The 72,089-nt window shown below is 37.7% G+C and overlaps 3 protein-coding genes across 8 annotated transcripts; 1 reads left to right on the top strand and 2 right to left on the bottom strand.

Annotated features, from left to right (window-relative positions):
* Positions 1-16,419: 16,419 nt before the first annotated feature.
* On the top strand, positions 16,420-22,099 carry LOC108979894 (pentatricopeptide repeat-containing protein At5g66520-like). Of its 6 annotated transcripts, none has more exons than XM_035683587.1 (4): positions 16,439-16,640; positions 16,780-19,215; positions 20,259-20,529; positions 21,585-22,099. In XM_035683587.1, exon 2 carries the CDS (start codon positions 16,892-16,894, stop codon positions 18,767-18,769), a length of 1,878 nt encoding a protein of 625 aa, XP_035539480.1. In that variant the 5' UTR covers positions 16,439-16,640; positions 16,780-16,891; the 3' UTR covers positions 18,770-19,215; positions 20,259-20,529; positions 21,585-22,099. The 6 variants fall into 6 exon arrangements, with proteins under 6 accessions (XP_018806211.1, XP_035539480.1, XP_035539477.1 ...); XM_035683584.1 differs by having other exon boundaries at positions 20,259-20,802; XM_035683586.1 differs by lacking the exon at positions 21,585-22,099 and adding an exon at positions 20,594-21,573.
* Positions 22,100-25,378: 3,279 nt separating this feature from the next.
* LOC108979885 lies at positions 25,379-34,053 on the bottom strand. The gene is made up of 4 exons (XM_018950652.2): positions 33,886-34,053; positions 29,135-30,045; positions 26,961-29,044; positions 25,379-26,870 (listed from the first exon to the last, which is right to left on the bottom strand). Exons 3-4 carry the CDS (start codon positions 27,147-27,149, stop codon positions 26,412-26,414), a joined length of 648 nt encoding a protein of 215 aa, XP_018806197.2. The 5' UTR covers positions 27,150-29,044; positions 29,135-30,045; positions 33,886-34,053; the 3' UTR covers positions 25,379-26,411.
* Positions 34,054-51,830: 17,777 nt separating this feature from the next.
* Positions 51,831-58,685, bottom strand: LOC108979895 (50S ribosomal protein L3-2, mitochondrial-like). Its single transcript, XM_018950667.2, has 5 exons — positions 58,242-58,685; positions 57,713-57,922; positions 57,141-57,245; positions 52,603-52,716; positions 51,831-52,270 (listed from the first exon to the last, which is right to left on the bottom strand). Exons 1-5 carry the CDS (start codon positions 58,572-58,574, stop codon positions 52,097-52,099), a joined length of 936 nt encoding a protein of 311 aa, XP_018806212.1. The 5' UTR covers positions 58,575-58,685; the 3' UTR covers positions 51,831-52,096.
* Positions 58,686-72,089: the final 13,404 nt, after the last annotated feature.

Genomic DNA, 72,089 nt, shown 5'->3' with positions numbered 1-72,089 from the left:
ATAGGATCAGGTCGTTACATAGGTATACACACTTTTCAAACAAAATAGATTAGCTATAGCATGCATGAAGGTTATGATCATGCCACTTACCTTATCACCCTAGCTTTGAGATCAACTAAGCACGCAAATCAATCACCTATTAAGTTAAATGCATATCCCATATTAATATCAACTCAAAATCTTAATATTTGACAGAGGTATGAACCTATATCCTATGGTGTTGCTTGTTGTCTACAAAGTGACATTGAGCAAAACTAACTTTTGGTCATGCATGTCTACTCTTAAATTTCACTACATGCCATATATATATACGTGTAAATGCTTTGATAATTTTTTATAAGTTAGAATGCATGTAAGTAAGTCTCAAAATAGTGGATGTTTGGTCCACTTGAGGTTGCTAACAACAATATGTTTTTTTTTTTTTTTTTTTTTTTTTTTTTATGTATTATAAGAGATTCATGAGCTTTTGATAAAAATCGATGTTAACATGGTCGAATGTGGCTTGTAGAGCCATCTTGGGTTGTCAGTAGCTACCTCTTTTTAAAGGTTTAGGGAGAATATGATAAACCATCAAAAGACGTGCATGTCATATATTGATATGCGATGTGGTTTTCAAAAACCTCCATTCTCTAATTTCTTTATACTACGTGCATCATAGAACAATTACTAAATTAAATGTAATATATCTGTTACACTTCTAACCATAGGAGGCTGGGAAGGTAGTGCAGTGCGGCGGCATGAAGAAGCAAAGGGGAACGTGCAAAGTGAAGGACCGAAAGGATAGGGTTAGAAGGATAAAGATGTGGGAGTACTTTCGACCGTTGATCTCTTGAAAGGCTGAGATGGAGCCAGCGTGATAAAGTAAGATGAAGAAAAGGTTCTAGAAGAGGAATCCGGAAATAAAGACGTTATTACTATTTGTTGTAGCCTGAGGGCTTAATTGTCTTTTCATTAAAATGTTGTTAGAGTGTCTGATACTTAGTCACATGGACGGTATCAATTTCTGTTATGCAATTTATTAAATGAAATATCATCTTCTTTCTCTCGTTCTCTGGAGGTCCTCACCCTCTAAGTGAGTTTTTCATTCATTCTGAGTTCCTGATTGTTACAAGTGGTATCAAGAGACTTCAATTCTCCATTACAATTCTACTTTCTCAAACGTTTACTCTAATGGCTGAGGGTACGCGTCTTACACTATTACAAGAGGGATTAAACTCCCTTAAGAACTCAACCGAAACCCAATTCCAAAATACCGAAATACAATACAAATCCCTAGAAGCTGATGTGAAAGCCGTCCACCAGCAGCTGTCTATTTTGGCAATGGAGCTGCAGAAACAAAACAAGCAAAGAAATCGTGAGGATTCATCATCAGGTAACCAAGATAATTCTAGACTTCCTTTAGTCCCTGCTGGTGATATAATGACTCGCTCAATCAGATTGGATTTCCCAGCTTCAATGGGGAAGATCCGAATGGCTGGCTGTATAAGGTATCACAATTCTTTTCCTTCCATAATACCTTACCACACCAGCGACTCAGATTAGCTTCTTTTCATATGCATGGGAAGGCACTTACATGGTTTCAGGATCTTGATGAATCAGGAGTGTTGGGTGATTGGGATTCATTTGTGAAGGCATTGTTGATTCGTTTTGGTCCTAGTTGTTATGATGACCCGATGGAGACCTTAACTAGACTAAAACAAACAGGTTCAGTGGAGGAGTATAAGTCTCAGTTTGAAGCTCTTTCAAACAGGCTACGTGGCCTTTCCGAGACTTATAAATTGAGTTTTTTCCTTAGCGGACTTCGTGATGAGATCCGCCTTCCGGCTCGCATGTTCAACCCCCACAATCTCCTGACTGCCTATAGTTTAGCCAAAATCCAAGAAGAAACAGTTAATCTCACCAAAAGACCTTCCAAGTTTTTTTCCCCTAATCCAGATCCTGGTCTACTCAAGCCACCCTTCCACACCCCTGAAATTCCCAAACCACCACAAAGAACCCTCCCAATCCAGAAAATAAACCAACACCCAATGCGTGAGAGGCGGGAAAAAGGACTTTGTTATTATTGTGAATCTAAGTGGAGTCCAGGCCACAAATGTCAAAAGCCAAAATTATATTTGATTGAAGAAATCTATGAGGAACCCATGCTTGAGACAAAAGAAGAATCGGCTGAAACCAAGGAGTTAGAAAGTGTTTTGGTGGATTTTGGTGATCCCAATGGCAACCCTGCCATATCTTTGCATGCCATCACTGGCTCTTTAAATCCAAGAACCATGCGCATTAAGGCTATGATTGGTAATTGTTGGATTTTGGTTCTTATTGACACAGGCAGTACCCACAATTTCTTAGAACCGGAAGTACTAAGAAAGACTCAACTACCTTTAAAAGAATCTGTGAAGGTGCAAGTGAAAGTGGCAAATGGTGACGTGGTGAGTAGTGAAGGTTGGGTCCCGAAAGTGCCTCTGTTTATACAGGGCCTACAAATTGAACCTGAAGCTTATATATTAAGCTTAGCTGGTTGTGACATGGTATTGGGAGTGGCTTGGTTACAAACTATAGGCCCTATTTTGTGGAATTTTCAAGAATTAACAATGCAGTTTGATGTGGCAGGAAAAACAGCAACACTCAAGGGTTTAATTAATTCCAAAGTGATAGAACAAGGGAGAGTACCTGCCAGCAATAGTCTGGAGCACAAAGGGGTGGTGTTGCACCTTTTGGAAGGCGCCACAACATCCGCTGACCTGCTGCCATCTGCACCCATTCAGCAACTCTTACAACAGTTTCAGGAGGTTTTTTCTGAACCCAAAACCCTCCCTCCCCATAGATCCCACGACCACTCCATTGTATTACAGCCTGGAGCTAAACCCGTTTCAGTTAGACCCTATCATTATCCTTTTTTTTCAGAAAGATGAAATTGAAAAAATTGTGAAAGAGTTATTGACTACAGGGGTTATACAACCTAGCCAAAGTCCTTATTCCTCCCCGGTGTTGTTGATAAGGAAGGCAGATAGGTCTTGGAGACTTTGTGTGGATTACCGGGCCCTGAACAATGTGACAATTAAGGACAAATACCCCATACCAGTGGTGGAGGAACTTCTAGATGAACTATGCGGTGCCACAATTTTTTCAAAGCTGGATTTGAGATCTGGTTACCACCAGATCAGAGTGCGACAAGAAGACATCCCCAAAACAGCCTTTCGTACTCACGAAGGCCACTATGAGTTTTTAGTCATGCCATTTGGCTTGACTAACGCTCCCTCTACATTCCAAAGTTTAATGAACGCTGTTTTTAAACTGTATTTACGGAAATTTATCCTTGTATTTTTTGATGACATTTTAGTTTACAGCAAAACGGAGGAGGAACACCTACACCATTTGGCCGTGACTTTGGAGATCTTGAAGGAGCACCAGCTCTTTGCCAAGAGATCAAAGTGCAGTTTTGGCAGCCCTGAAGTAGCATACTTAGGGCACTTCATTTCAGCCCAAGGTGTCAAGGCTGATCCCGAGAAGTTAAGGGCCATGGTTGAATGGCCAAGACCATCGACTCTTAAGTCATTAAGGGGTTTTTTGGGCCTTACCGGGTACTACCGACGTTTTATAAAAGGGTATGGAGGTATTGCAGCCCCCTTGACAGACTTATTAAAAAAGAATGATTTTCATTGGAATTCAGGGGCTGAGTTAGCATTTGTGCAGTTGAAAGATGCAGTCATGAAACCCCCTGTGTTGGCATTACCTAACTTCTCCCTTCCCTTCTACATCGAGTGTGATGCCTCGGGAAGAGCAGTGGGTGCAGTTTTGTTGCAGCAAGGCCATCCCATTGCCTTTTACAGCCAAGCTCTAAAAGGTAGGGCCTTATTATTGTCAACATATGAAAAGGAACTGTTTGCATTGGTTTCTGCAGTGCAACAGTGGAGGCCTTACTTGTTAGGAGCCCAGTTTGTGGTGAAAACGGACCAGCAAAGTTTAAAGTTTTTGCTGGATCAGCGTGTGGGTACGCCTATGCAGCAACGATGGGTTTCCAAGCTAATGGGGTATGATTTTTTAATTGAATATAAACGAGGCAAGGATAATCGAGCAGCAGATGCTCTTTCACGAATGTTTGAGGAAGAAAATCCAGCAGCTATGGCCTTGACTATGGTCTCAGTCCCTACTCTAGAACTAGTTGATGAGTTGCAGGGACTTTATTCTGTTGACACAGATATTCAAAAGCTGCTGCAGCAGCTATCTCAAGGGGCCTTGAACCCCCACTACACTTTGAGAAATGGACTATTGTACTATAAGGGCAGGCTTTACATTCCCAATTCGAAACCCTTCAAGCTGAAACTCTTGGAGGCCCTTCACAACAGCCCCACAGGAGGTCATTCAGGATTTGACAAAACTTTACACAGGGTGCGTAGGGAATTCTTTTGGCACGGACTCAAGGCCGAGGTGAAGACGTTTATTCAACAGTGTGATGTTTGTCAGTGTGTAAAACCAGATAATACCTTACCCAGTGGCCTGTTGCAACCCTTGGACATTCCATCTACACCATGGACTAAAATCACCATGGATTTTATAGAAGGGTTACCCATGTCCCAGAGATATGATTGTGTTTGGGTTGTGGTGGACCGTTTAACTAAATACAGTCATTTCATTCCCTTATCCCACCCGTATACAGCATCTACCTTGGCCCAACTCTTTATCAAACATATCTTCCGTCTCCATGGTTTACCTAACTCTATTGTGTCGGACAGGGACAAAAGTTTCACCAGCAAATTTTGGGGGGAGTTGTTTAAACAACAGGAGGTTAAACTGGCTTATAGCACAGTTTATCACCCCCAGACTGATGGGCAGACTGAAGCTGTTAACAAAGCCTTGGAGAACTACCTACTCTGCTTTGTGGGGGATCGTCCCAAAGATTGGGTCCTTTGGATTCCCTTGGCCGAATGGTGGTACAACACCACCAAACATGCCTCCACTCAGCTCACTCCATTCCACGCTCTATACGGTTACCCCCATCCCAAGTTAGTAAACTACCTGCCAGGCTCTTCCATCGTCGAAGCCGTGGATTTATCCTTGCAGTCCCGAGACCAAATCATACAGCTGCTGCGCCATAACCTGCAAAAGTCACAGGATAGAATGAAGAAATATGCGGATTTGAAACGAAAGGAGAAAACTTTGAAGATTGGAGACTGGGTTTTTGTGAAACTCCAACCTTATCGTCAGCAGTCCTTAGCCCAAAGAAGAAATGCCAAACTGTCTCCTCGTTTCTATGGCCCATTTCGGGTGATTGACCGCGTTGGTGAGGTCGCCTACAGAGTGGATTTGCCAGCCTCATCCCAAATCCACCCTGTTTTTCACATTTCCCTACTGAAGCAACGAGTAAGCCCAAATCAGACACCCATAGCTAACCTTCCACCCGTTGATGTACAAGGTGTTTTAAGCCCAGAACCCGAAGCTATACTTGAGCGAAGAATGAAAAAGAAAGGGACTTTACCTGTTACGGAAGTTCTAGTCCGTTGGCAGGGGCAAAAAGACGAAGATGCAACTTGGGAATCCTTCTACAAGCTGCGAAACTCCTACCCACACCTTGTGGGCAAGGTGTTTTAAATCGGTGGGGCTCTGTTACACTTCTAACCATAGGAGGCTGGGAAGGTAGTGCAGTGCGGCGGCATGAAGAAGCAAAGGGGAACGTGCAAAGTGAAGGACCGAAAGGATAGGGTTAGAAGGATAAAGATGTGGGAGTACTTTCGACCGTTGATCTCTTGAAAGGCTGAGATGGAGCCAGCGTGATAAAGTAAGATGAAGAAAAGGTTCTAGAAGAGGAATCCGGAAATAAAGACGTTATTACTATTTGTTGTAGCCTGAGGGCTTAATTGTCTTTTCATTAAAATGTTGTTAGAGTGTCTGATACTTAGTCACATGGACGGTATCAATTTCTGTTATGCAATTTGTTAAATGAAATATCATCTTCTTTCTCTCGTTCTCTGGAGGTCCTCACCCTCTAAGTGAGTTTTTCATTCCTTCTGAGTTCCTGATTGTTACAATATCAAACATACAAGGAATTATGGCTTGATGAATGTTTGTGAGTGGATGTTGTTATGATGCTATCATGCTTATGTTCATGTAATATAGTATGAAAGATAGCATAAGATTCAAATTACCTAACAAGAGTAAGAAAAACTCACTTTAAATAACTATCACCGTGACTATTTGATAGGCTTAATGGTATGTTCCTGATTCTGGCGGCCTAGGTTGGTAGAGAGCAGCGGCACAATAGCAGTAGCAGCCTTGAGAATCCCTAAACACTTTGATGATATGAAACTTAGTTTATTTTAAGGAAGATGTGCACCACAAGTGTGTGTATGAGACTGCCTCTTGTTTGTTAATATCCTTAGGAGGCTACTACAGTTAGGTTTCAACGTAGGTAGAAAATGGTTTAGAGTTTCTAGACCTAAATGAGAGGTATGGGCATAGGGGATGCTGGTATAATCCTGACAGTCCCTTAATACGAATCTTAGGCTCCATTTAGATATTAAGAGTATCTCAAATTATCTATGCATAATAGTGAAATAATTTATGAATAGTAATGAAATAGTAGTGAATAGTAGTGAAATAATCCAAGAACAATTATGTTTCTAAATAAACCCTTAATTGATTAAATATCGTATTGCTAAGCTAGTTGCAGATCTCTCAATTCAAAGAATTTCCATGTGAGTTGTATAAAGAAAGATCTCTTATGCTTGGTATAAAGAGTGATTGATGGAGCTTTTAATGCTGGCTGAATAGCTATATTAAAAGTCAACTTCCTTTCTAAGAGCATTCTCATTGGATTAGCTAAAAGCTAAATCCAATGAGAATTTAGCTATTAGGTGGATAAATTGCTCACATTGAATTAGCTATATTCCAAATATTTGAAATATAGCTACAATAATATCCAAACTAATTTCTAAATTTGGAACACACTATTCATTCATCAAATCTTTTTTATATTATTTCTTTCTCTTTCTTTTTAATATTAATTATTTCTCTCTCCATTTTAAATGACAATTGAAAAAATATAATTAGAATACAATTACAAATTAATATATAATATTATAAATAATAAAATATGATAAAATAAAATAAATTCATAATTAAAAAAATTAAAAAATTTTCAAAATTATTAATTACTCATTACTATATAATGAATAAATGGATAATTCAATTTGGAGATTTGATGTGAATAGTTAAAATTAAATTCATCTTATATTATTTTATTGTCATATAATGAAAAAATGGCTATTCCAATGTGGAGATTTATATAAATAGAATAGTTAAAAGTTAAATTCATCTTACATTCATAAAAAATGTACTTTAATTTAACTATTCCAATGAGAGTGCTCTAAGCAGTCCTAAAATCCTGGCAGCCTCATCCCTATCCCTAGTAAGAATAAAATATTTCCTAATGCATTCGGGAAATTCAAAATCCTACTACTCAATAGATTTGGAAACTCCCCAAGTCCTATTTTCAGCCATAAATCACATAATACATTTCTTTTTCAAGTAAGGAAAGTCGAAAGCTTATGACTGTTAGTACAAAATCTGACTTTTGAGTGGGGGGAGACATCATTCCATAAATATAAGTCAATAGCTATATGTAAAAATTTAATCATAGAAGGCTCTTTTTATTTTTTATTTTTTATTCTTTTAATATGAAAAATTTAGCCCATGGGCCATACTTGAAGGTCAACCCAAACTTTGAATCCAATGCTTGGGGTGGCAAAATCATATCCTCGAGTGAGTTTACTATAATAACTAATTGGTCCCAAAGATTCCTTTAAAGATTTAAAAGAAGTTGGAACTAGCCAGTTAATTATACACTCTACTTTTGTCGAACTTGCTTTCAACCCCATTTTTAGAAATCACATGGTCAAGATACTCAATTTCCTTGTAGCCAAATTTACACTTCAACATCTTTACATAAAGTGGATGCTTTTGTAATGTCTCCAAAAAAAAATCCTTAAATTCTATGAATGCAACACCAAAATCATACTATAAACAAATATATCATCAAAGAAAACAATGAAAAAATGTCTAGGGAAGAGTTGAAAGATATTATTCATTAGCCTCTCAAATGTGGAAAGGGCATTGGTGAGCCCAAAATGCATAACTAAAATCTCTTAGTGCACCTTATGTGTATGGAAGACAATTTTATACGCATCTTTTGATCTAACTCTTAACCATACATTAAATTGAGTTTAGAAAAGAACACATCTCCATATAACTCATCAACTACTGGTGTTAATGCAAAAAAATCTCACAACAGACTGTAAGGAGAGAAAGAGTCATTCTCGACCCGCTATGACGATTAAAGTCTCGATTAGTTCGGTTTGGAGCTCCGGAGGGTGGTTTGGTACGAATGTACGACATCCGTATGTATATCCATGATAGTGAATACGAAATAAATGCATGAAAAATAAAAGAGGTGGAGACACAGATTTATGTGGTTCAACATATGCCTATGTCCACAGGTTGTTTGGGGGAGGAGAATCTATTTTTTTTTTGATAAGTGGGGGAGGAGAATCTATTATAATGTGATTGTTTTACAATCTCTTATGGTCTCTCATCCTCACTATATAATGGAGATCAGAGATCTATTTTATGGTGAAAATCTTCTCTTTGGAGCTCCCATCGCCAGGTTGAAGAAGCTAAAAGAGAAATCCTAGTAGTAGTCTGGAAGAAGCCCCCTTTCAAATAGTCTGGTCCTCAATGACAATTGGACATAGATGCTATGATGGCCACTATTTTAGAGTAAGACAAGATTAACAAGTCATGAATGGAACATATTAGATGCATAGAATTAACTATACACTAGGTCATTTTACATGAATTGTCATGATTACTTCTTAAATTTTGCATATGTTACAATTGAATGATCGATATGTTATATATACGCATGATTATGCATGAAAGTTTTCAAAGCAAAGTCTACGGTCATGTCTAATTTACTGAGTCTTCAACTCACTTTTTATTTATTTTTATGTTTTAATGCCCCATAGCGTGGACACCAAGCATGAGGGCAAGGAGTATATTTATTTTTCCAGAGCCTTAGACCTTAGGAATAAGTGTACTTGCCACAAGACTAGCTTATGTTTACATTATTATATTCTTATTTTCATTTTATGAAACTCTGCTACGTTGAGGTAATTTTATAATTAAATAAATGAGATTTTTTATGATGTTGAATCTCTTTACCATATGTAGATTTACGAATGTTGTATGTAACATTCATGACTTATGAAAAGGTGGCCTTGCAAGAGCATCCACAAACGTGATCTGAAATGCCTTGGTGAATGCCTCCCAAGTAGGAAAGTAATTTCTTCAGCATCTTCAAACTAATTCAACGTATCTCCTGTCATGTGGTAAGAAGCCAAGAGTAGTTAATTTTATTAAAAACTTTGTTTGGTGAAAAGAAAATTACTGGTTCACCCTATAAATCTACCCGCTACGATCTCCACCACTAAGCTTGGAAAATTTCATGTTTGGCCCTAGAACATGAACTGTTGTTGTTACCGGTGTCTATACCTTTTCATCCTCAACCCTCCCGACATGCCCATTTCGTTGCCCACCAATAGAGATTTGAAAACTATCGTTTAGTTGTCTTAGGTTGTGTTTGGGTAGTGAGGTGATCTAAGATATTCTGTGAATAATAGTAAAAAAAATAATGATAGAATATTCCGCTACTAGGTGAAAAATAATAATAAAATAATAAATAAATACTCTGCTACTCAAGCTAGCCTTTAATTGTATCATAATTATCCTTCAAAACACTCAAACTAGCACTTGTTTCGGTTGCTGTTAACTCTTTGCTTGTGCTTGCAAGTGACTCTGAAGCTAGCTAGTTGATTCTTGTCTCTTTTGCCATCTTAACTCTTAATGGACCAAATGCAAATTTTTTTTAATATTGATGCAAAGGGTAGTGCTACTATGCGGCCTAGGTTTGACCATTGGGCGTACCTTCTAGTGTAAATTATATATTTTTTTTCTTTCAAACATTTTTTTAAATATCTTTAAACATTTAAAATAATTCCTTAACTATAAAGTAAAAAAATTAAAAAATAAAATACATGAGCGGTCAAATTGAAAAGACAAATTCAGGCAGCATAGTATTATTTTTCTTGATGCAAAAGAAGGAAATAAAAGAAATCTTGAAAGAACAAATTATAGGCTAGTTCAAGGCGGCCTTATAACCCCTGGTCTCCTCAAATTATTTTCAATGGTTTCTGAATTATTACATAATACTATTTATACTCAAATGAGCCTAATTTTAAAACTAAAGATAACTGAGTTAACTGATAACTAACTTTTAACCATATTTACACGTGCACAATCATTTATTAGAGAAGTGTTTTTTTTTTAAAGGAAACTGATGGGCAGCCATGTTGGCCCCTATGAGCATGAGAAACTAACCAGTGACCACAATAATCCACGAGTTGCCTTGCATCTGCTATCAACAGTCCTCCCAAGCTCCAATTAGAACACTGACTCTATAGCAGACCCACCACTTGCTTTGAATCACCTTCCAAACAGACCTGCTTCAGTCGTAGTTTCTTGCAGAATACAGCTGCCAGCAGGAGGCCATGTGCTTCAGCATCAAAAGAACTTCCTCATAGACATCTGGAGGCATGGAGAGCTCCTATAACTTGGCCTTGATGATCCCTAATAATCACTCCCACCCCAATTCTTCCTTTATCAACCTTCATGGCAGCATCCCAATTTACTTTATAAAACCCCTCTATTGGTTTTGACCATTTGTGCACCATCTGTGTTGACTGCACAGGATTATGCTGAGAAGTCTTGTTTGCCTCTTCATGGGATACCAATTCTGCTTTGGCCTTTTGAGATAAAACAGCAGGATGTTTGAACCCTTTACCATGCATTGCCTCATTTCCCCTGGTCCAAATCCCCCTCAGTGTTACTGCCACTTCCTCAAGCTCATCAGAATCAAGTCGCTGAACTAGATTAGTCCACACATTAAAGAACAGATCACTATGAAAGGTCATCTTCTGAACCTTTTTACAACCCTAATTCGACACATCCCTAGCAGCTACACACCCCCAAAGTACATGACCCGAGGTCTCAGGTTCTTGCTTGCATCTAGAGCACAGGTTGTCTTCCACAATCTTCCTCCTCTTCAAGTTAGCAAGGGTGGGAAGAGCCTCACTACAAGCTCTCCAGATGAACATGTAGACAACAGGAGCTACTCTCTTCTTCCATAATACCTTCCACACTACTTTGTCTCTGGATCTGCTTGAAGGCTCACCCTCTATCTCAGACTCCAATTCTCTATGAAGGTGGTAACCACTCTTAACTGTGTACTGGCCATTGTTGGTAAGCTGCCACACCATTTTATCTGCTCTCCCTCCTAGACTGATAGTTATAGCTTTAATAGCCTCAATCTCTTGAGTAGAGAAAATTTCTTGCAAGATATCCTCCTTCCACAATTTCAGATTAGGCTCAATAAGGTCACTCACTGTTGCACACCAACAATCATCAGCTCTAAGAGATGAGATCTGATAGGATGGGAGAGTAGGAACCCATCTATCAGTCCAGATATTAACATTGTGACAATTCCCCACCCTCCACATAAGGCCCTTTTTAAAGGACAAACCTGCATGGATACTTCTCCAAGCATAAGATGGCTTTGAACCTAGCTTGGCCTTAAACAAACTCACCTGATTAAAGTACTTCTGCTTGAACACCCTAGCAACCAGAGGAGGAATTCTGTAACATCCTCCAGCTTTGCTTTGAAAGCATAACTAGGTTAAAGCTTTGAAAGTCCCTGAAACCAAGGCCTCCTGTCTCTTTAGCATGGCTGAGTTGTTCCCAGTTAACCCACTAGATTTTAGAAGAATCTTCATTATAACCCCACCAAAATTTCTTTAGAAACTGATTTAGCTTTCGAGTAATAGATGCTGGCAAGAGGAATATTCCCATTGAGTATGTTGGGATGGCTTGAAGAACAGTCTTGAGGAGTATTTCTTTACCTGCTGCTGATATGTTCTTTGTCTTCCAATTGACTACTCTGGTCCAAATTTTATCAATGAGTGAATGACAGGCTGCAATTTTTTCTCTCCCTACAATTGCAGGCAACCCCAAGTGCTTTTCAAATGTCCCTGGTGATTTAATCCCAGCTAACTGTAAGATATGTCTTTGTACCACCTATTGAGTGTTCTTACTGAAAAAAACTGAAGACTTCTCTTTGTTAAGTACTTGACCTGATGCCTGTTCATATAAATCAAGTATCTTGAGCACTCTAGTCAGTTCCTCAGTGTAAGCTTTGCAAAAGAGAAGGTTGTCATCTGCAAAGAAAAGATGACTAACACTGGTAGAGCTTCTCCCAATAGGAACACTAGTTATGTCACCACATTGCTCAACTTTATGCAATAAGGCAGATAAGGCCTCAGCACAAAGGATGAAAATGTAGGGGGATAAGGGGTCACCTTGATTAAGGCCCCTTTATGGATAAAATTTCTTTTGAGGCTCAACATTGACTAGAATGGAATAAGAAACTGAGTTTAAGCAATTCTGGAAAAGTGACACCCAACGCGGAGGAAACCCAATCTTCTTCATCACAGCCTCCACAAACCTCCATTCTACCCTATCATTGGCCTTGCTCATATCCGATTGAAGAGCCACGAAACCTTTCCTCCCTTTCATCCTTGAAATCATAAGAGTGTAGGACCTCATAAGCTACCAAAGCCTCCTAGGCACAAATGCACTTTAGTTCAAGGAAATTAACTAAAGGAGGATACCTTTCAGCCTATTAGCAAGTGTTTTTGACACTATTTTATAAAGAACATTACAAAGGCTGATAGGCCTATACTCAGCAACTCTCTTGGGGTTCTTAACCTTGGTGATAAGAGAAATGAAGGTGTCATTAGCCTCTTTAAGGGAACCAACCTGATTGAGAACCTGTAAAACAAATCTGCATACCTCCCCACCCACCACCTCCCAATGCTTTTGATAAAATTGAGTTGGGAAACCATCGGGACCAGGAGAACCTAAAGGATTAGTCTGAAAAATAGCAGCTTGTACTTCCTCATGTGTGAACTGCTTCATAGGGCTAGTTGACATCTCAGCAGTAATCTTGGGACTCTAAGCACTTAAACAGACCTCAATGTTGGTAGGCAAGGAAGTAATGAAGAGAGAAGAAAAAGAACCTGTGAACACAGCTCCAATATCACCCTGCTCAGACACCACTCTTCCATATAAATCTTCAATACTCTTAATAGCATTTGCTTTCCTCCTCTAACTTGACTGAATATGAAAGTATTGTGTGTTTTTATCTCCATTCTTTAGCCAATGCTATTTAGCTCTCTGTCTCCATTTCATTTCAGTTTCAGCTAGTGACACTTCTAGTTCTTTTTGTAGCTTCTGCATGTGAGCCATGTAAGAGCCATCACCAGTATCTTGAAGGTGACTACTAGTAGCCAAACATCGAGATATGTCCCTTTGCTCTTGTTGTTTATGCTTCTGTTTCCATTGCATCAATCCCCTTTGACACTACTCAAGTTTGGTTCTCATTATAGATGCCCCAATCTCACCCAATTGCACCTTGTTCCATGCCTCTTTCACAATACCCACACATTCCTCCTTTAATTCTCAAAGCTACTTCATATCTGAAAACCGTATTTCCTCCTTCCCCTTCCATACTCAAGATTTTGCATGCTAACATGAAGGGGAGAGGGGTCAGATTTTACAGCAGCCATAGCATTACATGATGCATTATTAAATAAATCATTCCACTCCTTGTTTGCCAGTGCTCTATCAATTCTTTCCTTAGTAAACTCCCTTCCATTTCTGCTATTAGACCACGTGAACTTCTACCCTTGAGAATGGATATCAAAGAGACCACATAATTCAATAACCTGTCTAAAATCTTCAATTTGCTTGTAAGGCCTACTAGCAGCACCCATCTTCTCCCTCTGATGCTGGATTTCATTGGAATCACCTGCACACAACCAAGCCATTGGAGTAGAGGGTTTGAGCATCTTGAGAAGCTGCCAACTGCTACTTCTTTTCACTGTCTCTGGGTGGCCATAGAACCTTGTGAACTGCCAAGCAGGTTTGTCTCCCCCTTTCTCCACTAATGCACTAATATGCCATCAAGTATAATTGATGACTTTCACACTCCATCCGTCTTTCCAAAGCAATGAAATACCCCCACTAAGCCCTACACTATCCACAACAAAACAACAGTCAAAATGAAAAGACCTTCTCACGTCATCCATCCTGTTATTACTGCACTTAGTTTCTCCAAGGAAGACTAAATGGAGACACTTTTCCTTAGTCAATTTCCTAAGGATTCTGTCCAAGGGTTCCCAAGCCCTCGATATCTCCAAATTAGAAGACTCATTGATATTGGCAGGGTTGGAACCCAGCCACTGCCACTGAATTTTGGTTCTCGGTCCCCCCATCATAGCCCTCTGAATTCTTAGGATTAGACTCAACACCCTTATCACCTATATTGCCCCCCTCTTGCAACCGATTCTTTGCTAATTATTAGAGATGTCAGCAAGAATCCCACCAAAAATACCCCTTCCTCTAGCCCTTCTTTTTCATTTGCCAGCTTTAGGACCCCCATCATGCATACCAGAAATGTTAACATCTTCTGTGCCAGGTAAGCAGGTAAAACATTGCACAGAATTGGGTTCACCCTCCTCATTAATACATGGACCCCCTTCACAGAAAGACACTTCAGCAGTTATACTTTTCTCTCGAGTCCCAACAGGTAAGGAAAGTATTGCTTGGTGAGAAAAACTTTCCAAATTAGCTAGGATTGGATCTAAGTCCATCTAGCAAACAGGCTAAGCTTTACCATGCATATTAGGCTCACAAAAGGAAATATTTATCTCATTAAGACTTGAGTCCTTCTCAGCAACAGAATGTTGACTCTCAAAACTTTCCTTATGGGATAACCCATATTAGAGGAATCCTACACAACTGGAGCCTACTGATTAGGATCTCTTCCTGTGACTTAACTCCATCATTCTCTCTAGTTGCCTTAACCAACTCCGCCATCGAAGGAAACTCCTACACTTCAGCCTTAACATCCTCCCTCACCACCTTCTTTCCTAAAACAACTTCATCCATGTCACCTCCCCTCCCTTCTGCTTGTTGTCCCCTCTGATGGTGGTTTTGGCCAGAAGAGCCACCATACTTACAACCATCAAAGATATTAGTATTCATAAGTCGTGCTCTAAGCCAAGGGCCATACTGCTGGGATTTCAGATCATCCTTTTGTTGTTCAAATCTTGGCCTTGAGCAGCTCTTCCCCTTACGAAACAAGACGCCACACTGAAAACAGAAGTTTTGCAATCTCCCATATTTAAAAGATATCCAATACTACTACTCCTCGAACACCAACAACTTTCCTTGCAAGAGAGTTTTATGGAGACCAACTGCCACCATGCAGAACCATCAGACCCAGCATCAACCCTCATGACATGCCCAAGTGAGGATCCAAATTGTTCCCCCACCTCTTCTGTCATTGCAGCCAAAGGAAGTTTGTGGAGTTGAACCCAAAATGGTTCAAAAATAAGCTGCAAAGCATTGATGGACACAGTCTCATCCACCTCTAGCAAAGTTAATAAGTTCCTATCAAAGAACCATGGGCGACCACTAAGCACCTTCTCTTTATCATGCACCTGCTAAAACTCAATCAAGAAACATTGATCACCCAAATCCTTGAATCTCACCCATCCATGCCTCCAAACTTGAGACATGGTCTCCCTGAAAGCCTCATTGTTGACACCTTTCTCAAATAAAACTCCGTCAATGACACAATGTTTCCTACGTACACCCCCCTTCTCCTTTTCCTTTCCTTTTTCCCCCTTCTTTCTTCTTGTCGCTCACTCTCTCCCTTCTCTAGTGCTCTCTCTCTCCTCACTCTGCCATTGCTAAGATTTTTTCTCTCTTATTGCTGCGAGTAGAACATTTATAGTAGTGCGAATTCTTATTTTTTTTTTTTCTCTTCTTGCTGGGAGTAGAACATAGCAGCTTTATATATAGCTTCTTTGAGGAAGAAAAAAAAGATGGTAAATTCCGTGACGATGGGTTCGAATCTTTTTGGGTTTTTGTTGTCTATTAAACATTTTCAAATTCATAAAGAAAAGCACAAAAATTTGGATGCATATGCCAAAAATCAGTCGCCATAGAAAAAAACGGAGGAAGAGAGAGGAGAGGGGGAGAAAGAGAGAGAGAACGAGGGGGGAAGGAGAGAGGGGAGAAACTATAAAGAGAAAGTGGGATTTGCCTGTGAGTGGTTCTATTGTTCTTCTCTTAAAATGTTTACGTGTAAAATTTTGATTGGAGGGTATAAAATTCCTTTATTCACCTAATCCTGTTTGAAGTTAATCCCTATATGTTTATAAATTTGTATTTTTTTAAAAATTTTTTAAGATGGTTCGAATTCGTTACAAGACTTCTTCGTTGGAATGCAATCATCAACGTGGCTTACCACCCGAACCTTCTATCTTATCTCTGATAATTCTTGATCCTACGTTCGCCGGAAATTTTGTGGAGGCAGAGGGGCAAGTCTCCGGCTACAATGGCGAGGGACTTGCCGATGGGCCCTCAGCTGGAATAGTGACATCAAGCGAGAATTTCCGAGCCCTTGCGTATGTTCTTATTAATCTCTCTCTCTCTCTCTCTCTGTGTGTAATTATTGTGATATGGTTGTGAATATTGCTATCTGGCTTTAATTGGAAGCCGGTTACGATTAGTCTTTTGACTGAAAATACGATGTTCGAAGTGTAGGGGTAGTAACCGCTTACTCTGCACGAACACTCAGCTAAGGAGTGTTCATTGATTGAAAATAAGAGGTTCAAAGTATAGGGGCCCTCACTGCTCAGGGAGTCTCACAAAGAAAATGATCTCACTCCAGCTCCTTCAAGCCGCCCCACAGCATATAAGCTCGCCCAGTTCGCACCTTTCACCATTGCTCGGTCTCGTGTCATGCTCTTCCATGTCTCAGCTCAAGCAGTATCACTCCCAACTCATACGACTCGGCCTCTCGGCCGATAACGATGCTATGGGCAGAGTTGTCAGGTTCTGTGCTATCTCCAAAAATGGTGATCTGCGTTATGCTCTACAAGTTTTTGATACAATTCCTCAGCCAGATACCTTCATTTACAATACCATAATGAGAGGTTACTTGCAATGTCAACTCCCCAGAAACTGCGTTCTCTTGTACTCGCAGATGTTGCACGAATCTGTTACACCCAATGGATTTACCCTCCCTACTGTTATAAGAGCTTGTAGCGACGATAATGCTATTGAAGAGGGGAAACAAGTACATGCCCATGTTGTAAAATTCGGGTTTGAAGCAGATGTTTATTCTCAAAATAATTTGATTTATATGTACGTGACTTTTCAGTCTTTGGAGAAAGCAAGAATGGTCTTTGATAAGATGCTTGTGCGGAATGTTGTGTCTTGGACCAGTTTAATTAGTGGGTACTCACGGTGGGGGTTTGTTGACAAGGCTTTTGAAGTTTTTAAGCTCATGCCAGAGAGGAATTCTGTTTCTTGGAATGCCATGATTGCAGCCCATGTTCAGAGCTATCGTTTCCATGAGGCATTTGCTTTGTTTGACAGGATGCGAGCTGAAAAGGTGGTATTGGATAAGTTTGTGGCGGCTAGTATGTTGTCAGCTTGTACAGGTTTAGGAGCTTTAGAGCAAGGGAAGTGGATACATGGGTATATCGACAAAAGTGGAATTGAATTGGACTCAAAGCTTGCAGCAACTATTATTGACATGTACTGTAAGTGTGGTTGCTTGGGGACAGCTTTTGAGGTTTTCAATGGGTTACCCCACAAGGGAATATCTTCATGGAATTGCATGATTGGTGGTCTAGCAATAAATGGGAAAGGAGAGTCTGCCATTCAGCTCTTTAAAGAGATGGAGAGGCAGATGGTAGCTCCTGATAACATCACTTTCGTGCACCTCCTCAGTGCATGTGCTCATTCGGGGTTAGTTGAGGAAGGGCGTCATTACTTCCATCATATGGTTGAAGTACATGGTATTGAACCCAAAAGAGAACATTTTGGATGCATGGTTGATATTCTTGGAAGAGCTGGAATGCTGGAGGAAGCAAGAAAGCTTATCAATGATATGCCCATGAGCCCTGACGCAAGTGTCCTGGGTGCTCTTTTTGGAGCTTGTAAAATTCATGGAAACGTTAAGTTGGGAGAGGAAGTGGGGAAGAGAGTAATTGAACTAGAGTCCAATAACAGTGGGCGCTATGTGTTATTAGCCAACCTATATGCCAATGCTGGTAGATGGGAAGATGTGGCCAATGTGAGGAAACTGATGAATGACAGGGGAGTGAAGAAAGTTCCTGGTGTTTCCATGATCGAATTGGAGGGTGTCCTCAATGAATTCATAGCAGGGGAAAGTGCTCATCCTCAAGCTGCAGAGATTTATGCCAAGGTAGACGAGATGTTGGAGCGTATAAGATTTGTCAGCTATGTACCTAACACAGATGGAGTATCTTGTTTTGATATTGAGGAGGAGGAAAAGGAGAAGCCCCTGTACTACCACAGTGAAAAACTGGCAATTGCCTTTGGCCTGTTAAAGACTAAACCAGGAGAGACTCTTCGTATCACAAAGAATCTGCGAGTCTGTAAAGATTGTCACAATGTAACTAAGCTCATCTCAAAGGTTTATGATCGCCAAATAATCGTCAGGGATCGCAATCGCTTCCACCATTTTAGAATGGGAGAGTGTTCTTGTAAAGATTACTGGTAAACCCATGTGTGCATCTTTTGTTTTGCCTGAATGGACAGGCAATCATGTTGGTTGTCCTTAAAACTCATCAAAAAGGGATTGCTAATACATACTATAAGTATTTATACGTGCTCTACTTGGTTTCTTAGAAGATTTAATTAGCAAACCTCTTCATTGCTTATTGAGGTTCCCACAAAGCTCTAAGAAAAGAGCTATCTATGGTTTGGATTGTTTGAGTTGGTTATTGGGTGAATCTTATATTTGTTATGAGCTACTTGTGGAAGTGGGGTACACTAAACAGGTCACAGGTACCAAAATTGTGACTGATAACTACTCATCTCTGTTGACACCATCTGCATGAGGGCACTTCAGATGGTAACTAGTCTTCTGGCTCTCTCTATATGCTCAAAAGTTGGCACGTCTGCAACTAAATATATGTGGTTTGAAAAAGTGAAGCGGGATGTGAGGTATGATCTTCTTGCTGAGGAGATGAAATTTATGATTTTATAACCCTGTGAAATTTTTCAGGGTGACCAAACATACTCTACTAAACCACAAATAGTGAGATAATACTTCCTTCGATCCCAGTTTCTACCTAAATATAGTGTGATATTATTCATCAACAAAAAATGATATATTACAAAAGTAGAGTAGTCTGTTGAACTCATAAATAGATTGCAGTTGTGCTTGGGTTAATTATGTCTTCACCATAGCTTTCGTCTATTTTGTGTGGTCATCTAACTTGATTATGTTAATCATATCCCGTGCATAATTTTTTTCAACAATCTGAGTCTTTTTTCTTTTTTAAAATCCCAATTGACCTTGAAATCAATCAATTTAGATCGAAAGGACTCTGAGAAATCTGAGGATGTAACTCCTGTAAAGCAGGTATCTGTTTCCTGGAAACCCCCACTTCACAGTTCAGCCACCCTCTCTCTATGGCTGCTTGCTTCCTAAATCCATCATATAGATATATAATCTTGATGCCAGGGCGGTAGGAGAAACAATTACCTTCGATTGATTGCGTATGAATATGGGTTTCTTTCCTTACTAAATCTTACGTTGGCCTTAGCTGTTCGGACTTTGGATTCTCTTCAACTTCTTCATCCAAAACAAAGCCAAATTCCAAAGCCCTATGAACATAGAAGTCTCAAAAACCCCCTCTCTGCACTCTATACCTACTACAGGTTTCTGTCCTTCGGTTCTAACAGTTCGTTGAGGTTGTTTTTTTTTTTTTTTTTGTCTTTTTCAGTATTATTTTTATTTTCAATTATCCTTTTGCCTTTCCAAAACAATTTTCAAGGTTAAAACTTTCGCTTCATTAGCCCCAGAGCAGTTATAGGTAACTCCAATGTTTTTCTTTATATATCTTAACAAACAGAACGAAGGTAATAATTGATTGGGGCATTGCTGATTGTTTTTTCTTGAATTATATTTGCATGCAATGTTTGATATCTGAGCCATTTGAGTTTGAGTAATTTTGTTGTTCCTTTTCTTTTTCCAAATCTAGAATGACTGAAAGCCAGCTAGTGATTGGGCTTTCATGGGAACAGAAGCTGCCAACTTTGTCATTAGGAACGCATGGGTCTGTTTACTGATCAACAAGGAAAAAAACAAGCCCCATAATGAGTCTCTGAGCAAATCCCAAAACCACTGAAGCGACTGCACTTTTGGAGATCCCAATCCGAGCTCGTTGATGGACTCTTCGTCCCTCCGAATGACCCAAGAAAGTTAAACAAGTTGATGAGAAAGCAACTCAAAGATACTGCCGGCAAGAGTTGGTATGTCAGTGTTTCAACGAGATTATATGTTAGCGTTTTTTTCATTTGATACGATCGGTTGCAGGGAAAGTGGAAGAAAGGAAACATTGAAATTGTGCGGAATTCTCTGTTTATGGTTTCAAGCTGTTGAGTTTCTGTCTTCAACTGACTCGGATAGTTTTAGGCGTAAACGAGAGGAGGAAATTTCTTTTGGTACTCAACTATCAACATTCTTGAAGAAGTATCGTTTTTCCTCCCCCTAAAACTCAGCGACCAAACAGAGCCAAACCATAGGTTTGTTGACATAGATTTTCTGTGGCACTTCTAATTTTGCCAGATTATTCTCTAACACTTATGGGTTTGCATTGCTGTGAGTTGCTTGCTCAACGATTCAACCTCATGTGCTTTTGGGATGTGCCATTTTTGTAAATTTAGGCCCTATAGTTGTGTTATTAAATGTAATCTTCTGCATGAGGTGGTTCACTTCAGATAAATTGGAAACTGCCAGAGAGATTATGTAGAAGGTTGGGCACTTCATGTAATGATCCCGACCTATGCTTTAGGGATTGATTGGATTCATATTGAGCATTATAAAATTTCTGCTTACTATGTGTTGAATGTAAAATGTGTTATTGGCCCTATGTTAAATAAATAACCAACTGAAACTGAAAGTGAAAATTGATTGATATTTCCACAACATAAATAGAACTGAAATTGGTAATAGTAATGACTTTACGGCAGTGGTGTTTGTTCAAGCTGTCAATGACTCTGATATGCACCTCTTTTTTCTTTTCCTTATTTTTGGAAAAAAAAAAACCTATGATTTGCATACTCTTGCTTATCTGCATATCTTTTTGTGACCTTGCACACAACCTCTTGGGTGATAAATTTACCCTGCACCATCAAAATTAGTTTCCATGACCATGTGTAAGAAGAGCACATGTAGTTTGGACAACAATCTTTGTTTGTATTTGATTTATTTTTTCGAATAGCCAGAATATCTTATCAACTGAATGATTTTAATTTTCGCATGTTGTCTTATGCTGCTCTCGTGTTCATGCTCAAACCTTTTGAAGGAAACGCTAGGTTCAAGAGATAGAAGAAAAGAATTGACGAGCCGGAAATGATAAATGGAAGAGAAAGGTCCAGCAGTCGCAGAAGTATCAAAGAGAGAGATAAAGAAGGCAATACTTTGTCACAACCCACGAATGAAGTGCTTGGGCATGGGCCTTGGGCTAGTTTAATTCCATTTACAATTGATTTTATTATGATTTGGCAGGTTATTTGGACTATAATGTAACTAGTGGGCTTGGGCCCTTAGTTTTATTTTCTTGTATGCTCTTAGTTGTGTTAGCACAGACCCATGTAGGGGTCATCTTCCTTACGTATGAGTCAGGAGCTCTAGGTTTCATCTATTCAAAAAGTTAATGCAAATTCTATTTCTCTTTCTCTTATCATCTTCTTCCTTTCTTCAATAGAGATGCTCCCCTTGAAGTGAGCAATTTCTATGTATTTCTCTTTAAGTAACTTGAGGTGCATTACATACTTGTACCATACAGACATGAGACAAAATTCCTTGACCTAATTTGAAGTCCTTGGCTAGATTATCATGTGCTTTAGAATATTGATCTTTGAAACACCATTCCTTGACTTAATTTGAACTTCTTGCTTGTATCTAAGGAAATCAAGATAATTCCCTAGAAACTCCTCTCTAAAGATAGGCAGAAATGCCCATTAAATTTAAGATGTCATCGATTTGATTATGTGTTTTGGTTATTTCATTAAACACAAACAAATTCAAATTTTGCTAGGCAGTACTGTATTCAATGAATAAAGATGGATTATCATATATGATAAGTGTTATTTTTATATAATTTTTATCATTATTTTATTTATAAAAATTGTCATTTTTCCTTCAAAACTATTGATCTTATTTTATTTCTGCATATATTTATTTTCTTGGATTTGAAGGAATGAGAAGATTTAATACAAAAGGAGAGCATTTTGGTACAAAAGAAGAGACTACGGATCCAGACCAATGAGAGGCAATAAGATCTGAAGAGAGCCGATGAGATTTGGGCGAGGAGTCTTGTCCCGTGGGCATTGAAGAGATTTCTCTCGTCCAAAGGCGAGAAGACTTATCTCTTGGTAGGCAAGGAGACACGCAACCTGAAGGCGCAAAGATTTGGCGACAAGGCTCTATGCGGTTAGATTAGGTGACTAGTCTAAACAACCAACTTAAAAGACTAACCTAAACAACATCGTGGGCAACAACTAGAAAAGGCGAGACGAGTCTTTCATCCAACTCAGGAGTCTTTTCACTTGGTAGGTGAGGAGAGAGCCATGTGGTCTTTGTGACCTCCACGCCTGTTCATTTGTAACCTTCCTGTTAGTTATATTCAGCGCATACAACATCTACCCGGTGAGACCCTTTCCAGTTTCACAATCAATCTGCTGACAACCAAATTCTTCTGAACTCCGCGATTCAAGTCGCTATCACTAAATCTTCCATTTTAGATAATTTCAATATTCTTGGGATAATTTCCTTTTATGTTAATATCAATCTTTACAAATTATTTTCTAGATTTGTAGGCTAGATTGTAGTCGTATATATTTTGTTTCCGGATTTGAGTTTTGAAATCTATTTAATTTGGTTTTGTGGGATGAATAAGGGGTCTTGGTTCTTAATCTTAGTTTTAATTTTAGTCTTGGTCTGAGTTAGGGAGTTTTAAATGGGAGTCAAGAATTTTTATGTTTTTAAAGTATGAGTTTGAGTTTACACTTCCAGAATTTATTCTTTAAGTGTTCTTTCGAGAAGGTGGAACTTGAGAGCAAAGGTCTGGATAACTTTCTATGTATTTGCAATTTTGTTATTTTGTTTTAGGTAAAAAAAAAATAGAGGCTATTAGATTTAGTCTCCATAGCATATACTCCTCCTTAGGAGTATGAAATGTGATAGTATCACTCTTCCTTTGGAAGATGAATCGTTTAGTTCTATTTTTACAGAGCGCTTTCTCTGTGTCATGAGAGTTTATAAAAGTTAAGACAATGTTCGTCACAAAGAAATTTGTGGGCAGGGGAGTCCCTAAGAGATGAATAGTTTGGCTTGTAATTTGTATTAATTAGTCACAGCTGTAATTTCGATTTAATGAAATGAAGCCTATTTTCATTAAAAAAAAAAAAAAAGTAGATGTAAGTCTTAAGGGCATAGTCATTGCCAAGTTCAAAATTTAACTAGAATCTCAACTTTTAGATATAGCATCAACTTTTTGTTAGGTGAATTCATATTAGATTAGTTATCTTAAAGTAAAAATAATAAAATAATATTATATATTTTAATAATATTTAACAGATTTTTTTTTTTATATATATTTTACAAATACACTTCATATATTAATTAATAATTTCATTTTAATTAGAGAATTCTTCCGCAACCCAAAACCAATTACCAACAACATGTTAGGCCATTAGTGATCGTGTCCAATAATTGTTTATTTATTTGCTTTATACTGTATTTATATTTGTCTGGTCTTTTTTTTTTTTTTTTTTTGCTTCTAAATAAATAGTAACTGTCCATAAAAATGGGATAGAAATATAAAATCTTTCAAAAATAAATTTTAATGTTACACAACATTTTATTTCATTTTCTTTTGAGTTATTTATATATTATTTTTCTCTTTTATAAATGATTTTTATTTAATGACTTATTTAGATATATCATTTCCAAACGTAAATATCTCTTTGATTGTCGGATAATTTTAATAGCTCAATAACATATCTGATATTAATAACACTATTTCAAGTAGATTTACAATTTTTAATGTAATATGATTTGATTCTATCATTTCCTGTAGCAATTGATTTCCTTCATTTTTATTTTTATTTTTCTAACTGGGCAGGACGTTGTGTCGTTTAACCAGGGGCTGGGCTTTTTCTCTTTGGGCTGGGCTTCCAGACGGGTTGGGCTTGAGTTTTTAACTTGCAGGCGTTAGATATGAAAAATAAATCAATTCAAAATTTAGCCCATCTAAAACTTTTATCACAAATTACCTATAATATTTGCAGTTCTCCTATATGTATACAGTCGTTGGATACAACCGACGTGGAGTCGTCCATACGATGTCAGATTTAAAATGAATTGTTTACTCTTTTTATAAACGCACATGTTCTCTAAATGAAATGAATAGTAAGTGTTTGTAAAAAAGACTCAAAGTAAAATCTTGTGACGTTGAATGTGGATATGAAAACACGTGGATGCAAGTTGACGTTGGCGATGGGTCTGTCGTCGCTAGGTTCTCGTCGGCAGTCCCAGACATTGGTGAGCTAGAAGAGGAAGAAGAAGTTGCAGGCGAGAAAAAGATGTTGAGGAATAACGTGAACGTGGGTGTACGAGGGGGAAATTCAAAACGTGTATTTGTTTGACTTTTTGGTATAATTTTAGGTTGTGATAAACACACGTTTAACATTAGAAAAAAATGCCACATCACATTTCATGTGGAGTATGAGAAAGCAGTTCTTCTTTATACATTCGTTAGATACAACTAACGTGCAGTTGTCCATGCCACGTTAGAATTAAAAAGATGTTCTCAAAACCGAATCCTCTTATTAACATGATGCTTGGGGACGAAAGTGCAGGCGAGTACGGTCGGGAAAGTTCATCCGGCAAAAACACGTAATGTAAGTTGAACGACTAGATACTCTTGATTCGAAGTGATTTACTGTCGAACAATTGAGAGAAAAAATCAGGTGATTGAAAAAGAGGCAGCATATATTCGACGAGTTGATGGGACAGACGGGCATGGGATGGAACGCTTCCTCGACATCTGTGATAGCCAGCAATGAGCATTGAGTAAACACCACCAGGGTAAGCTAATTTAACCAATACATGTTTCCTTTATTTTTTACAGCTTCGTAACAAATACGTTATACCAAAACGTGTCATTATTCGAACAACTTGAATAATGACAAGAAGTATTTTCGGAACGCGGACTACCTATTTTGCGCCAAGTTATGCACTATCTTTGGCACGCAGCCCCCACAGGCACATTGCACAGTCCATCAGCCAATCAAGTGGAGGACGGTGGTGATGAGTGTCACCTTGATGCTGAGATGCAAAATCCCACAACTATTTCCATGAGGACAGTACCATCGGGTCCTTCAACACGCAAGTGCTACGAGGGCATGGCTAAGGCTTCCGCACCAAAGCGAAGCAAGGGGCCTGCACCAAAAATGGGCAATGACGACAATCATAGCTTTGCGGATTGTCACTTTGTTGCTGAATATAAAGTTCAAGATTCCGGTGCAAAAATGGTTCCGAGCCTATGACGAGCTACGTGAATCATCCCTTGAGCGGCAGGACTTTTTAACTATGGATGATGGGTATCTAGAGTTGTGGGCCATGCACTTTTAATATTTTCAATTCTTCCATATACAGTCGTTAGGTACAACCGACGTGCAGTCGTCCATGCTACGTCAGATTTAAAATGAATTGTTTACTCTTTATCAAAACCCACATGTTCTCTACATGAAATGAATACCAAGTGTTTGTAAAAAAGACTCAAAGTAAAAACCTGTGATGTTGAATGTGGATGTGAAGACTCGTGGATGCAAGCTGATGTTGGCGGTGGGTTCGTCGTCGGTAGTCCTAGACAGTGGTGAGCTAGCAGAGGAAGAAGAAGTTGCTGAGGAAGAACGTGGGCGTTGGGGTGACAACTCAAAACGTGTATTTGTTTGGTCTTTTTGTATAATTTTAGGTTATGAGAAACGCACGTTTAACATTAGAAAAAAACGCTACATCACATTTCGTGTGGAGTATGAGAAATCAGTTCTTCTATATACAGTCGTTAGATACAACTGGCATGCAGATGTCCATGCCACGTCATATTTAAAATGAATTGTAGAAGTTAAAAGCGCATTGCCCACAACTCTCGAGACTCATCATCCATAGTTAAAAAGCCATATCGCTCAAGTGATGATTCACGTAAAGCGTCATAGGCACAGAACCAATTTTCCACCAGCATCTTGGGCTTTATATTAAGTAGCAAATTGACACAATCAGCAAAGCTATCACTGTCATCGCTGCCCATTTTTGGCGCAGACCTCTTGCTCCATTTTGGGGAGAAAGCCTCAGCCATGCCCTCGTAGCACTTGCGTGTTGAAGGACCCGATGTTGATGTCCTCATGAAAATAGTAGTGGGATTCTGCATCCCAGCATCAAGGTGACGCTCCCCATCTACGTCCTCCACTTGATTGGATGCTGGACTATGCGATGTGCCTGTGGGGGCTGGCGTGCCAAAGGTAGTGCATAACTTGGCGCAAAATGGATAGTCCGCATTCCGGAAATACTTATTGTCATTACTCACCTAGTTCAAATAATGACACGTTTTGGTATAACATATTTGTTAAGAAACTGTAAAAAATGAATGAAACATGTATTGGTTAAATTAGCTTACCCTGATGGCATTTGCCCAGTGCTCATCACTGGCTATCACAGATGTCGTGGAACCGTCACATCCCATACCCGTATGTCCCATCAACTCGTTGAATATGTGCTGCCTCTTTTTCAGCCGCTTTATTTTCTCCCTTACTTGTTCGGTAGTAAATCTCTTCGAACCAAGATTATCAAGTCGTTCAACATACATAGCGTGATTTTTCCGGCCGTACTAGCCCTTAAGTAACGTCCACAAGCATCATGTCAATAAGAGCATTATCTAACCCACCGGAAGTTATACCCACCGGACATAACTTTCGTTGGGTTAGAGAATGCTCTGATAAACATGATGCTTGGGGACGTTACTGAGGGGCGAGTACGGCCGGGAAAATCAAGCAATGTATGTTGAACGACTTGATACTCTTGGTTCGAAAAGATTTACTACCGAACAAGTAAAGGAAAAAATAAAGCGATTGAAAAAGAGACATCACAAGTTCGACGAGTTGATGGGATAGACATGCACGGGATGTAACGCTTTCTCGACACCCGTGATGGCCAGTGATGAGCATTGGGAAAATGCCACCGGGGTAATCTAATTTAACCAATACATGTTTCCTTCATTTTTTACAATTTTATGTTATACCGAAACGTGTCATTATTCGAACAAGGTGAATAATGACTAGAAGTATTTCTAGAACGCGGACTACCCATTTTGCGCCAAGTTATGCACTATCTTTGGCACGCAAGCCCCCACAGGCTCATCGCACAGTCCATCAGCCAATCAAGTGGAGGACGGTGGCTAGGAGCGTCACCTTGATGCTGAGATGCAGAATCCCACTACTATTTCCACGAGGACAGCACCATCGGGTCCTTCAACACGCAAGTGCTACGAGGGCATGGCTGAGGCTTTCGCACCAAAGCGAAGCAAGGGGTCTGCGCCAAAAATGGGCCGCGGCGACGACAATCATAGCTTTGCTGATTGTGTCACTTTGCTGCTGAATATAAAGTCCAAGATTCCGGTGGAAAAATGGTTCCGTACTTATGACGCCCTACGTGAATCATCCGTTGAGCGGCATGGCTTTTTAACTATGGATGATGAGTATCGAGAGTTGTGGGCCATGCGCTTTTAATATTTTCAATTCTTCTATATACAGTCGTTAGGTACAATCGAGGTGCAGTCGTTCGTGCTGCGTCAGATTTAAAATGAATTGTTTACTCTTTATCTAAACCCACATGTTCTCTACATGAAATGAATACCAATTGTTTGTAAAAAAGACTCAAAGTAAAAACCTGTGACGTTGAATGTGGTTGTGAAGACTCGTGGATGCAAGCTGATGTTGGCGGTGGGTTCGTCGTCGGTAGTCCCAGACAGTGGTGAGCTAGCAGAGGAAGAAGAAGTTGCTTGCGGGAAGATGTAGCTGAGGAAGAACGTGAACGTGGGCGTGGGGGTGACAATTCAAAACGTGCATTTGTTTGGCCTTTTTGTATAATTATAGGTTATGACAAACGCATGTTTAACATTAGAAAAAAAAAGCCACATCACATTTCGTGTGGAGTATGAGAAATCAGTTCTTCTATATACAGTCGTTAGATACAACTGGCATGCAGATGTCCATGCCACGTCATATTTAAAATGAATTGTAGAAGTTAAAAGCGCATGGCCCACAACTCTCGAGACTCATCATCCATAGTTAAAAAGCCATATCGCTCAAGTGATGATTCACGTAAAGCGTCATAGGCACGGAACCAATTTCCCACCAGCATCTTGGGCTTTATATTAAGTAGCAACTTGACACAATCAGCAAAGCTATCACTGTCATCGCTGCCCATTTTTGGCGCAGACCCCTTGCTCCATTTTGGGGAGAAAGCCTCAGTCATGCCCTCGTAGCACTTGCGTGTTGAAGGACCCGATGTTGATGTCCTCATGAAAATAGTAGTGGGATTCTGCATCCCAGCATCAAGGTGACGCTCCCCATCTACGTCCTCCACTTGATTGGATGCTGGACTATGCGATGTGCCTGTGGGGGCTGGCGTGCCAAAGGTAGTGCATAACTTGGCGCAAAATGGATAGTCCGCATTCCGGAAATACTTATTGTCATTACTCACCTAGTTCAAATAATGACACGTTTTGGTATAACATATTTGTTAAGAAACTGTAAAAAATGAATGAAACATGTATTGGTTAAATTAGCTTACCCTGATGGCATTTGCCCAGTACTCATCACTGGCTATTACAGATGTCGTGGAACCGTCACATCCCATACCCGTATGTCCCATCAACTCGTTGAACATGTGCTGCCTCTTTTTCAGCCGCTTTATTTTCTCCCTTACTTGTTCGGTAGTAAATCTCTTCGAACCAAGATTATCAAGTCGTTCAACATATATAGCGTGATTTTTCCGGCCGTACTAGCCCTTAAGTAACGTCCACAAGCATCATGTCAATAAGAGCATTATCTAACACACCGGAAGTTATACCCACCGGACATAACTTTCGTTGGGTTAGAGAATGCTCTGATAAACATGATGCTTGGGGACGTTACTGAGGGGCGAGTACGGCCGGGAAAATCAAGCAATGTATGTTGAACGACTTGATACTCTTGGTTCGAAAAGATTTACTACCGAACAAGTAAAGGAAAAAATAAAGCGATTGAAAAAGAGACATCACAAGTTCGACGAGTTGATGGGATAGACATGCACGGGATGTAACGCTTTCTCGACACCCATGATGGCCAGTGATGAGCATTGGGAAAATGCCACCGGGGTAAGCTAATTTAACCAATACATGTTTCCTTCATTTTTTACAGTTTTATGTTATACCGAAACGTGTCATTATTCGAAAAAGGTGAATAATGACTAGAAGTATTTCCAGAACGCGGACTATCCATTTTGCGCCAAGTTATGCACTATCTTTGGCACGCCAGCCCCCACAGGCTCATCGCACAGTCCATCAGCCAATCAAGTGGAGGACGGTGGCTAGGAGCGTCACCTTGATGCTGAGATGCAGAATCCCACTACTATTTCCACGAGGACAGCACCATCGGGTCCTTCAACACGCAAGTGCTACGAGGGCATGGCTGAGGCTTCCGCACCAAAGCGAAGCAAGGGGTCTGCGCCAAAAATGGGCGGCGACGACGACAATCATAGCTTTGCTGATTGTGTCACTTTGCTGCTGAAAATAAAGTCCAAAATTCCGGTGGAAAAATGGTTCCGTACTTATGACGCCCTACGTGAATCATCCGTTGAGCGGCATGACTTTTTAACTATGGATGATGAGTATCGAGAGTTGTGGGCCATGCGCTTTTAATATTTTCAATTCTTCTATATACAGTCGTTAGGTACAACCGAGGTGCAGTCGTTCGTGCTGCGTCAGATTTAAAATGAATTGTTTACTCTTTATCTAAACCCACATGTTCTCCACATGAAATGAATACCAAGTGTTTGTAAAAAAGACTCAAAGTAAAAACCTGTAACGTTGAATGTGGATGTGAAGACTCGTGGATGCAAGCTGATGTTGGCGGTGGGTTCGTCGTCGGTAGTCCCAGACAGTGGTGAGCTAGTAGAGGAAGAAGAAGTTGCTCGCGGGAAGATGTAGCTGAGGAAGAACGTGAACGTGGGCGTGGGGGTGACAATTCAAAACGTGCATTTATTTGGCCTTTTTGTATAATTATAGGTTATGACAAACGCATGTTTAACATTAGAAAAAAAACGCCACATCACATTTCGTGTGGAGTATGAGAAATCAGTTCTTCTATATACAGTCGTTAGATACAACTGGCATGCAGATGTCCATGCCACGTCATATTTAAAATGAATTGTAGAAGTTAAAAGCGCATGGCCCACAACTCTCGAGACTCATCATCCATAGTTAAAAAGCCATATCGCTCAAGTGATGATTCACGTAAAGCGTTATAGGCACGGAACCAATTTTCCACCAGCATCTTGGGCTTTATATTAAGTAGCAAATTGACACAATCAGCAAAGCTATCACTGTCATCGCTGCCCATTTTTGGCGCAGACCCCTTGCTCCATTTTAGGGTGAAAGCCTCAGCCATGCCCTCGTAGCACTTGCGTGTTGAAGGACCCGATATTGATGTCCTTATGAAAATAGTAGTGGGATTCTGCATCCCAGCATCAAGGTGACGCTCCCCATCTACGTCCTCCACTTGATTGGATGCTGGACTATGCGATGTGCCTGTGGGGGCTGGCGTGCCAAAGGTAGTGCATAACTTGGCGCAAAATGGATAGTCCGCATTCCGGAAATACTTATTGTCAGTACTCACCTAGTTCAAATAATGACACGTTTTGGTATAACATATTTGTTAAGAAACTGTAAAAAATGAATGAAATATGTATTGGTTAAATTAGCTTACCCTGATGGCATTTGCCTAGTGCTCATCACTGGCTATCACAGATGTCGTGGAACAGTCACATCCCATACCCGTATGTCCCATCAACTCGTTGAACATGTGCTGCCTCTTTTTCAGCCGCTTTATTTTCTCCCTTACTTGTTCGGTAGTAAATCTCTTCGAACCAAGATTATCAAGTCGTTCAACATATATAGCGTGATTTTTCCGGCCGTACTAGCCCTTAAGTAACGTCCACAAGCATCATGTCAATAAGAGCATTATCTAACCCACCGGAAGTTATACCCACCGGACATAACTTTCGTTGGGTTAGATAATGCTCTGATAAACATGATGCTTGGGAACGTTACTGAGGGGCGAGTACGGCCAGGAAAATCAAGCAATGTATGTTGAACGACTTGATACTCTTGGTTCGGAAAGATTTACTACCGAACAAGTAAAGGAAAAAATAAAGCGATTGAAAAAGAGACATCACAAGTTCGACGAGTTGATGGGATAGACATGCACGGGATGTAACGCTTTCTCGACACCCGTGATGGCCAGTGATGAGCATTGGAAAAATGCCACTAGGGTAAGCTAATTTAACCAATACATGTTTCCTTCATTTTTTACAATTTCTGAACAAATATTGTATACCAAAACGTTTCATTGTTTGAAAAATGTGAATAATAACTAGAAGTATTTCTAGAATGTGACTATCCATTTTGCATAAAGTTATGCAATATCTTTGGCACACCTGTCACCAGCCCCCATAGGCACATTGTATATTCCAACAGTCAATCAAGTGGAGGACGGTGATGAGGAGCGTCACCTTGATGCTGAAATACAAAATCTCACTACTATTTCCATGAGGGCAGCACTATCGGGTCATTCAACACGCAAGTGCTACGAGAGCATGGCTGAGGCGTCCGCATCAAAGTGGAGCAAGTGGTTTGTGCAAAAAATGGTTCTGTGCCTATGACGCACTACGTGAATCATCCCTTGAGCGGTAAGGCTTTTTAATTATGGATGATGAGTATCGAGAGTTGTGGACCATGTGCTTTTAACTTCTACAATTCATTTTAAATCTGACGTGGCAAGGACGACTGCACGACGATTGTATCTAACGATTATACACAAAAGATCTACTTTCTCATACTCCACACGAAACGTGATGTGACATTTTTTTTTAATGTTAAACGTGCATTTATTATAATCTAAAATTATACCAAAAAGACAAACAAATACACGTACGTGAATGGAATGTGGTTAATTCATTGGTAGTTCTTTGAATATTTTTCAATACATTTTTAGTTTTTTCATTTACATCAGGCAGAGCATTGATATTGACTTAATCAAAAGCCTAGTTAAATGTAAAATATAATGAATTTCATCAAAATAGAGCTTCATTAAATTAGCCAAAGAGATAAGTGTGAAGTTTTGAGATACAGTAAATGGATTGGTTTCTTCAAATTTGAATGGCTACTATTCACTTATCAAATCTATTTTTTATTCTCTTTTAATCTCCAAAGGTCTTTTTATCCACGTTTAATTTTTAACCATCTTGTAATAATAACGTAAGAATCAAATTAAATTATTAATTAACATATGATTAGTATAATTGTAAAATATAAAAAAAATAAAAATATTTTTATTAAAAAAATAATATTATATTATTATTTTGATAAATTCGATAGCTAATTTAATGTGAAGTTATGGCTATGAAAGTTTTAGATTTATAAAAATCATGTATTTTTCATTAAATTTTAAAAATAACTTTGATGAAGTCATTATCAATGCTCTAAATTAGTTTCTACCTTGTTCGAGTCTCCATTTCGTTAGACAAAAAGAGGTTCAAATTTTCTTTATTTTTTTAACCACTAAACTATGCCTTATTTTTTTAACCAATTAAAATATGCCTTCTTTTTTAACCAAGTGCTGTGTGCAAGGGGCATACGTGCCCAGCACGTGCCCAGCACCTCACTAGTAAAGAAAAAATACTTGTGGTTAGCTAGAATAATTGCTCTGGGGCCAATGAAGAGAGAGTTTTACCTTGAGAATATTTTTGGAAAGGCAAACATATAAGTGAAAAAAAGAAAAAAGAGAGTCTGTATTAGATAAACAAAAAATATCAAACTGAAAGAACTGCTAAAACAAAAGGACCAAAACCTGTGGTTGGCACAGAGCGCAAGAGAGGGAGATTTTAAGAGTTATTGTTCTTGGACCAAAAAGATAGGTTTTGGCATGATTTATCTTAACAAACAATTCTGGTACTCTCCTGATTTTTATTTATTTTGCTTGTATTATATATGACTCAAGGGCTTAGCACTCACCAAGCCGAAGTTGGAATCGGAAGAGTCGGAATGCCCTACCTCCGATTCCAACTCAGACTTGGACTTATCTGAGCGGAGTCAGATTTACAAAACGACAAACAAAGCTACAAAATCAACCAAAAAAATAACCTAGCAGATGCAATATCAACCAACAAAGTTACGAAATTAACCAAAAAATCTGGAATTAAGTTTACAAAAAATAATCTGGAAATCAACATACAAAAAATCAACCAAGAAATTAAAATTAACTGTGAACGGAAGAGGCACTTACGAACCACAGTGATGGAACTGACACCGATGACTCGATGGGCAGTGGCACGACGATAAGTCGATGAGAATGAGTGACGTCAATGAGAGTGACTCGGTGAGGTCAGACAGTGAGGGGAAGTCAATGGACGGCTGCACGGCGGGAGAAGAGAGAGAGAGGCAATGGGCTGGGTGGGTGGGTGGGAGAAGCCGGCTTAGACTAGGGTTTCTGAGAAACAGTTAAGTGAGAAACTGAAGAGTGAGGGTGAGGTCAGGAAGAGGGTAGAAACTTAACACCAAAGTCAAAACGGCGTCGTTTCGCTTGAACGTGGGATGGATTGTGCCTCTTGGGCTGGGTTGCTTCGTTTTGGGCGCCTATACCCATTATTTTCTTCCTAAAAGGCCTAAATCCTATTTTGGGTTTTTTCTTTTTTTTCCTCTAAACCCTAAACTCAACCCTTTCTTTTATACCCTAAATTTTTTTTTTTTTTTTATCTTTGTTTTAGCCCTAAGTTTTTTTATTTATAGTTTTATAATTGTTAGTATTGATTATTAGTAAATATTAATCCATTAGTGTCTAATTATATGTTATCATTTTATTTATAGTTCTTATAACTTTTTTATCACTCAATTTAATACATGTTATTATACTTGTTTTATTATATATTAGTATTATACTTATAATATACTAGTGTCTAAATTATTTTTAACTTAATTATATACTATACTTAGTATTAATGTTATTATACTAGTGTTATTATTATTATATTTTTTTTATATAAGTATATGTAAACAATGAACATCATAGTATTACTATCATGTAATATTATTATATATTAATATATATACATATATATATTTTATAACAAAGCAACAAACTTCATTCATCAGAAAATAACTACAAGGCATCATGCTCAATGATATATGAAACCATGTCAGGAAAAGAGTTCCACCAAACCATTAAGTCATGTAGATGCCATGAATACTTTGCCAAACAATCAGCTGCAGCATTGGTCATAAGGCCTCTATTCTGTATTACAACTTTTGGGAATCTTTTTAGTAGATTTCTGATCTTAAGAACTAGATTTCCCCATATACACATCAACTCCTCCTCTTTTGTAAACTCTTGAACAACCAACAAAGTATCACTTTCCACTTGCAGATCATGAATTCCCAAGAGCAGACATAATTGCAGGCCCCTTAGCAAAACCAAAAGTTTCACTTCCATAGGATCAATGATCTCATGCTCGGGTTTACTAGCTATAAAGATCACATTACCAATATCATCTCGGAGTATCATTCCCACACCAGATCTACTTTGATCATGAAATAATATTCCATCAACATTCAATTTTAGGCTGCCAACAGGTAGAGGAATCTAACCATAGTGAGGTTTAGAACCTTTTTTTTGTTCTTCTACTGCACACTCATACTCCTTTGCAACTGAGAGAGCATGGTCTACTGCTTGTTCTAGAGCTATCCTCTTATTCTCATAGATTAGTTGGTTTCTGCTATACCAAATTCCCCAAGCACATAAGAATAGTTTTTCCATTTCTCTTGTTTTGTTCCTTCAAATTACTAAATCCACAACATGTATGAAATTTGTTTGTGCTGCACTTTCCTGTAAGAAGTTTAGCTGAGGTAACCATCTTGGAGTCTAGGACAATAAAGTAAGGCATGATTGATATCCTCATCCTCCATGTTACACCATCTGCATCTTGCATTTGTCAATACCTTCTTTGCTTGCAAATTCTTTAATGTTGGCAAATCATTTTGACATACCCCCTCCAAGCAAAAATTCTAACTATGTTTAGAACTTGCAATTTCCAGATTTTTCTCCACATCTTTCTTTACTCCTCTCCATATGATACCTCATCCAGCTGCCTCTCTTCTTTAGATGCTATGAACAATTTGTAGGCACTTCGAACACTAAACACACCATGCTTCTCAGGTTCCCATACTATAGAATCAAGTTTATTGTTAGCAGGAATTGGTAACTTGAAGACCTTATATGCTTCTCTTGGGGGTAAAAATCTAGAAATCTTCTCCATATCCCATCTCCTTGGAAGTTTTTCATACTGTATTGAGACTCATGTCTTCACACCTTGTAGCATCACAGTTCTACCCCTCGCCAGTGGCTTTCTTAAATCTAATAAGATTTTCACATGCATAGAGAAACCCCACCCCACATCATCAGCATCAACTTCAACTTCAACAACCTCCACTACCCCCAACAAACTCCCTAACTTTGTTCCAAAACCTTTTGACATACCAACCAGTGGCAAGTTATGAAACTGCACCCACATGGTAGCCACTTCAAAACATGTTACTACAAGGAGTATACCCATCAAAAGCATTCATCACAAACATATTGTCATCAAAGAGCCATGGCCTCCCATCCTCCACTCGATTTTTATCTGTATGGGTGGCAAAGGTAATGATAAAAGTGTTTTGCCCCATCAGTGAAAAAGGTTGGCTTACTAAGTCGCCAAACCTTGGCCATAGTTGATTCAACAACCTGTTTCACAATCTGTCTCTCAGACCAAATCTTCCTAATTAGACTTTGATCTCCCTTTTTGAGGACTTCCATGATCCCTTCTCCCTCTACAGCAATAGCCTCTCCCTCTTTCTCGTTAAACTATAAATTTTCCCACATCTCCTAAAGTTTTTCCATGGGAACATGGAAAAACTTGTTGAAGATGCACTCAAAACACCACCTCTAGATCTCGAGAGAGAATTAAAGAGGAGACTCCCATCCGTGCAAATTTTATTGAGTTTTTATTATATATTAATATTAAATAGTAGTAATACTATGATGTTCATTGATTACAAATACTAAACTATTATAACTCAAGTTAGTCTATTTATATTATAGTATAAGTATATTATTTATAAAATAATTAGCTAATACTAATATATTATTGAATTAAACTAACTATATAAGTTCTAGTTATATAAAATATATATGATTAATATATAGAAAAATACATATATTTTTATAACATGTGTACAGTATCGGAGTCAAAGTCGGATGGAAAAGTTGGAGTCGGATTGGAGCGGAGTCAGAATCGATTCGACGCCACCTTCGACTCTGACTTTCGGACCAAAAAAAAAAAATACTCCGACAACGACTCCAACTTGTCGGAGCAGAGTCAGAGTTGGATTTTTGCTCAGCCTTACGATGTCCGAACAACTTAGGTCTACCCCAAGTCCACAAAACTGAAAGGCCCAAATTTTTATGAACCCACATCGCATGTTGTCTATAGTAGATGGTATTAATAAGGTTTTGAGTTTTTTTTTAGATATTTTAAACTTCATGTTATAATACTTGCACCTTTTTTTAAATGTTTATCTTAATTTTCAAATTTTGTTTTATCTATTTTTAAAATTATTTTGAGAAATTTTCTCTACACGCAAATCTTATACAAGAAAGTTTACACACTGACATTATCACACCCATACCTAGAGGATTACAGAGTGAGTTCCAGCTACTTAAAATCAAATCCCAACAATACAAATATAGACTCCAAATCATACATAGAAAGGCTCTATAACATGTAAAATTCATTTATTAAAAGAAAGTTCCTCCACAGAGGGATTAGTTGGGTTGCCGTTCTCAGACACTCGGTGTCAATAAAAAAAAATGTTCATCTACAAACATTTATTTTCAATAGTACTATATACAAAAAGCCTTTGGCATAAGTCTAACTAAAACAACATTATAACAGAATAGAGACCATGTTTAACCCTTGTAGCAGGATTGTGCAAATCTAGGCAGCCAACCAAGCAGAAACATACATGAAATCTCCCCCTCTAAACTCAATGTACCGAGTGTGGACATAGGAAAGACCCATGCATAACCACTTTGTCTCCAAAAAGGGTGCAAAAAAAAAAAAGAGATATTGGTACCAACATAATAATAGAGACCACAATTTTACACCTATAGTAAAATCAGAACAAAAGCAAAAATAAAATTTTATACCATAAGATTTTCATATTCAATATCATATCAAAACAGAGTACTAAGTAGATAAATATCATATAATCATATAAAAATCTTAGACTTCATATTCATTTTTATTATTGTCATGATAGAAATATTTCATTTTCTTATTCAGAGAAACAAAATTTTGCAGAAAATGACCGAGGGTTTTTACATATTTTTTCATAAAATCAACCCCAATCAATTTTTAGGCAAAGTCTACCAAACTACTTACCTAACTTTTGGAGTGTACTATCTAAACATTGAATTTGAATGGTAGCAGTTTACAACGTTATCGAGAAAAATATCTCTTAACATATTAATAACTCATACTAGTACAAACCCAAATTTACTAACAAGATTCCATAACCCAAACTATAGCTCAATGTGAGCCCATGAACAACCCATAAAAAAAAATAGTCCGTCATGGTGACTTGGGTTTATAATAGCCCAAGTACAACGTCCACGCACTACTCTGCTAATAGATTAGCCCAACCTCCTTGGATTCGCTCAAATTTTATCACAACGCACATTACCATTTACAAACATGCTCCCAACACATCAGAAAACCAACCCACTTTTTTTTACGTCCATTTCCTTCTCCGTCAACACATTTCAAGTAGAGAAACCCTCCAAATATCAATCAACAATGAAATCACTCAATCTACAAATTCCAATATACAAACAGAGACAATTCAAACTCCCAATTGGCACCAAACATCAAAGTCACGCAAATTAAACAATGGTTACGAGGCTAAAGATCGAGGGTAGCTTACCCAAATTTTGGAGTGGTGGTCAGTCGGATTTGAGTGCGAGACGGCGCTGTCTAGGGATGTTCCTAGTGCTCTGTAACACAGAGAAACAAGGTTAAATCCGAGTTTAAAATTGTGAGGAACAGGCAGAGATAGATAGAGAAAACCAGACGGAGAGAGAGAGAGAGGTATACCTTGATGGTGAGAGGCGCACGTTCACTCAGGTAGCCTCTATTGGTCATGACCTAAAACCTAGAGAGAAAGCGTCTGTAGGAGGGAAAGATCGAGGAGTTAGAGAGAGAGAGAGAGAGAGAGAGAGAGAGAGAGAGAGGGAGAGAGAGAACGAGAGAGGGATGAGCGAAGTATTTACCGGTGTCAGACCACGAGCGGGAGGCGGCGACGCTGGGTATGTAGGGTGTGAAACGCAGAGGAGAGAAGAGAGAGACTGCTAGAGAGAAGGAGAGAAGAGAGAGGGCGTGAGAGAGAATGAAGAAATGGGCAGAATGAGCGACAGAGACAGACGACGGGGCAGGGGTTTTAAATTTTTTTTTTTTTTTAAACGCAGACTAGGCCAAACAATCTCTTTAAAAAAATAAGTAAATGCAAGATTCACATAAAAAAAATTTAATAATAAATTTTACTCTTTTTCAAAACAATTACGCAACATTTACACACTCAATGACTATATATAATATTACTCATAATTTATTGTGATCTATCATATTGTAAAACTCTTTTTATTATAAAGTATATCTAAAATATTATATTAAGTCACATTAGTGAGTAACCTCTTGTGTAATGTGTAAGATTTATGTGTAGACTTTAGACCCTGTTTGAAACTTAGACTTCAGTTCAGTCTAATTTTAAACTGAGTCTAACATTCAAACACTCAATTCTCTAATCACTAAACTCATCTCAACTTAAAATCTCTTTACACGTGAACCCACAACCTTTTTCAACTCAACACCTCTTTAAACATGAGACTCATAATCTTTTTTAACTTCTAATAAATACATCTAAACTCATCTTAACATTCAAACACATCTAAATTCATTTTAAGTGAGCCCCACAAAACTCACTCCATCATATCAACTTACTACTATTCATAAATAACTTGACTCATATCAACATCCAAACAAGTCTCCTTCACATCTTTTTAGATTTTAATTATGATTTTTAGATTTTTTTTTCTTACATTTTCATAAGATGCTTAAAGTAGTATTTTGCATGCCACATGCCGAGTTTTGACTGGTTGCCACATTGTAATAATGTCATGTGACAATCTCGTTGTTAGATGAATTAACGTATGAATTGAAGCACTTAAATTATTTACCATAATTATCAAATAAATTATAAAAATTTGAAACTAAGGAAGTCAATTTACAACCCAGAGATTGATTTGTAGAACTCCTTCTACTTATAAGAAGTTTTCGTTCACCCTGCTTACATAGACAGATTTGGTTTGCGAGATTCAAATTTTTAAACTTATTTTCAAATTAAATTATGCGTATATTAGTTGTGTGGAAGGTGTGCCCAACAGACTAGCTTACAAATATAATTTTTCAATTAACTCTAATAATTAATGGAATGTAACTTCATCATCCACTACTCGTTCTAAGATCATTTCTATGTAAGAAAAGTGTTATTTACCATCATTTTAACTATCTTCTTTTAATGTTACATTAAATGATTGAAAACTTATTTATTATCCTTTACTTATATTCCAAACCACTTGCTACTAAACAAACCCCTATGGATTAGCTTAAGTGGTAAAAGCTTGTTTTGGTATTCCTCCCCCCCCCCTTCCCCCCCCGCGCGCGCGGGGGGATCTAAGATTTGAACCATTTCGTGTAATAAATCTTTAGGAGTTGTCATATTAGAAAAAATTATCAATCAATTTACTTACGAGAAACTCCTTAATGAGAGCATTACACTCTCAAAATTATTAGGATTTTTGTTTCAAACATTCGGTATCAATAAGAAAACCCATTTAATGTCACATAGGGGATGAAGAGAGGATGAAAAATAATTTTTTTTCTTCTCCTAAACACATTCTAAGGCCCCAATAGGGCTATAAAAAAAATCGATGAAAAAACCGACCAAACCGATGTCTTCGGTTCGATTCATAACCGGTTCCAGGTCCTAATAATTAAAACCGAACATAAACTTGTCTGGTTCTGGTTTTGATGTTAAGACAACAAATTTGAATGAAACCGGATCGATAGATATATATTTTTAATTTTTTATATTATATATAAAATGCTTTCATATGGTTTTTTATATTAAATATAATTTTTATATATTATATTATATATATTATAATATTTTATTTTGTAACCTAGACTCTTGGTTTGCATTTTGGTACTGTAATTGTGTGATCTAGACTCTTGGTATTTTTATCTCTTTTTTAATTGTATTAAGTTTTTTTATTGTACTTTGGTTGCTATTGGGAGTCTTCAAAAGGGAACAAGTTTTAGAGAAAAGTAAAAAATTATAAAATGAGGGATCTGGGTCAATCATTTGCTAAAGTTTTGTTGGAGTATAAATTTGTTTATCCATAAAATCGAAAACACTGAAAGTTTTGGTTTCGGTGGTGAATCAGTCCAGTTTCGGTTATTAAATTTTCAAAGCCTATGTATACCAACTCTGTTCTAAAAAATATAAAAAATCGACCCGAACTGGATCGATTATACCCCTAGGTCTAGGCTCTAATAACTACAGTAGCTCAACAACTCAACCTAAATAATTCAAAACGTTACTGACATCTCCACAATTTGGATCCTATAGAGAATAAGCAAAGTCATAGCGATACACATAAATGTATGAAGAACGGGGTATAGGAGAGGCAATGTTAGAGGAGAGTGGAGACGAACTCATTCACTCATTCAACAATCATGTCTACGGTAATTAAATGTAGACCAAATGTTGAACAGGTTATCGAAATATAAAATAAAGAAGAACTACCATATACCGTGTTAAACATCAATTGTCCATTGGGTGGAAGGGAGGGAGAGGGAGAGGGAGAGGGAGGGAGAGGGAGAGAGAGAGAGAGAGAGAGAGAGAGAGAGAGAGAGAGAGAGAGAGATGAACCGGTGTGGAGTCTAATCAGTGCAAAACAGCAAGTGCATAGTATCGTAATTTTATAGTAAAGTGATGAGCAGAGTGTCATCATCAGGGATTGGTAACTCACTTTTGACAAGTACCGAAATTATACTAACCTCGACTTTATTTAGAAAAGTCACTAAATTTTTTTGTAATTACAAATTGAAATAAAATCAATTCAAAGAAAATATTTAAACGAAAAGAAAGTTGTTGTTTGATGATCGAATAAATGAAAAAAAGAACTTCAAGGAAACTGATTTCACCGAATCCATCACTATGTTTTTCTCATATAATTAATTGAATTTAATTCTCTCTATTTGTTATCAAAATCTCCAAACCCATCCAAAAGCCTCTTTCGATAGTCAGTTAAATTTATTTTTAATCATAATTTTACACAAGAGTATGCAAATTAATAAAGTAAGAAAGCATTAAGACCAGCGATTTTTAGACTACATAGGTTCGTAAAAGTCTTTCGATTTCTATATTTACATATGCTGAAATATCCAAGATATATCCTATAATTCTCTCTTTCGAAAGTAAATGACAATATCAAAATCATCTAATTAATGACCAGTCAATTAGAAGCAATAAGCTCAGAATAAATCAGACAAATATAATAGAGAATTACTTCAAATTAGCCTAGAAAAGCAAGCATAATTCAAAACTAGATTACATCGTTTTCCTAGAATGAAGAAAATTTAGTTCATGCTAAAAATTAAATTCAACAAAAACGAATTCACCATAATTTTTTTGAGAGGAATAAAGAAAATCCACTATTTCCATAGTCTTCCTCTTCAATTTTTTTCATCTTTTGCCGTTCAGCCTCTCCCTTTTTTTATTTCACGCATCAACATTCGTCGCGTCTTCAGTCTTTTCGTTCTGCTTCTTTTTCTTTTATGCATCTTCAATCATTTCGTCTTTTGCAATTTTTTAGTTCCTCCAAATTTTGTTGTTATCTAGTATCCTAAAAATCAACTTGAACATCGGCCTTTTTCTCTAATCGAATTTCTGTTGTTGTCCTCTTCAAATTTCTTCCATCTTTTGCTTTTCAAATTTTCATCTTTGGCTTTTTTTCCCCATCATTCAACATCTTCTGGTTTTTAGCCTTTTCAAATTTTCATCTTCAAAAATTCAACTTGATCTTTATCCCCAAATAGCATCGATGACCGGCTCTTATATTCAAATAAAATCTTTATTTAAATGAGAGAGAGTCCTTGGACGATAGGCTATTAAAATTTGGGTCTTTTTTTCTTCAAAACTGAAATACAAGTTAAATGACAACAATGAAGCCTAAAACCGACAAAAATAAATAAAATTAGACTAAAGTTTAAAGTTAAGAAGTGATACAATATAGCAAATTATGCAAGGCATGAAACACCTTCAAACTTAAAACTTTGTTTGTCCTCAAACAAAAATAAAAGGAAATAAAATATCGCTATAGACGATATCAACTGGACCCATAGAGAAGTCTCATCACTCACCAAGCCATGATCTTAATTAGATTTTATCACTAGTATCTTACTCTTTTAATATCAAGGATAGCAGGAAAATCAATAAAAAAAATTAGCAATTTATCCAGCCAGAGTTAAAAGGTTACTTCAACCTAAAGCTAAGACCTTGAGTGTGTGTGTGTGAGATAGTCAATTTAGCTCCAAACCACTTGCAAACTCAGATAAAAGTAGAACAACTATGACCAGAAGAATTCTCTCAAAACTTAACCCATAAATTCAATTTTCTGAAATCCTCTCCACTAATATAGTCAAACCAAAATCAGATATCAAAAAGTCTTTAATCAGGTTGTAATGACAGGCCACAGGGTGAGGGTTAAGAAAGAAATGGATTAGGGAAATCAAAGCAAACTAAAAAAATACTTGGTGGAAAGAACAATAAAAAAGAATTTCACAAGATTCAAACCGAAACTTTTTCTCGACGATATGCTCATACTGGTGACATTATTATTACTGTAATTAATGAAGCAATACCAACTACACCTATAAAAGAATTTGAAGTGATTTGAACTTCACTTATTGACTTTTATCTATTTTATGCTTTCTGCATGATCAATAAATTACCTCTGTGCAACTTTTCACCTTTTTTTTCACACACTTTGATCAAATAGAGTATAATTTCCTTTGAACTAACTTTCTCTTTAAATGTAGATTTTCACCAAAGTATTTTCTCAAACTGTAAAAGGTAAATCATGATTTTTCAGGGTTAGAACGAGAATATTGATGTAGTTAAAAGAATAAATAAAGGCTTATGTAAAATAAGATTTAAGGGGGTTGACTATGGAAAATACACTATGCAATGATGACATGATAACTAAGATGGCTAGGAAAGTTTTTTGGTTATGACAAAGAATGCCTAGATCATTTCTATAATATTTGGTTTTAACTAGGATTTCATATCAATGATTCATCAACGGATTCTAGAGTAAAGCAAGATTGAACTTCCATAACTAAGTTAATTCAACTCATTCTCTTCATAAGTAAAATGGAATAATAGAAATGACTATGTGCTCAATTATGTTCAAGGGAAGAGATTTAAATCAAAGTACACACAAAGCTCAGCTTGACATAAAAGAAAATTTTGAAAGTTTTTCTCAATTCTATCCTCAATTACAAATTTAAGAGTCATAGAGAATTCAATCATACTCAAATACATACTTGGTAAGAGAATCCAACAACTCAAGACATCTAGAATCACAAGTAAAATAAAATAAATAGCAATCAAGAAGACAAAATGACTATAGGAGTTTACACCCCCAAACATTAAGTCCTCATTGTAATTCAAAAGTGAGAAAGAATGAAGAAATGAAAGGAATTTCTCTGGTTTCGTGGTGGATCTACCGTAGTTTACAATTTTCAGCTCTTTATTCCTGCTAAACAAACCTACATTAAAATCCAAATTATTCAAAATGAAAATAAAAGAGTAAAAGAAAGTTCTATGGGATGCCTCCCATAAACACTTGTTTTAAAGTCTACAGCCAAACTTTTTAATCTGCATAGGTTCATAAAAGTTTTTTGATTTCTATATTTACCTATGCCAAAATATCTAAGATCTAACTTATAATTCCTCTTTCGAAAGCAAATCAAAAGATCAAAATCATCTAATCAATGACAAAGCAATAAACTCGGAATAAATCAGACGAATATAACAGAGAGTTACTTCAATTTAGCATAGAAAAGTAAGTATAGTTTGAAACTAGATTACATTGTTTTCCTAGAATGAAGAAAATTTAGTTCATGCTAAAAATTAAATTCAACATAAACGAATTAACCATAATTTTTTGAGAGGAATAAAGAAAATCCACTATCTCTGTAGTCTTCCTCTTCAATTTTTTTCATCTTTTGCCATTCAGCCTCTCCCTTTTTTTTATTTCATGCGTCAACTTTCGTCGCGTCTTTAGTCTTTTTGTTCCCCTTCTTTTTCTTTTATGCATCTTCAGCCTTTTCATCTTTTGCAATTTTTTAGTTCCTTCAGATTTTGCCGTTTTATAGTATCCTAAAAGTCAACTTGAACATAGGCCTCTCTCTCTATTCGAATTTCTTCTTTTATCCTCTTCAAATTTCTTCTATCTTTTGTGTCTTCGAATTTTCTTCTGTGGTTTTTTTTCCGTTGTTCAACATCTTTTGATTTTCAGCATTTTCAAATTTTCTTCTTCAAAAATTCAACTTGATCTTTATCCCCAAATAGCACCGGTGACCACATCTAATATTCAAATAAAATTTTCATTTAAATGAGAGGGAGTCCTTAGATGATAGGCTGTTAAAATTTGGGTCTTCATTTTCTTCAAATCTGAAATAAAAGTTAAATGACAACAATGAAGCCTACAACCGACAAAAATAAATAAAATTAAACTAAAGTTTAAAATTAAGAAATAATAAAATATAGAAAATTATGCAAGGTATCAGAGTCGTGGATGGAGGCTATAAGCATTGCTGCGATAGGGACTGAAAGTGCTGGCTGCAACGGTGGTTGCTGCTGTGGCCATGGACATTCAACTAGTGGAAAGGATTGTCAACATGTGAAGAAAGTAAAAAATAAGGATTTTATAACTGAATTCAAAATTACCAAAACGTTGGTGTTGGTCTCTAGTATTTCAACCTAAATTAATATTTCAATCTGGCATGGGATAGGTTGCAATCTATGTTGAGGTGGCGATTCGTGTTCACAAGTTGTGTTTGTGTCATGTCAAGTCATAAGTATTTGACTATATAGCCAATCAGAACACGATTCGTTTAATTAAATGGGTCAAATCTTAAGACCCTAACTCTATTTATATAAGTAGTGGGTGACATGATACGAACCGCATAACCCATTTAATGATTAATTAGAATTATGTTAACATGATACAACTTGTTACATGTAAACAGGTTAAACTGAATGCATAACCCGTATGACTTGATTAACATAAACATAACAATAAGCTCAAATCCCAACATTAAAAAATAGAGGGCCCTTCGAACCCGATGCAGTGCAAAAATAGGATTTACACCCCCCAATGAGAGGGTGACATGCATGTGGTATATCATAATTGTGGTAGAAGCATAACATAGAATACATGCACATATCTAGCACGACATATACACCCCCTCTCTCTTTCTCCACTCTCCCCCACAAAATCTCATTCTCTCTCTCCCTTCAAGCCATCGTTGAGATATCTCTCTCCCCAAGCTCGTCGACAGATCCAAAATGGGAAAAGAACCTTCAATATTATTTAGATTTTTAGGTGAAGCGATTAAGGTAGGTTTTTATGGGGAACTAAGCAATCTTTGTAGATGGATTGTTAGTAGATATGATGTAGGATGTTGATGACTAATTGGCTCTTCAGTCCAATATTTGGGCGTGCTGTTTTCATGTTTAGGACAATAAGTGGGTTGTACAATAGGTTGTGGCTGGAGGAAGAAAACTTGGAATAGAAGGAAGAAGAGAAAGCTGGATTTTTGTTTCTAATAATTGCTTGTAAGAGCCTTGATTGATTCTTTATCGGCAACTTTTTTCTTTTAGTTCTACTCAGTGAATGAAAAAATAATATGAGCAATACACAAAGGAGAAAAAAACAAAGTAATTCTTAGTTATTGCAATGATTTTAATATTTGAAAGAATGTAGATGATTAACCTTTTAGTTTCACAAAAATATGTCTTTCATTGGAATGGGAAGAACTGTGATGTGAGGTTTAATTGTTCTCAATTGTATAGACTGAGATGACTTGGTAGGAGAAATAGACTCATGGGGCAGAGACTAGAGAGAAAGCAAAGAGAGATAAACGGACTCATAAGAAGGAAAAATATATTTTATAATTTGGATGCAGATCCATGATAAATACAATAGACTAATGATGTGTCACCCTCTCATTGAAGGATGTAAAAACAAAAAAAAAAACCAAATCATATTTGAAGATATTCTCTAAAAAATATAAGCATATTAAAAGAATACAAGTATTATAACCCAACTATAACAAATATAGCCATATTGTAATAATATAAATGTTACAATCCAAAAACTAACAAACATGAATCTAAATATTTATAGCACTTGAAGATGGAAGTGAAGTCTTCTCCTTAGAGCACTCCCAAATGCAAATCTAATGGGAGTGTTTAGCTAATAGAGTCTCAAATTGTGCTGCATTGGATTATACAAATACAAAAGGGATGACTTTTTGCTACAGTAAATTAGTTCTTTGGATCATCTTTGATAGTCACTATAGCATGACCAAAAGGAATAAAAAATATTTTCTTCCGTGCAAACACTCTCTCTCTTCCCTCGATTTTGGCTTTTATCAAACTCTATCCTTTTTTCTTTCTTTCTTTCTTCCTGCGTGTTCTTCCTTTCCAGAAGCAGCTTGTGTTTCCTTGTTCTTCCGTTTTTTTTTTTCCTTTTTTTTTCTTCATTACTCTCTAACGTGATTTGGTTGCAGCAGCATCTATTTCATCGCAGTAGCACCAATCCATCGCATTAGCACCAGTCGAAGCCCTCTACTTTCAGAGGGCTGCCATCCTTCAACCACATCCTCCCTGAGTTTCAAATCAAAGGTAAGTATGTGACTATTTCTTTTATTGTGTATTGATTTTGAAATGGTTTTTAAGGATTTTATTGTGGATTGTGAATTTAGGCTTTGTCATTAGGGATTTTCTTTCTGAGTCTTGTGATTTTGGTTTTCAAGCATTTCCTTTTTGAGTCCAATAATAGTCTTGAATCCAATTTGTACTTACAAGAATCAGCATTAGCTTTTCATTTTGGAATTGTGGAATGTTGTGGAATTGGTGTACATTATATGTGTTCTTTTCCAATTAATGGTTGTATGATGAATGGTTCTACACTTATGTTTCCAATTAAGAGCATTAATACTTCCATGTAGCATTAAGAGCATTAATTGTTGTATACTGAATAGTTGTATTAATGGTTCCAATTAATGGTTGTATACTCCAAGTCTCCTATTGTAGAAAAATAATATTTCACTATAGCTCTTAATTTAGGAAAAAAAATTAATAGCAAAAATAATTTAGAAATAGGAACATTCAAAATGTCTCGAGTCATGGAAGCAATGTCAAGATAACGAAATTCATTTTCTTTTAAAAAGCAAGAATATCAAGGCATGCATCTTAATCTGTCCTAGATTTATCCAAATAGAGCTTCAATTGAATTTTTTGTATGTTGGCTACAAGACCAATGTGAAATGAATCAAACTCCTACACACAAAAATAAAAAACAAAAGGTTTCAATCTAGCATGATCTAAAACAACAATATCACATAAGTCATTAAAAAATATATTATTTTACCTTTATTACTTGTCTAGTCTATCTACTAAAATATCTTAACTTTCTGGTTATCTCTACAAAAGTTTCTTTTAGATGTTGTGGCTGAACAACCTCAACTTGAAGGAGTACTAGAACTATATTCCATGAAAATATATGCAAATTTTGTAGGAACGTGTGAATACTCTTGAGAATTATTTCCGTAAAGTTTCTTATAAGAAAAATTAAAAAATTAAAACTTGTACCGAGGATACAATATAAATGCAATAGCTTTATCACATTAAAATTTAACCAATATTTACCAAACTTAATAAACATTTGATAAGACATTTTTCTTATGTAGTTCATCTTCATTCTCACACTATTCCTTCAATTTCAAATAAATCATAAAAACTGTTGGAGAGTACAAGTTGCCTACAGGGTATTTGAATTAAAAAAAGTCATAAGTTGCATCATAAAAAATAGCTAAGAAAGTGCTAATTTCTTCCACCTTATCCTATTAAAATGTAGAAAGGCAATGCTTAAAATCCAAATTAATCAAATCCAAATGACAAAAAGTATGCCAATAAAAAGCACTCTTAAGCATAACAAAAGTAGAATTCCATCTAATGGGTACATTTTGTCTCAATCTTTCCTTATTATCCAAAGACATTTGATTGATTGAATCTATAAATTTTGTGTCCTTATTGTGATCCTTTGACATATTTGATGTTTTTACAAATTTTTTGGATAGCACAATCAATCTCTTTTAACCCATCTTGTACTACCTAATTGAGGATACGAGCACAACAATAAATATGAAAGAACTCACCATCACAAGCAAGGGCTTTCTTAATGTTCCATTGAGTTCTTAGCATCACACCAAAATATCATTCCAATAAGTATTTTCTAAAATAAAAGTAAAAGAAAAGTTCAACACCCTTTTTGGACAAAGATACGTCATTGTATGTTGGTGGCATAAAAGAAAAGTTTAACACCATTTTTTGTAAGACCCAATTTTTATTAAGAAATTATGCCGTAATGTACATATAACCATCAGTTGTAATAAAAGTCCACAAGTAAGAGGCCAAACTAATTCTACCTGGAGCATCATCCAACATGTATTTCACATTTTCTTTCACGCTAATGCATCTTGGCCAAATCAGCCTTAGTAGTATTCCTAGAAATAAGCAGAACATTAGAATGCAAATATTGTCACGTTGCTTTATACCGAAATATTCAGCAAATCGAAAAAATAGTTCATGTTTCACAATTGCTCCTATCCATATTTCTCTAAATTTTCCAAGGTCAAATCTAGAAGTGCTTACCAACACTAGTTCACTATTTTGGGATAACACCGTTTGATCAATATCTTTTGAGTTTCTTCTAGGGTATATTTCAATGTAACACTTCAAGTTTTTGACTCCATATTTACTTGTCGACAAATATTTAGGACCACACATCTTTCACTTAGCTCTTGACTTACCATCATCATTGTCAGAATTAGGAATCATCTAGAAAGAAAACCCCACACATTTGAGGTTGAGTAAATTTATTCATTATTATTTTTCTCATCATCATTTCATCATCCCAAGCTGTAGCATTAGATGATGATGTGGCATTAGATGATAGGTTTACAAATGAAATATAATAAATAGTCTTCAATCATATAATGTCACATTATGAGATGATAAGATAATGATGAGAATTGAGATGATGAATAGTATTACTCTTTGAGATTATCGTATGTTTCACTCTACTTTTGTTAGTTTGCAAAATAACTAAGACATCTTCTACTGAATCCAATTCAACAACCTTATCGTTTTCGCTTTGAAAATGAATCCAACATGAGAACGTGTTTGGCAACAACTATAACAGCTCCTAGCAACAACTACAATAAAGATATCGACAATCAACCTATTGGACTTTTAAAAGAGACACAGTACCACAACTTACATATAAACAAAGTAACTATATATAAACACTAGCTTATAACATATGTACAATATTGGAGTTGAATTCAGAGGGCAAAGTCAGAGTTGAAGTCGGAGTCAGTCCAGTGACACCTCCATCTCCAACTCCAATTGAAAAATTAAAAAAAAAAATCCGACTCCATTTTATCAAAGTCGGATTTTCGGATATTTGCTCAGCCTTAGAGTTAAAAGGTGTCGCTAGACCGACTTCAATTTCGATTCAATCCAATTCCAACTTTATTCTCCAACTCCGACTTTGACTTTGTCCTTCGACTTTGACTTTGTCCTTCGACTTCGACTTTGAATCCGACTCCGATATTGTACATATGTTATAAAAATATGTATTTATCTATATATTTATCATATATACTAGTATAGTTATATAGTTATATAACTATAACTTATATAGTTAAATTCAATAATATACTAGTATGAACTAATTATTATAAAATAATATACTTATACTATAATATAAATAGACTAATGATAGTTTAGTATATGTAAATATCATGGTATTAATACAATACATAATCAAGTATAGAAATAAATAAGACACTAGTATTTAAATAAGTCTAGTATAATAAGTTAATAACACGTATACTAATTTATTAAAGTATAATAATTTGTAATTAAACGCTAGAAAGTCTAGTATTTAATTAAGTTAGAAATAAGTTAGACATTAGTATAATAACCTGTAATACTAATATATAATAACATGTAATTAGACACTATTGTAAAAGTTTTGTATATAAATAAATTAGACATTAGCATAGAAATAACTAATAAGTCTAGTATAATAAGTTAATAACACATAATACTAATTTACTAAAGTATAATAACATGTAATTAGATATTGAAATTAAATATAGTGTAGAAATACGTTATAAATAAATTAGACACTAGCATAATATAATAAATGTAATATTATAGTATAATAACATGAAATTAGACACTCAAAATAATATCTAATATTATAGTATGATAACATGTATAATTATACTATACTATAAGTTTAGTATAACAATAAGTTAGATATTAATATAGACGTAAATAAATAGTGAATAATTTAGTTTTTGTTTTAAATTTTTTAGAAAATTGAAATTTGAAAGCCCATGTACAAAAAATTCTTTTTTAAAAATAGGTTAAATATGAAGCTAAAAAAAGTCCAAAACTAAAAATCAAAATCCGACTTCACTACGACAATCAGAGTAGAGTCAAGAGTCCAATTAGAATCTACACAAGTTGGAATCGACTAAGTCGGCACTCACCCCAGTCAGGGGTGTTCCATCAAAACTTCCTACAATTTATGTGTGATGCTTCAAGAAAAACCGCACGCCCGTTTGGAAATATCAATGTACAAGAACTGAATACATAATCTCTCGATAGTAAAATCTAGGAGTGATGATAAGATGAGAGTCCCAATATTCTAAGTTTTAATCACTTTTATACCAAAAGCACAATCCCAAGATTGAAGATTGAATAAGCTTTAACAATAAAATTACATGCCTTACAGATGCAATCGATCCTTCTTTCCTAAGTAAAATAACTTGAAAATCAAAATCCTCGGATGGTTCTTAGAACATGAACCTACCAATTTGTATAGCCAAAAGAATAACAGGAAGGTAAAAGGTATAATAGATCGTGCAAATAAGCAGTCAGTTCTCATGGTTATTCAAGTCTGCTCCAGATTAATCTGCCACCATAAACGGGTCTACCTCGCCAAGATCAGCAACTAGTGGTTCCAACTCTGATGTGTCCTCATCCTCTGCAGCGATGTAAGTAGGAAATGGAAGCATTGAAATGTCAGGTTTCTTGTAGAAAGCATCTTTTACAAACACAAAGTTCCCTTCGGCACCAGGGACCTGCAAAAAATTGCAAACTTAACAAAATCCGATTGACAGACATGAATCCAGCATAAGAAAACATAGCCTATCACTCCAAAAAAGGGTAAATCGCCAATCATAAGCACACAGCATGCTGTTGCGGATGTGTGCTACCAAATTGAGCAATCCATTCCTAAGCATCCATCAAAGAGAATAAACCTTGGTTTTTTAGTGGGAGGAGGTATGATTGAGCTGAAGCTCATTGGTGCATCTGTGTGCAAGCATTATTAAAGGCCAGGTCAATCATCCTCCTTATCTATTTAGATTTAAGGCACTAAAAATGATGAAAAAGAAATTGACGAGAAACATACTTGGCCTTTTACCCACATCAGATTCCTTGCGGGCTCAATTTTGTAGACCCATACGTTTTTAACTGTTATCTGCTTCCCACCCATGCGCCCAGGCATTTTTTTGCCTTTAAATACCTGTTCAGGAAACATATGGTTTTGAAAATTAGAATCCAAGGGCAACTGCAAAAAAAATTCCCTAATATTTCAAATAAGACAAAATCACAGGATCTCTAAATATTTATAGGAAACGACTTAAACATTGACAAAGATGGGACGAAATAGTATAATCTAAGCAAAACCCCACCTCACACTCTCTTAAACAAGGAGGAAAGGGAGGGAGGGAGGGAGAACAGACAGATAAACTGCTACATGTTGAAGGCAAAAAATTGTAGTCAAGGACCCACAAAAACTAGGTTACACACCAAAAATCCAGATCACAGCTTATTTTGGTTATGTACGTGTTGTCCTGGAAACAAATTTCCCACAGCATCAAAGAAACAATTGACCTTGCCATGGGAATCTTAAGTTCCACCAACTTCAGAATAGCAACCAAACATGGTAGCCTTCAACATATAACTAAAATTGACTATTTTTAACCTTTCTAGTGTCTGTTTGCTCAGCCACAAAACTGCCTTGAATACTCTACAAGTGCTTCTGGTATTACATAAAACAGTGAAAAAAGGGAATATGAAAATTGAAATCACAATGCGGAGCTAATTACAAAGGAGCAACAAAACCAACCAAGTTTATATTGGTGATGTTGCCTGATAAAATAAAGTACAGCTTTCTGCAAAAATTCCATTCACCCTTTTCTTATTAACCAAAAAAATCATGCGATCTCAACTGCAAGGAGACTCAAGAGTTTTGATCTTAATATGTTCCAATCCATGTACAGAAGACTCTATTCAATCTACAACCCAGGGTTATCAGATAAATTCATCTTCTGAGTCAAATAAATAACATATCATAAGCAGAGGGAGAATCCACTCTCTAGGCCAAGAAAGCAAAGCAAGGTAACCTAAATATATCATTTGTGGGAGAATTTCTTATGACAAGGAATCATGAAGACCATACAAACACAACATGTCTTTAACCCGATTAAACCCCAGAATCTATGTGAGAACTTGTCGCTGGTTGCCAATGATCCGCTGGTTGGTCAGCCGTTGCCAGAAGTCTCGCCAGAAAGGGAGGACAGTTTTCTTGCATCAGGATGAACCTCCGACTGATGTTGTTGGGAAGGGAGGTGACTTTTGCCTATCTTTGGTTCCCTCTCAAGTCCCTCATCTTTCGCTTGTCAATGGTTTTAGGTCAGAGGTAGCCTTCCTGTTGGTTATCTCAATTGAGCTTCCTGCTGATTTCTTTGGGCCGTCAGGCATGGAGACTAGTGCCTAGGCTACGGTGATTCAGGAGCCCTATCCTGAATGATGGGGTGTTTGATGCCTCAAATCTTCAATCGGTCTTAAGTGATGGGGGTTCTATAGAAGGAAGAGGGGGGGGGAAGGAGGTGGGGGGAGGTTGAGTTGACCCTACTCCTTTATGAACACTCCCTCCTAGTCCAAACTCATCTGGATCAACTTCAGAGTGGGTGTTAAAGGAGGTGAAGGAGATCCAAGCATGTGTTGGGATCTCATGTGAAGGCTTAGAAGAGCAATTCAGGGCTCTTCATATTGCTATCAAGACAGTAGGACACTCTTTGGCTTCAAAATCTGCATCAAAGAGAGATATGGAACTAAGAAGACTTAGGCCTCGTTTGGATGTTGAGATGAGACGAGATAGGATGAGAAATTTGTGAATAATAGTGAAATGGTTTGAGTTAATATGTTTTATGGGGTTTTGGGCAAGGAGAGAAAAAAGTTGAATAAAAATATTATAAAGTTAAAATATTGTCAAAATATTTTTTTTAATTAATAAAAATATTGTTAGAATATAATTTTTTAATATTAATTTTGCTTAGAAATTTGAAAAAGTTGAATTATTTTTTGTGTTTTATTTGGAAGTTTGGGAAAGTTGTAATGATTAGGTAATGATTAGATGAAAAAATTCAGATTTGAAATTAATAAGTATATGTGTTAGAGTAGTATTTGGATGTTGAGATGAGACCATCTCATCATCTAAACGGGGCCTTACTTGTTCTATTAATTATGGCGCAAAGGGTAGGAGTGGTGTGCAGGAGGGATTGAAAGGGAGGGGGTCTCATCTTTCTTATGAAGCTTAAGATCCTTTCTTGAAATTTTTGGGGGCTTGATGATCTTAATAAGTGCCTTCGCATCAAGTCTTTATTGCATAGTTTGAAGGTTGAGGTTTGTTGATAGAAGGATCATTTGGAGTTTGTGGGAGTGTTCGTTTGTGGGATGGTCCTATATGGCGTCTATGAGAGCTATGGGAGCTGTTCTCTAAATGTGGTATATAAGAGTGGTGGAATCCATCAAGGAGTGTATTGGGAATTTTTCGGTTGCTTGTTCTTCCAGAAATGTTGAGGATGGGTGGGAGTGGGCTTATGTGGGTGTTTACGGGCCAAATTTAGATAATGATGGGAGATTGTTGTGGGATGAGATTGTGGGCTTGTATTATTTGTGGGATATGTCGTGGTGCACGAGCAGGGATTTTAATGTTATTTGTTTCCTAAGTGAGAGATTGGGGGAGTCTCATATTAGTTCAGCGATGGAGGAGTATTCTGAGTTTGTTTTTTATTTGGATCTTTTGGACCTTTCTATTGTTGGAGTTGAGTTCACATGGTCCTATAATCAAGGCTGGTCAAGATTGGACAGGCTTCTTGTTTCTTTTTCTTGGGAGGCTCACTACCCAAGGTTGTGTCAGAAAAGATTGCCTTGGGTTTGCTCAGATCGTTTCCTTATTTTGATGGATTGCAGAGGTATTCATGGGAGTTGCAGACACTTTAAGTTTGAAAATATGTGGTTAGGAACTAATGGTTTTGTGGATAAAGCTAGACATTGGTGGTCTTCTTATCCGTTCACTAGCACTCCTAGCTCCATTCTTGCTGGTAAGCTCAAGGCTTTAAAGAATGATTTGAAGATACAGAATGTGGAAGTTTTTGGGAATGTTGATAGTTCTGTTCTGATTTACTGCAACGTCAAAGAACATTTGCCAATCATGAGGAGTTTCTTCTTCTTCTTCACCTACTGCAAGTCAGAAGAATTCCCTTATGGAGGAATTGCAAGACTTGGAGGGTAGGGGGGAGAATGGGGTTTTTTCTAAGGAGGTTTTGTTGAGAAAAAACTCGGTAGCGGCTGAACTTGAGAAGTTGTTGTTGATGGAGGAGATTTCATGGAGGCAAAAATCTAGAGCTTATGGTTGAAAGAAGGGGATAATGTACTCTTTATGGCTAAAAGAAGGGGATAAATGTACCAAGTATTTTCATAGAGTGGCAAATTCCCAACGAAGAAGCAATGCCATTGAGATGCTTCATTCTGAAAACCATGTGCTTTCTAACCATTTTGAGATTAAGGGCCATATTGTGCACTATTATGAGAGTCTCCTTACGGAACAAGCTACTTGGAGGCCAAATCTTGATGGATTGGCTTTTGAGTCACTTGTTCCGCAGAGTGCGAGCTGGTTGGAAAGACCTTTTGATGAATACGAGATCCATCATGTGATTAGAGGGATGGCAAAAGACAAAACTCCTGGACCAGACAACTTTCCATGGCATTTTTCCAAGCTTGTTGGGACATTGCGAAAGATGATGTGATAGGAGTCTTTCATGAATTCCATTCTTTCAAGAAGTTCGAAAACTGCCTCAATGCAACTTTCATCACTCTTATTCCTAAGAAACATGGGGCTTTGTAGGTAAAAGGATTTTCGTCCCATTAGTCTTATGAGTGGGGTTTACAAGATAATTTCGAAAATTCTTGCCAACCGTATGAGTATGGTCGTGGAGCACATTATTTCCAAGCCTCAAAATACTTTTGTACGAGGAAGACAAATTCTCAACTCAGTGCTCATTGCCAATGAATGCTTGGAAAGTAAAATTAAAGAGGGAGTTCCAGGTATTCTCTGTAAGCTTGACATGGGCAAAAGATCACAAGAATTGGGATTTCCTCTTTTATATGCTTGGGAGATGTGGCTTTGGGGAGTTTACTAAGATGCTCAAGCAATGAACAAAGCAAGATAATAAGGCCATTTGGTTAACTAATAGTTCCAAAAATTTTCAAATTTTTGTTTAAAATCAAACCAAACATCTTCAAATCTCAACTTTTTCACTTTTTATCCAATCATTACCTAATCATTGTCTAACACAAAAATCAATACAACTTTTACAAACTCTAAAATAAAACCACACAATTATATTCAAATAATGTTTCAACTCTAGCTATTCACTTTCACAAACTTCAATACAAAATTATTTTTTTAAAAAAAAATTATTCAAGATTTTCTCTCCTTCCTCAAAACTCAATCTCAAAATAATTCTCAAACATTCTCAAAATATTTCATAACCAAATATGGCCAAAAGTTTCCTTGCTTAAAAAGAAAGTAGATAATAGACGATGTCCTCTTATTAAAAAAACTATTAGATTTGAAAATTTCAAGTAAGTCGCATATACCTTTCCAGGAGCATCCCTCTGACCTGTAGAACCAAGACTTCGATGTGACAGTGACGCACCATGAGATGCTGGCATTCCACTAAAACCATGCCTTTTCATCACACCCTACACACAATTCACATAATTTGTGAGGTTACTAATAAAAATTGGCTTTTTTCTGTGGATCAAAAAAATGTTTACAATGAAGCGTTACTTCATGAGTATATCCCATCCTCAACTCTCATTTCTAAGAACTAAAAAACTATACATATAATTGGTGGTGTCAGTTACAAAGAGTTAACATCTTTTCATCATGAATGAAACTGCACCCATTAGGGATGATCCTGTGACCACGCCCTCCAACCCCTCATTAAAAGGGAAGAAGAAGCCATTGAATCCAAAGGTCATCCCCCCAAACCCCCTCCTTTTTTAATAAATAAAATAGACCTGAACAAATTTCAGTCTTGAACTAAGTTCTCAAGATAATCATGCACCCATCTACCACCGAAAAATTAGTGAAAGGGAAAGCAATAAGCAACACTCAAAAATGACAAGCAGATGATGGGAGGGAGCTGAAAACCAAATCTAGTCACCTGGAAACCTTTCCCTCTTGAGATTCCCGTAACATCCACATACTGGCCAGGAACAAAATGGCGAACCCCAATTGACGTACCAACAGGGAGAAGTGCATCTTCAGTCACAGGAAACTCCCTCAATTTCCTCTTCAGTGGAATACCTTGAGCTCTAAAATGACCCACTTCAGGTTTCGTCAAATGCTTTGCCTTCTTCTGACCGCAACCAATCTAACTAACACAGGAAACGAACACCATCCCCACTTAATTACTTACATAAGCACAATGACTTATCCGAGGGAAAAAGCTTAAATGAACTCTCCGTTTGGTTGCCAGGAAAACTGACCAAGAGAGAAGGAAATACAAAAAACTTTACGAAGCTCACAATGTATGTTCTTTCGATTATCAAAATACAACGAACGCACGTTAGAAGTTTGCCTGAGGTCCCGAATTAAGAAAACAATCACAAAAAGAATTCGATATTTGACTTAAAACTCATTGGGCTAGTTAAGAGTATAGAAAAGGAAAGTACGGGACATAGAAAGAGCACCTGTAGGGCAGTGATGCCCTCCTTTTCAATGGTCTTGACCTGAGAGACGATGTTATCGTCGACCCAGAGGACGGTGATGGGAACCCTCGCACCCCATTTATCCCAGAGAGCGGTCATTCCACACTTGACGGCAATAACACCTGTCCGCTTCGAGTTCGGGGTCATCGCCCGAAGAATATTTTTTTGGCCGGTCTCGGGGGCCTCATCCACCAGGGCGTTGGCGGTGCCGAACCTCCTCCAGAAGAAGCAAAATTGATAGGGCGCCTGGGTACTTGTTTTCGTTGGATTGGGGAGGCGGAGACGAGAAATTAGGCCTCTTGATAAGGCCGACATGGCTGCCCTCGGTTTGCTGTGGCTTGAGTCCCAGAGAGAGAGAGAGAGAGATGCAGAGAAGGGCCCCGGCCCCCGGCCCCCGGGGATACAGAAGGGTTCATCAGTGGCACGCTTGGGATTATAGGAAAGTGATGGGGATATGTTGGGCATCTAACCTATAAGATTTCGAGTTTTCTTTTTAAACATGAATTAATTATAAAGAAATAATATTTGTAGTCTCATAGTGTATAAATTTTGCACATTTAAAAAAATAAAAAAGTGAATAAATCTGAAACTTACATAAAAATTATTTTTTTAATATTCGACTCCACCTTTTTTAAAAAAGAATTAATAAAAATTATATCTAGCGTTACACTTAGGCTCGTTTGGATATCCAATTGGTTTCATCTCATCTCATATCAATATTCAAATAATACTCAAATACAAATATTTTTCAATTTCAATTTCATACTTTTTCATCTAATTATTACTAATCATTATAATTTTTTCAAACTTTCATATAAAACACAAAAAATAATTTAAAATTTTCAAATCTCAAAACAAAATAATATTAAAAATAATATTTTATCAATATTTTAACTTTGTGATATTTTTATTTAACTTTTTTTTTTCTCTCATTTCTCAAAATCCAATAAAAATCTAAACTCAAATTATTTTACTACTATTCCCAAACCATCTCGCTACTATTTATATATTTCTAATCTCATTTCTTCTATCTAACTATCCTAGAAGGGGATTAATCGTTTTCCCTTTCGGGGGCCTCCTGGACCATATCATGGGCCTAATCCCAAGCTTAACTCAATAAACTTTGAGTCGAGGACTTTGGCCCATTGAAAGAATATAGTTACAGCTACCCAAGAATCTCGAGAGAGTGGTTATCAGTTTATCCGGTAACTTGAATTTCAAATGATGGGTTAGATGGTTACCACATGAAATAGAAGACACTATAGGTTCTATATATACCACCCAAGTATAACAACGAGAATTATCTTTTACTTTCTAAGAAATCTCTAGTATTTTACTGACTTAGGCATCAGAGGCGTTCCCACGAACCCTCAAGCCCTATCTCTCTTTGGTTTTAGGTGATTCGTGTGTGGAGAGCTCACCACTGAAGTCGAATCGCTTCAAAGGGAAAACCAAGTCCTCAAGGCAAGGATTAGACTGTTGAGGGAGGATACAACACCTAGCTAGGCTGACAGGGTCGAGACGAAAGCACATAGCGCAGGCAAACCTCCCCACGAAAATGAGGAGACAAAGAATATGCATCATGACCTGCACAGCCTAATAGATAAATACGAAGAAATGATCAAGAAAATAGGGACATCTTCCTCGGTCGACCAATTGCTGACAAGTACCAATCGGTCGTATAATGCAGAGATTATGGCAGTGCCACTCCCGCCAAAATTTAAAGTTCCTACGATAGACATGACAGCGGGTCCACAGACCTCGTGGAACATCTAGAGACCTATAAAGCTCACATGACACTTCATGGGTTTTCCAGAAAAATTACATGCATGACTTTCCCTTTAACCCTGAAGGAATGGCTCAAGGATGGTTTGAAGCGCTTCAGTCGGGTTCCATTGACAATTTTAAGAATTGGGTCGACAATTCCTAACTCAATTTATGGCGAGCCGCAGGTGAAGGAGGCATGCAGCTTACCTACTGACCGTGAAACAAAGGGAAGATAAAAGTTTGAAAGCATATCTGGCGCGAATCAATAGGGAAATGATGACATCTGATGACCAAGATGAGAAGATCATGTTGGTGGCTTTGCTCGGGGGAACTTGGCCGAGAAGCCCCTTCATGGTTGAGTTAGCGAGGAAGACCCTTCCACTCTGCGAGAGTTCATGGTTAAGACAGACGATTTTGTCAAAGCCGAAGATACACTGCTAGCCCTAACGGAGAGATTGGAATTGAAAGAGGAGCAAGCGGCAAAAGGGGGGGGGTCAAAGAGAGATAGAGAGGGAGGGCCGAAGGTGAGAAGAGGCCAACACAAAGGAAGGAGAGAAGCTTCGGCTCACACAGAGCGCCACAATGGCCCTCATGTGCACTACGCCAGTGTGCATGTCCAAGACAAAGTTAGTAAAGTCCAACGTGGTGAAGAGCAGGGACACCAAACCACGAAGTTCTGTACATATCACAACGCAAACAGCAACAGCATTGAGGAATGGCATACATCGAAACAAAAGATTGAAGAAATGAGGGGCAATGGCGACTTGAGCTCATTGTCACCCAGAACGCCACTCCACCACGGCGTCCAGGTGACAGGAAACAACAGCGCATACGCCAACGAAGTGAAAGCCCAAGATTGGCATACATCGTAACAAAAGATTGAAGAAATGAGGGGCAATGGCTAGCTTGAGCGCATTATCACTCAGAACGCTACTCCACCACGGCGTCCAGGTGATAGGAAGTAGGAGCGCATACACCAATGAAGTGAATGCCCTAGGAGGAGGCTCACCGAGAAGAGGGAAGAGGTCCCAATAATTATGAGATTGACCCCCTAGGCGGGATGCAGACAAAGGGAACTTGCCCTTAGTCAAGATATGCACGATTGTCAGGGGATACACAAGGGTGGTCCCACTTCCTCAAGGCGAAAAGTGTATGCCAGTTGGGTAAACTAAGAAGAAGTCTACAATGTAGGGAGACCGGTCAAACAACCACGGATATAGGTTTCGCCCACTATCTTCTTTGACGATGAAGACTGCAAGGGGGTAATGATGTTGGTAGTGAATTATACTACACGTACGATACTAATTGACAATGGAAGTTCGGCTGATGTGCTATTCTTGGATGTGTTTATGAAGATGGGAATAAGTTTGGATCAACTGTGTCCAACATCGACTACCTTGAAAGGGTTCATTGGAGAGGCAATGCAGCCCATGCGGTCTATCATATTGCCAATATCAGTAGGGGTAGACCCTCACATTACCACCACCATGACAAATTTTCTCATTGTGAGAACACGGTCGGTGTACAATGCTATTATTGGTCAGCCTACTGTGAACGCCTTGAGGGTGATCACCTCCACCTATAGTTCCCCACGAAAAGTGGGATATGAAGTTCGTGGTGAATAGGTACTCACTCGGGAGTGTTCCGTACAAGAACTCAGACAAAGGAAAAGATAAGTGAAGGTGGTTGAGCCCCATTCGAGAGAGAGCAATCCGTTAATCTTGCCCCCTGCTCGTGCGATGGAAGTACTAATGATTGAAGCGGAGACGAGGGATGGGGATGCTTTGAAGAGAACTCTTTGAAGATTGAAACCAGGATGGTGAGCGAAGAAAGGCAACAACTGAAACAATTCCTTACCGAGCATAAGGATATCTTTGCATGGAGTCACAAAGACATGCTCGGGAATGACGAGCAGGTTATAGAGCATCAGCTGAACATTAGCCTATGCACGCGACCAATTAGGCATAAGAAAATGAGTTTTAGCTCTGAGAGGTACAAGGCGTTTACAGAGGAGGTAGATCGACTTTTGGTGGCTGGATTCATCAGAGAAACTCAATACCCCAAGTGGCTATCAAATGTGGTATTGGTAAAGAAATTCAATGGGAAGTGGCGCATGTGTGTATACTTTATAGATTTTAAGAGCATTGGCTAAATCCAAAATATTTGAGAATGTTAATCCACATTGGACTAGTCATTCCAAAGTTAAAAGAATAATATAATATTATATTTTTTAGTTTTTTTTAGTTTTTTTATATTTTACAAATACACTCAAATTATTAATTAATAATTTAATTTTTAATGTCCAAACAAATTATTTAACATGAAGAAGAAATGGAAGAAAGGGAGAGAGGAGATGTGGGAGTTAGTGAGAAAAGTGTGAATACTTTTTAATAAAATATTCTTTTGGTTGGTGAACATTAACTCACCAACTATGGCTTTGGTTTTCCATTTATTGTAGCTTATAACTTGACTTGATGTGATTTGGTTGGTCCAATGCAGCTAATTTTGAGAAAATTTAGTCAAAATTTGGATTTGGTTGGCATTTGGTTAGTCCAATACTAGTGTTCTAATAAGGCTTGCTCGAAGGATAGCTTCCTCTTCCACGGATAGACTTGATTGTTAATGCTACTGCAAGACACTAGATGTTAAGTTTCATGAACGTTTATTTCGGATACAACCAAATCCAAATGGGCCAGGCCAACCAGGAGAAGACAACTTTTATAACTGATCAAGGATTGTACAACAAAATCATGCCTTTTAGCTTGAAAAATGTGAGGGCAACGTGCCAGAGACTAGCGAATAGGATGTTTAAACATCAAATAGGCCGAAACATGGAAGTTTACATGGACAAATTTACTAGTGAAAAGCATGAAGTTTGAGCAACATGTGAAAGACTTGAGGGAAGCTTTCGAAGTATTACACCAGTATGGGATGAAGCTCAACCAGACGAAATGTGCATTCAGGGTGCAATCGAGAAAGCTTCTTGCGTTCATGGTGTCAAAAAGGGGTATCGAGGCAAACCTTGAAAAGCTATGGGTGATCATTGAAATGAAGTCACCCACAAATCTGAATGAGGTACAGAAGCTCGTGGGAAAGATAGCGGCACTCAACATGTTTGTGTTTCAATCAACGGACAGGTGTCTCCCATTTTTCCAGGTCTTGAAGAAAGCCCAAGATTGGGACTCCAAATGCAAGGAAGCTTTTGCATAGCTGAAGGACTACTTGGCACATCCTCCGTTTCTTAGCCAGGCCAAGCAAGGGGAGCCTTTGCTGTTGTATCTAGCTGCAACCCTAGACGACGTACGTGTCACATTGGTAAGGGAGGAAGGAGAGGAGCAGAAGTCCGTGTATTATGTAAGTAGAGCCTTAAGGGGAGCTGAAATGCGATACCCAAATATAGAATTGATTGCCTTCGCAATTGTGACAGCCACACACCGGTTATAACCTTACTTCCAAGCGCACCCCATAAAAGTCATTACATCATCACACATGCAAAGGTTGTTGCAAAGGCTCGACACCTCAGGCCGATTGGTTAAGTGGTCAATCGAGCTGAGCGAGTATGACATTAGTTATATTCCTAGAACTACTATAAAGGAAAAAATCCTAGTAGATTTTGTAACAGAATTAACGAAATTTTAAGAAGAGACACAAAAAACTTCTACTGGGAAACCATGGCAAGTTTATATGGACGGATCGTCTTGTTGAACCAAAGGAGGAATAGGATTGCACATAGTAACAAGTGATGGGGTTGAAACACATCATGCAATACGGCTAAACTTCAAGGTAACAAATAACGAGGTTGAATACGAAACAGTACTTGCTGGGATAGCCTTAGCGGAGACCTCAGGAGGAAAAGAAATTGAAATGAAGGCTGACTCATAAGTCGTGGTTGGCTAGGTAACAAGGGAGTATTTGACAAAGGTCAAAAAATTAATAAAGTATCTCCATCAGGTGCATGAGGACCATAGCCGCCTCCAGTATTTCTGAATCGAAGGTATCCCTCGATCTGATAATTGCAGAGCTAATCGGTTAGCACGAGCAACCTCAACAAAGTAAGAATAAGCTATACTGTGGGAAGTCAACATCTGGGCTGTCTACACACTGGCTATAGGGGTTGAGATTCAAGAGGTAGGTAAAGGCACACCAGAGTGGGTGGACAACATAGTTAGATATCTAGAAATCACGATCCTCCCCATCCCTCCAGAAGAGGCGAGTAAGATTAGGAACATATTCACCCATTTCACCATGATGGACAGGATATTGTAAAAACGAGGGTTCTCGATGCCACTATTAAGGTACATCTCAAAAGAAGAGGCTAACTACATTATGGAGGAAGTGCATGAAGGAGTATCTTGAAACCACTCAAGGGGAGAGCCACCGCCACAAAGGTCATGAGAGTGGAATACTACTAGCCGAAAGCCATAAAGGATGCTAGAGAATTTGTCAAAAGATGCGTCCAGTGCTAATGGCATGCGCCAATCTCGAGCAATCTGCCTGAAGAGTTGAAGTTGATAATCTCTCATTGGTCGTTTGCTTAGTGGGGCACAGACCTGGTCTGCCCCAAGCCTCTAAGTAAGGGAGGGACTAAATTCATCGTCTTCGTCGTCGACTATTTCACGAAGTGGGTAGAAGCCGAAGCAATGGCGATGGTGAATGGACAAATTGTCCCCAGGACACCCACATGCAAATAGACAAGTCGAAGTAACAAACAAGACTATTGTGGGAATATTGAAGAAGAATGTGGGCGAGAAAAATGGGACTTGGGCGGACGAACTCCCTCGAATATTGTGGGCATACAGAACGACGACAAAAATCTTAATCGGTGAAACACCCTTCGCTTTGGCATATGGAAGCGAAGTAGTGATACCAGTTGAGATTGGGTTCCTGAGCCACAAAAGGAAAAATTTCGAAGTTGAGGCAAACAACTAGAAGCTGAAAGAAAGTTTAGATTTGTTGGAGGAGGTCAAAATAGACGTTGAAGCTAGGGTAGCAGCCTACAAAAGGAAGACGGAGCAATACTTCAATAAGAGGGTAAGATCTAGGTTCGTCAAGGTGGGCGACCTAGTCCTTATGGAAACTGGAGTAACATCAGTAGAGGAAGGAAAGCTTGGACCACAATGGGAAGGGTCATACATCATGGTGGCTAGTCATCGGTTGAGAGCTTATCATCTCAAGGACACCACAGGGCGTGAGCTACCCCATCCTTGGAATGCCGAGCATTTAAGAAAATACTTTGCTTAGTTCAAATTATATTGATATCGCTACGATAAATGAACTTGCCTTTTATTATAAATTTTTTTCCTTTTATTGATATCAGTACAATAAATATACTCTCATCGCTAGAGTTATAAGGTTGAGACATCCTTCCGCTACACTCTTATCGCTAGAGTTACGTGGTCGATACATCCTCTAGCTACACTCTTATTGCCAGAGTTATGCAGTCCAGACATCCTCCCGCAATACTCTTATCGCCAGAGTTACGCGTTGAGGCAACCTCCCCCTACACTCTTATCTCTAGAGTTACGCGATCAAGGCATCCTCCCCCTACACTCTTATTGCCAGAGTTATGCAGTCAAGGCATCCTCCCGCTATACTCTTATCGCCAGAGTTACGTGATCGAGGCATCCTCCCTCTATACTCTTATTGCCAGAGTTATGCAGTCGAGGCATCCTCCCGTTACACTCTTATCGCCAGAGTTACGTATTCGAGGTACCCTCCATCTACACTCTTATCGCTAGAGTTATGCGATCGAGGCATCCTCTCGCTTCACTCTCAATGCTAGAGTTACTTGGTTGAGGCATCCTCTCGCTACACTCTCAACGCCAGAGTTACATGGTCAATACATCCTCCCACTACAATCTTATCTCTAGAGTTACGTAGTCAAGGTATCCTCCTGCTACTCTCTCATCGCCAGATTACGCGGTCGAGGCATCCTCCCGCTACACTCTCATCGCCAGAGTTATGCGGTCGAGGCATCCTCATGCTACACTTTCATTGCCAGAGTTATGCGGTCGAGGCATCCTCCCACTACACTTTCATCGCCAGAGTTATGTAGTCGAGACATCATCTCGCCATACAATTATCGTCAGAGTTACGCGGTCGAAGCATCCTCCTGCTACACCCTTATCGCCAGAGTTATGCGGTCGTGGCATCCTCCCGCTACACTCTTATAGCCAAAGTTATGCGGTCGAGAGACCCTCCTGCTACACTCTTGTCATCAAGAGTTTACTCGCCTAAGTTGCATAGAAACAATGTAAAGAAAAATAACGAAATGGCAAAAAAATTCAAACGCATCACACTAGCACAATCCACACACAAGTAACAACATTGTAATGACCAAGACGTCATTTCATTAAGATGAAAATAGTCCTTGAAATGTAAACACATCATGAGTACATACGCAATATTTCATTCCTAATCTAAACATAAAAAGTAGAAAGGGTTTTCACGAACTACGTGGAGGAGGAAAGTGTTAGAGACCTCGGTCTAGTCTCTAAACATTAGGTTGTCCTCGCCTTGATTCTCCTTATGATGACCGATTGTCTTAGCCCTCTTGCTTGGAGTTTAATCAATAATGGCAATGTATGATGGTAAATATGAGTTCTTAGGTTGATGGAGGTGTGACGTTTAGTGGCAAAATGGTGATGATGATGAGTTCAGGTAATCTAAGTGATGAATATGGGTGTTTGATGCTAAGTGGAATGGCTTGAAGGTTGCCCTTGATGTTGGGGACACTTGGAAGATGATTAGGGTTGGTAAGGTGAAGTGTAACTAGGGTTTTGTGTGGTGACTAAGGATGATTTTGAGATTGGAAGAGTTAGACTATGATTGGAGTCTTTGGATGAGATGCTAGGGTTTGGAAATGATGTGGAAGAATGAGGCTAGGGTTTGGTGGCTTAGGTTGGCCGACTATGGTAGAGTATGGAAGTCTTTGATTGACTTTGAGAGATTTTAGGGGATGAGAGATTTGAGGGATTGGAAATTGTAGATGAGATGGAGTTTGAATGAGTCTAGAGTTGTTCCTTGAGTTTTAGGGATTTGGAGATGGAGGATTGGATTTGAATATGTTAAGATATGATTTGGATATGGCAAGATTTTGTTAGTCTTTGGTTGACTTGAGAGATTTTAGGAATTGAGGGATTTTAGGAATTGGTTGAGTGATTGGAGGAATTGAGTGATTCTAAGAAAATTCCTAGAATTAAAAGATTGACTAGGATAAGATAAAGAATGTAGGATTTGAATATGGCAAGAGATTGAGTCTTTAGTTGACTAGGTGTATGGAAGGAGTTGAGAGATTTAAGGAATGAGTGATTCTAAGGAGGTTCCTAGAATTAAGGGATTGTATATTAAAGATATGATTTGAATGATAGGTAAGGTGGCTAGGGATAATCCTAAATGGTAAGATGCATGGGAGTTGTTAGGAATTGGAAATTTGACTAAGGCAATGGATGTATTTCGAATTTGGGAGGAATTTGAAGATAAAAGATGAGTTCCTAACTTGTAAGAGATGATTTAGGGAGTGATATGATTTTGGAATGATAGAGATGATTGAGAGAAGATTCCTAAGTCGTAGGCATCTATTAAGGAAAGATAGAGTTTTGGTTTTGGTAACTAAAGAAGGTCTTAGTTGACTAGAATGATTTTAGGAAGGAGGGATTTAAGGACTTGAAGAGGATTGGAAGAGTGGAGTGATTTAAGGGATAGAGGGATTCTAAGGAAGTTCCTAGAATTAAGGGATGCGCTTTGGATGAGTCAACTTTTTTAAAGTTAAGAAAGTTGCCAAGTGAAACTCTTGAGGGATGACTAGGGTTTATGGAAGATAAGTATTTTGGCTAGGTCAATGGATATGGAGGCTAGTTATGGTAAGTGGCAATTATGGAAAGATGGAGACAAGTGAATTTCGACTACGGCTTAGTTGGATTGGATGAAAGGTATTTTGGGATATGGCCGAATATGAAAATTAGGGCAAACACATGTGGTTGTCAAAATTTGTGTATGGAGAGGATTGAATGGATGCAAGGAAATTTATGGATGAACAATTTGGATGAAAACTATGGATGAACAAGATGGAAAAGTATGAGTAAAGGATGAATAGACTCAACAAAGGAATATGAAGACTCTCTTTATGGTTTATAATGATATCTTGATATGCAAAAAAAGATATGAACATTAAGGAAAATGGATGAACACATATGAACATTCAAGAACACAATGATGAACAACTTTACCACTAATTCAAGAATGCACAAAGATGAATGGACTCAACAAAGGAAAATGAAGATTCTTTTTGGTTTATATGGATATTTAGATATGTAAGAAAGTGTAGATGAACAAGATGAAAAATATATATAAACAATGATAGATAATTGAATGGAACAAAGAAATACTCATAAGATTAATAGATAAACGATACAATACCTATTTATGAATTGTAAGGTAATGAATCAAAGATAGATAAGTGGACAACACTTATTCACGAATTGAAAGGTGATGATCCTTTACTAGGGATTCACGAATTTGACCCAACTAGCCCAAGTACCTAGCATCGAAAGGGTGATCTCATGAATAATAATCTACCCACTTAGGGAATTTGCTAAATGTTTAAAAGATGTAAACTAATGTGCTAAGGGTCCTATTTATAGATAATATAAAGTGAAAATCCCAATAGGTCCCTTGATAAATATAATAAATAAATTAACAAGTGATAGTGGTGTGGAACCCATGGGGGCCACGGCATTGGCCCTTGGCCTTGGCTAGCCCATGGCATGGGCCATGGGCATGGCTGGGGTGTGGCTGGCATGGCCTAGGCACTGGCCTAGCTGGCATGGCATGTCAGTGGCAGTGTCAAGGGGTTGTCAAGGCTGAACCATGGCACGATCAAGAGGGGAAACGTGAGCCACGTTTTAATTGACCTATGTCATTATTGCAATCTTCCTAGGGCAAACACTACACCCCTAGGGAAGTCCTCCAATGTCGGCCTTGACTCCGGAAGTGGCCCAATCTTGGTTGTCAGGACCATGTCCTAGGGCAGTTTTTTATGGGGCCTTGACAGAAAGGCATCTGACATCGTATCTCGCCCAAAGGAGTCAAAATCATGGTAAGTAAAGGAATTGGCTTGGATCAACTTCCAATTTAGGGTTAGTAGATCTGTCTCTGGATAAGCGAGTAGGAATTCTCTCAGTTGTTTAATCTCGAACTTGAATCCAAGACCTCAAGCTCAGCCCCAAATGGAGTGGGCGGCTGTCAGTTGAGGAAGAATGTGAGCAACCTCACCTTGAGAGCAAGCTAACTCAACGTTCAACTCAGTCACCTTTGACTCTGACTCTGACAACTACTTTTTGTGACTTATTTGTCCAAGCTTGTACCAAACGAATGAGAGCCTCCTCCCTGTCAGAAAGGATGATCTCGAAGCCAAGCTCATTGGGACCTGGGCTCCATGATACTCGGATGGGAAACTTCTGGTTCGCTAATTCATGTGCAAGAAACTCCCAACTTTTGCCCGATACAAAGAAGAATTTCCTTTGCCACTCTTTGGATTGAGAATACTTGCGTTCCAATTGGACCAACTTATTATGAGCCCTAAAGCTGCAAAAGTTCCCTTCCAAACACCTGAAACTATGCAAGGAAAGGAATTCATGAGCAGTAATGTCAGGGTATTCATCACTTGTGGGCTCCAAAAAATGAAGCAAGCCAAAGAATCCACCAAAGAATGCAACAAACCATTAGGATCCTCCAAGCATTGGGCACAAGTTGGGCAAGAGCAAGACCCAAAAAGTCACATGTCATGCATAGGACAGACGAAGGGCAAACGAAGCCCCATCGAGAATATGGCTAAATACGGGGCCACAGAAACGACCAAACCCCTCATATCTACAGCTCTGCCCATTGCTCAGGTAGGCCCAAAACCACAAATTCTGGGATCCCATAGCTATCCTTCTCGGACTCCAACTCGTGACGGGTGACAAACGAATCACATCGATGGCCTTCGAAGACTGAATGAGGGCAACCACCCCCTTAGGGTAAGGGTTAGTGGCTACCTCCTCAGAGCGACTAAGAGGGTCACGGGGTCGTGAAAAGTTTTTTGCAAGAGAGGAAGAAGGAAGATTGGATTTGGTAGATGTCATTGTTTCAAAACGTAACAGTAAGGGTACATAGAGAAGCAGAGCATCTGGAAGAAAGGGAGAATACCAAAAGGGTGAAAGTAGAGGAAATGAATGTTCAAGAAGAAAAAGTAACTGAACAAAAAATGAAATGGTGGTATATGAAGGGGCGTGAAAGTGGAATGACACCCTGGTAAAGTAGCACAAAATGACGAAAAACCCATGTAACGAAGCGACGCCATTATTACAAGTCCCATCAAGCTGCGCGTGATGAGATTTCGTAGGATAACTAGAAGGGAATTAATCATTTTCCCTTTTAGGGGTTGTTGGACCATATCACGGGCCTAAGCTTAACTCAATAAACCTTGAGTCAAGGACTTGGACCACTAAAAGAATATAGTGATAAGTACCTAAGAATCTCAGGAGAGTAGTTATCAGTTTATCTGGTAACTTGAATTCAAATGATGGGTTAGACGGTTACCACATTAAAAAAAAAGACACTATAGATTCTATATATACCACCCAAGTATGACAAGAAGGATCATCTTATACCCCTAAAGAAATCTATATTATTTTATTGACTTAAGCATCTGAGGCATCCCACGAACTCCTCCAAGCCTTATCTCTCTTTGGTTGCAGGTGACTGCGTGTGTGGAGCTGTGAAATACGTTTATAACATATCCAAACGAGGCCTTAATTATACCACCTACCGGGTTCATAGTTTGTTTTGTCATGTTCGATTCGGATAGTGTCAAATTACATTGATTCGGATATGACTCAACCTAATTCTACCTATTTAATGAATGAATTATATCTCTTAATCTCAATTTGTTAATTTCGTATTAAGTTCGCTTTAAATTCTAAAGTTGTGGAAAAAGTTATCAAATATGTATTTCAAATATTGGGTTTAGATTGAGATAAATTAATTTATATATGAAATAATCCTAACATAGGAAATTTAACTAAAACTAATAAAGGTCACGCCCAGGGAGTGTTGCAACGTTGGTCGCCCCTCGTCTACCCTTTAGTGAAGAAAAAAAACTAAAACAAGTAAAATTGCTAAACCTTAGCCCGTTCATTTCGTGTTGGATTCATCTCAAATTTATAAGTTGCGTAGAAAAATTGTGTATTCTTACTTTTAGAAAGTATATAGTAGATAGCTGAGACTTAGGTCTGGTTTGTATAGAGAGATGATTTTATTTCATCTCATCTCATCTCATCTTAATATCCAAACACTACAAGCACAAACATTTTTCAATTTTAAATTTTTAAATTTTTCACCTAATCATTGCCTAATTATTATAACTTTCCTAAACTTAAAAAAAAAAACACAAAAAACAATTCAGAATTTTTCAAATACCAAAACAAAAATTATATTAAAAGCTTATATTCTAACAATATTTTAACTTTATAATATTTTTATTTAACTTCTTCTTTCTCTTTTTCCAAAACCCCATAAAATATTATAACTCATTTCTTATTCGTCTCATCTCAACTAAAATATCTTATTACTATTCACAGACCATCTCACATGTATCTCAACTCACTATCCATACTAGGCTTTAAAGATTATGTCGTTTATGGTCTTGTGGCATTAAGATATGAAATCCGTGTATACCATATAATTTACAAAGTCAAAGTTCTTCTGATCTCATGAAGCCACATTATAAATGTCCCACCATGTTTTTATTTTTTCTAAATAAAAGGAGATATCTTATTCATAATGAAAACCAAAAGACGTAGAAATGTAATTAAAGAGTAGCATTTAGCATCACAATAGATAATATTTGAGCATTGGTGCCACTACTATACTGTGTCTTCCACTAGCCTACATGTCATGCAAGTAAATGAGTTGCTTCATTATCTTGTCTTCCAATATATCTTATCTTCCAACATGAAGCACCTCATAATCCTTAAACTGATTAAGGAAAGTCTAAATTTCTACAATCAAATACACCTCCCT

The sequence above is a fragment of the Juglans regia genome, chromosome 12 (assembly GCF_001411555.2).
Source record: "Juglans regia cultivar Chandler chromosome 12, Walnut 2.0, whole genome shotgun sequence".
NCBI classification, from domain to species: domain Eukaryota; kingdom Viridiplantae; phylum Streptophyta; class Magnoliopsida; order Fagales; family Juglandaceae; genus Juglans; species Juglans regia.
The sequence above is the reverse complement of the archived record's forward strand: the minus strand, read 5'-3'. Positions and strand labels throughout refer to the sequence as shown.

Bases quoted from the DNA above. Each gene is read 5' to 3' on its own strand.
- LOC108979894 (XM_035683587.1), top strand. From the start codon at position 16,892: ATGATCTCACTCCAGCTCCTTCAAGCCGCCCCACAGCATATAAGCTCG.
- LOC108979885 (XM_018950652.2), bottom strand. From the start codon at position 27,149: ATGTATGTTGAACGACTTGATAATCTTGGTTCGAAGAGATTTACTACC. The intron at 26,871-26,960 runs GTAAGCTAATTT...TATTTGAACTAG, and splicing joins ACTGGGCAAATGCCATCAGG to GTGAGTAATGACAATAAGTA.
- LOC108979895 (XM_018950667.2), bottom strand. From the start codon at position 58,574: ATGTCGGCCTTATCAAGAGGCCTAATTTCTCGTCTCCGCCTCCCCAAT. The intron at 52,717-57,140 runs GTATATGCGACT...TTTCCTGAACAG, and splicing joins AGAGGGATGCTCCTGGAAAG to GTATTTAAAGGCAAAAAAAT. The intron at 52,271-52,602 runs GTATGTTTCTCG...AATTTTTTGCAG, and splicing joins TGATGTGGGTAAAAGGCCAA to GTCCCTGGTGCCGAAGGGAA.